This window comes from Marmota flaviventris, chromosome 10 (genome assembly GCF_047511675.1).
Source record: "Marmota flaviventris isolate mMarFla1 chromosome 10, mMarFla1.hap1, whole genome shotgun sequence".
NCBI classification, from domain to species: Eukaryota; Metazoa; Chordata; class Mammalia; order Rodentia; family Sciuridae; genus Marmota; species Marmota flaviventris.
The window spans coordinates 56,939,103-57,011,191 of NC_092507.1; positions in this window are offsets into that span (position 1 = coordinate 56,939,103).

Sequence of the window (72,089 nt, forward strand, 5' to 3'; positions counted from 1 at the left end):
CCTTTATCTTTATTCTTACTCAACTTGTGATCAGTTTTATTAAAACAAACTGTTCCCCAGGAGGAAATTATTTTAATGGGATTTAGAGCCATATGTCATTTAGAAATATAAGCAAACAAATCTTAGGTAAATGTAATCCTTGCTATTTAAAAGAAAAATTATATCTTTTGGTTTTTATTGGCATTTCTGAAATGATTAGCTACTTTGGAGCATTTTGAACTTTATGGAATTCAGTATGTCCCTCAAGAAACTGTGAAGAAAATGCTGATTTTAAGATAAATTTGGCAATTTTTCATTTTGCTTCATTTATATATCATTCAGGCTATTGGCCATTGGCCACAGGTTTGCCTCTCATTGTAGAGGGGTATAAGAAGCAAGTTTTTAATGGAAAAAAATGAAATATTAATTATAATTGAAAATATGCAGTTAATACTACACTGTTGGAAAAACACATTTTTTAATATTTTTTAGTTTTAGGTGGACACAATATCTTTATTTAATTTTTATGTGGTGCTGAGAATTGGACCCCATGCCTTATGCATGCTAGGTGAGCGCACTACCACATGAGCCACATTCTCAGCCCATAAAAACACATTTTTATGAGTTAAATTATGTTGCCTTAAAATTTATGTTGAGATTGAGGACCTATTATGTTTTAGGAACTATTGCTAAGCCCTTTCTGAAGCTGATTGAGGTTAGGTTTTACTGTTATTGCTGCTTTACACAGAGGCACAAGAAGGGAGGGTCCTGGCCTGTCACATAGTTCCACATGCCCAGCTCCAGCATTTGAACCCAAGTCTAACTTCAGAATTCCATGACTAGTACAGTAGCTCTCATTCTTACCTAAATTTCACTTTCTATTATTTCTGTTATCCACTGTCAAGAGCAGTCTGAAAATATTAAATGGAAAATTCCAGAAATGAATAGTTTATAAGTTTTAAATTAAAAAATATTATGTTGAAACTCTATCAAGTATTTCAGAATTTTTTTTTATGTGAACTTACTTTATTTTATGTGATGCTGAGGATTGAACCCAGTGCCCTCCACACACAAGGCAAGTACTACACCACTGAACTACAATCCCAGCCCCAGAATTTGTTTTTGAGGAAGTGATTGAGTAACATGATGCCATCAGGGAACACCCTAATTCAATCTGACTGGTGTTTTTATAGGAAGAGGAAATTTGGACAGGAAGACACTAGACATACAGGTGAACACAGAGGGAAGATCATATGAAAATATAGGGAGAAGTCAGCTGTCTGCAGGAAAGGAGAAAGGTTACAGAAGAAATCAAACCTGACAACACTTTGATCTTAAATTTCTAGCTTCTGGAACGGTGAGAAGATGCATTTCTGTTGTTTAAGCCACTCTGTCAGGTATTTCAGTATGGCAACACTAGCAAATCAATAGAGATGCTCCTCAATTTCCAATGGGGTTACATACCAACGGACACATCATAAGTTGAAAATACCATTATTTGAACATGCATTTAACACACCTAACCTACTGAACATCAGAGCTGAGCAACACAGTACACTGGGGAATACTAGTAGTTTACCTTTAGGATTGCATGACTGACTGACTGGGAGCTATGGCTTACTGCCAGCCCAGGATTGCAACAGTATGGTGCCACATATCATTAGCTTGGGAAGACATCAGACTTCAACATTTGAAGTACAGTTGTTACTGGATGTGTATCACTTTTGCATCATCATAAAGCTGAAAAGTCTTAATTTGAACTGTTATAAGTCAGAGACAGTCTGTATACTTACTTTGCACTGAAGTGGAGGACCATTGATTAGCGTAACACTTCTAGCCTCTCTTTACTAACGTTTAATCTGGTTGGTGCTTTGGGAGATGAGGAGCTAATAACATAGCTTGACACTTCTCTTCTGCCTTCTTTTGCTTTTTTTTTTTTTTTTAATCTCCCTTCCTCCAAAAATAAGTGCTCCTTTCTATTGTTGACCAGTGCACATTCTGGACAGACATCTCAATAGCCATCTCTTTTGTCTTTAGAAAACTTCTTCCTGCTCTGAGCCTGCATTCTGTTCTTATCATATTATAAGTTCATCATGGTAATCTCTGCCCTAATGAGGGAGATTGCTCTTTTCCGGTGCTGCCCATGACAGATTGACAATTGTCAAATTGTGGGGTTTAGTTTCAAAAATCCCACCATTACCCCAAACCACATTCTTATGAGCTAATTTTATTTCTTATCAGTTTATTATTTAAAATGGCTTTCTGTCTCCATCTGATTTACCATTTTGGTTGTATTTTTTTCCATTTATTATTTTTTTCAAAGGGGTTGGAAAGGGACATAATCCATTTATATTTTTAAACTTCAACATAAAACCTACTCATGATAAATAACTTTTCAGGGATTAATTGAATATGGTCCCAAAGCTAGACAAGTCACTGAGGGGACTACTTCTAGATACTTCAATTCTTGTCAACTGGAGATGACTCATTGGTTGTTTTTATTCAATATCCTACCTAAAATCTACCAGTTTGTAACTTGATCTTAATAATTTATTCCTACTTGCTGGATTTTGGATGTTTCATTACTTATAATCCACTTTTTCCAAAGGTGAATGACAAGCTCAGAGAGAAAAAGAATAGGCAAATTCAGCTCCATATATTCCTGATTTGCAGTTCTTCCAGATATGATTTTAGTAGAAAGGGAAATATTGGCTTAACAGTGTTGTCAAATGATCCAGTCTATCAAATTGGTATAATAATAGTTAAAACACAGAGGATATTTCTATGCTAGTTTGTGTACATTAGGGCAGAAGTTTAAGTGTCCCATATGCAGTGTCTAAATTAGTTGTCGTAACAGCCTTATGATGAAAACGTTGGGTTAGGTACCTCACTCATGGTCATTCAACTGGCAATTGGTGGAGTGAAAAACTGAACTCAGGATTCTGACTCGAACAAGTGTGTTCACCCCAACTTGTTTCTTACTAGGAAGTAGACATTGAGAGCAACCAGAGATCTTCTAGTAGTAAGAAGACATACAACCAATTAGGGAGGTCACTGGTCAAGTACAAGAGGGCAACAGACAAACTAGTGTCATTTCAATTAAGAAACAAACAAACAGTGAAGGATTTTGAAGCATAATTCAAATAGAACTTCCCTCGTTTTTTTTCCTATAAGTCCACCTAAATTCACTTCTTTTGTGAAATCAAAGAAAATTGTCATTTTTGCTCTAAGCAAATTGGTGTCTTTTCAATCACACTTGTTATAGCTCTTGGCTAAACAAAAAAAGAGTTCAACTGATTTTGTCAAAAGCATAATCTTTTAGTTTTAAGATACCTAAGTATTCTATGTTCAAAAACAAACACTAAAAATAAGTAGACTGTTTTCATAAACAAACACTAGCTATATACTATTTGGCAAAACTGAGCTTACAGATGAGATCTAATCTAAAAGTTACCTATCTCACTCAAACAAGTGAGGAAAGGAACTGTTTCTATTCAACTTTGTTGACACAATAAAAATTTCTATATGGTTCCTCTTTATTATAAATAAACTGCTTAAATATTAGCAGATTTCCTTAATTGTCATTAGAATCATGTTCTTTTCTATTAAAATCTAAATCTGGATCATGTAAATAACAGTGTAAGTAGAGTGAGTCTTATTTCATGCACTCTATGGGTTAAGTACAGTTTGCAAAATTCATATTCTCTGATGAGTTGGTCACTCACAAAAAAAGATCTCAAACAAGATATTAAGATCCCCAAAACCACATGCAGAGAATTTTAATGAGTATTAATGATATTCTAAAAGAGATGCTAGACTTGTTAGTGGTAAGCAAGGATGCTTAGATCATGCTAATGTTAAAGCCTAACAGATTCCCTAAATGCCTTTCATGTTGAGGCGAGATTCCTGTTTCCATGGCAACCTGCAGTGAGTTAAGAAGGGTACTGTTAAACTGTACTGCAATTTTGCTTAGTCTCTCTGAAAGAAAAATGTCAGAAGAAACCATTTCTCTACCCATGATTATAATCAGAGATCCTCCACCCTCCACCCACAAGCTTCTGTTGCTGTTCCTGAAGAAGATATTAAAGGCAGTAAATTAGAAATCTGTTTAAAGATCTACTTTGTTCTTCATGAGCTACCAACCCTTTGCTGGGTCCAAGGATCACATGTGTAGCACAGTAACACTGGCATATCTGTAGGAAGGGATCAAAACAGATAATGGCACCAAATAATGAGCGAGCAGGAGAAATAATGAGGAAAACATTTATGATGCCCTGATTCCTAGAGGCTGCTTTTAAATTTGTTAAAACAACTTCCTCTAGGGTAGTGCATTGCGGTTCGGATTTTGAAGCTCTGCTATTCTTTGCATTTTGAAAGGAATGAAAATATAATGAATATTTCTGTTGTTCTGCAAGGAATCCAAATCAAAGCACTGACAAGGGATATCCACCCACATGTTTGCTTCAGCTTTTCCTAATTCATTCATTATCCCGCTCCAAGCTCAGGACCAAGCTATCTCACCCAGAATGACAGAGGCAGCACATCCATTGGCAATTATCCCAGACCATTCAAACTGACAACTGAACTGAAAATCAAAGATCCTGATACAGGGCATCTCGTAGTGATAGAAACACACAGTTCGTTTTTAAAAGCACATCCATTTTTGTATGTCATAGAACACTTATTGCTAACATTTATTGCACTCCTACTGTGTTCCAAGCATTATGCTAAATGCTTTATATGTATTCTTTTAGTGACTGTTGTAAAACTACAAAATATATGAGCTATGGATATTAGCTCATTTTACAAAAGAGAGAATTTCCTGAGTAAATTGTCTAAGATCACACTTATCTAAAGGAAAAATTTTCAAGTAATCAGAGGTGATTTTGAAGCCATCTATCTCCCACTTTAAGCATTATTCTGCAGTTTATAAATAAATAAATATAAGTATATGTGCATATGTGTGTATATATATTTTATGTTTAAGACATATATGTATATACACATATTTATCAATATACACAAACATAGTTTCAGAAGTCTTGCCAGTGATTCAGCTGAGCAAACTGGTTGACTTGGAAAAACACTAAGAGACTGGTGACATGATTGAGGTCACATGTCCCAGCTGTTTCTCAGCCACTGTTGAGGTTTGTCCTGTGGAAATGTGGGATCAGTGTGACCAGATTTTTTTTTATTATTTTCAAGAAACCTACCCATCCCAATTTTCACGTGAAGTTCTATGCATTTGAAAGAAGCTTGAGAACCAAGAAAAAGATCTGTTCCAAGCTACCTGATTGTTTTCTCTGTATTAGGAATTACCTATCTTTTTCTCCAAAAACAAAGAGTAATGTCAAAAGAGGACTTCCTGCAGTGCCACAAAAAAATAATACAGAGGACAAAATGTAGCAAGTAAGAACAGTAGAATTTTAGGTATTGGTGAGTTTTCCTGGTTAAAAAAAAAATAGAAGGGGGAAAGAATAATTACATAAACAGTATCTAGGGATAGTGTCCAGCTCCAATTTTGATACCATTTACTGAATTTGTCATAGAAACTTAATGTCTTTGCTTTGATTCAATGTTTTATTTTTTATACCAAGCAATTGAAGTAGAACAGAACTCTATTTACTCCTAATTAAATGAAATAACATTTTTTTAAAAAAGAAACTTGTTCTATAATTTTGTTCTGTGTGATGATGCAAGTGGCAAGTTTAATTTCATTCAGCTGAATGACGACAATAAGCACACAGAATAAAGATGAGTAATTTAGATTTTTGAAGCTTCCCATATTGAAGTTACTCAATTTTGAGGGTAGTTAGGGACATGCTTTGAGACACATATCTCCCACAGCAGTAGCCCTACTATGGCTTGAGAATGTCCGCTCCAAAATTCAGGTGATGAAATGTAATTGCTAGTGGGATGGTATATAAAAGCAGGAATTTGCAAAGGTGATTTAAAGCCGAAGGGCTTCCCACCCATTAATGGAATCAAGGCCCTTATAAAAGTGACTTTATGCATCATTCAGCAAACTTGCTTTTCTGCCTTTTGCTATATGAAGACAAAATATTTGTCCACTCTAGAGGATGCACCAGCAAGCTGCCATCTTAGAGGCTTAGATCAGGCCCTGACTAGATAACCAACCTGCTATAATCTTGATCTTAAATGTCCCAGCTCAAATGAGGTTATGAGAAAATAAATTTGTGTTCTTTGTAAATTGCCCAGTCTATGGTTTTGTTATAGCAGCACAAATAGACTAAAACAGCCTATACTAGCCAGCTTTCTGTCTCTGTGACACAATACCTGAGAAAAACAAGTTATAAGATGAAAGCAATTATTCATTTTCATTTCAGTCTATGGTTGGTGAACCCAGTTGCTTTGGGGTCTGTGGTGAGACAGCATAGCATGGTGGGAACACACAGCAGAGGATGCTGCTCTCTTTGTGGTAGTCAGGAAGCAAAGAGAGAAGAAGGATCCTGGGTCCCAATATTCCTTTCAAGGACATGCCCCTAATGACTAAATGTCTTTCTTCTCGGACCCAGCTCCTAAAGGTTCCACCACCTCTTAAGATCACCAAGGTGAGTAAACCTTAGTATTTGAGTCTTTGGGAGACATTTAATAATCAAACCATTACAAAGTCCCATCAGACAGCAAGCAAAAATGAAGGCAAAGATTACACTGAAAAATATGTACTGTTGATTCTCTTAATACATTTACTTTTGATGACAGAAGGTCAAGTGACTATTTTCATATGCAGGAGAGAAAAAGATTCCGGTCCTCTGTTTAAGCTGAACTATCTCATTAATATGCCAATAAACAGTACAATTCTCTCTTGGGGAGAGGATATAGAAATGTGTATTCAACACATTTCATAGAAATTTTCTAAGGCAATGTTAATGTTACATTAAATATCAATAAATCACTTTGTTGAAATAACAATGTTAGGCAATTTCTCATTTTACCACAGTCATTAGCCGACCAAATAAAGACCCAAAGTTATGTGAAAGTGAGTGTGATCATAAGAATAAATTTGAGTGTTCACAGTCGTCCAGCAACATATGTAATAATTCATGATTATGGCCCCACAATGATATTTCAGGGATTGCTTTTCCCCTAAATTAACAAAGCTGTGAGAGACTGTAAGGCAACTAAGTTCCAGCAGCATTCTGGCATTAATAGCAGCTGATTAGACCTAATGAATTTCTAAAATGCAAGCACATATAAGTGGAAGTAATAATTTGTTCCCTGGGAATCTGAATTTGAGGGCCATGACATGAGATCAGAACAAATACTTGAGTTTCTACTTCCCTTCAATCGTACAATACATTTCCACTGTGCCCTGTTATTTAATAATGATAGTAGACAATAATATATTCAGTTCTTACTATATACAGATGCTCCTGTATGTCCCAATAATTCCAACATAAATTAAAATTTTTCTAAGTCAGAAATGCATTTAATACAGCTAACCTGCCAAACACCATAGCTCAGCAATACCATATGCTGTAGAATATCAACTGCTTGCCCTCATCATGTGGCTGAGAGCTGCAGCATTTTGCACTGTCTAGCATCAGGAGTGGGCATCTTACCACATATCACTAGCCTGGGAAAAGATCAAAATTCAAAACTGAAAGTAGGGTTCTTATTAAATGCATATTGCCTTCTTACCATGGTAAAATAAAAAAAAAATCTGTAAATTGAGCTACTATATGTTAAGGAACATGTGCATTGTCAAATGATATTCATTGGTTCATTTGGTCAATTAAAGTGGAAAGTGTGTTTTGTAGAGGACAATAAATTATATTCCCTCTCTCTAATGACTGGATATAATCTGTAGATAGACTAGGGAGCTAGGTAGATAGGATCAAAATATGAGCTTGAGAATGTGAGGGCACAGAGGACATGGCTTAGAAGTGTGGTAGCAATGGAATTACAAATCTTCTCTGTACCCTAGTTTATAGACCTTTCAATAAGCAGAGGGAAATTTGAGTTTGCAGAGATCTTCCCTGCATTTCTTCAGCACTTACTGGCCTAGCAGAAAGAGAGCAGAAAGAGAAAAATCCCTCCAAGTATAATACCTTTGATTAGATGAGATCCACCTGTTATAAAATCATGCCCCCGCCCCTCAGCTATCCATTACCAGCTCTTAATGGGACTGATAAAGGACAGGACTAGCTTAGGTATAAGCTCTCCTAATGCAAACCAGAGTAATAGGCAAGAGCCATCTTCAGATAGTAACCTGAATGTCAGCTGGTACTTTTATAATAGTGTCATAGACCAAGGCTAAATTTGAATAAAGCAAATGATTATGCTTAGAACAACAAAAAGATCATGCTTATGACAAACTTTCCCAGGCTGTATTGTATTGTTGCCCTTGAAGTCCTCATCAATTAATTATGTGTTTATTGTACACATCTAATTGTATTTATTATTCATCTTCAGTGTACATTCTATTTTTGTGCTTTCACAAAGTCAGAATCTATTTTCTATTTTAATGTTTTTATTGATACATTATAATTGTACATGATAGTGGGATTTTTTTGTGATATAGTTGTACATGCACACAACATAATTTACTCAATTCCCCAATATTTTTCCTTCCCCTCTCCTCTTCCCTTCACTTGATTCCCTTCCTCTCCTCTATTTATTTATTTTAATTGGTGCATTATAATTGTATCTTCCTTTCAGTATTTTTTCCCCTCTACCCTAAATAGAGTTTAAAAGTATGGATATTGCTTTCATACCATGGTAAAGTAAAAGCAACCTTTTTCACAAGCTGCCTCCCACACATGCACTTTAATATTCAACTTGTGCCCCAAGCACATTACACTACCCACCATCAACCAAGAACTCCGAGCTCTTCATACATCCAACTCTTTGTATTTCCAGTTCTCTTTGCCCAACACACCATGAAGTTTGTGCAACAATGAACTATTGCTTATTTTTTAAGATTGAGCCCAAAGGCTATGGCTTCAATAAAGCTTTGTAGAACTTCCAAAGAAAGTGAGCCTTTATACTCCTCAACCACTTTGTTCTTTTCTCTATTATAGCATTTACCATGTTCTGTGTGTAGCAGAATTTCTTTTCTCAAACTAGGACAGGCTATGCACATTATTAGTGAGTCAATGGACACAAATACATATTTTGCATGAGATTGGGTTTTGGCTAAAGGAGAAGAGTGTATGGTTTGGTTTTATCTACTTGTTTCAAGCTCTTGAGAAATAAACAGAAATGGGGAAAAAATAAAGCATAGTTCCCTGACTAACCCCTTGGATGAGTAGTTGTTTTGATAATGAAAAAGTGAGAGTCATGATTGGAGATGGTGTGTCTGTGAAACCCCGTGCACCAGAACACCCTGTTGACTAAATGTAACTTAGATCAAAGCGACTACAATTTTCCTTCACTGTGGTACAGGAAAAGGGATAGCTTGGGTTCATAATCACCATTGACCATACTAACATTCACCTAAGCAATTTTTTATGAGAATAAGTCAAAGTTCTTTCTCTCCTCCTTTTATCAGTGTGTCTACACTAATCTCCCTATAACTGACAAATCAGTTCATGCACCTGAAGAAGTACCAGTTGTGTATTTTTAGGAATCTTTGGGTGTGTTTTGCAGGAGACAGAAAAGTGCTTGAGTGAGGTGGTCAAAGAAAAGAAGAAGCCCAGAAGTCTTTGGGACACTGAGTTACATATTCTGTAGTGTTAAAGGCTTAGCAGACAACTCAGATCTTCCATTACTGATGTGATTACTACCACTGTAACAGTTTCCTTGCCTGAGTTCTTATAGGCTGTGCACTTCTGACCAAGAATACTATCTGATAACCAAGTTTACAGAACCTCATCCAACAGGCATTGGTTGATTGGATGAAAAAGTGATGAACATAGATTAAATCAAAGCAGTCCTGATTGTTGTATTAAGTCTGGTTCACAACTACAAATACTTTATGTATAATGAATTCTTATAGAGTTACCTAGAATTATGGAGCAGCAAAGGGGAATTGAGAAAACTGCTGGACTTGAATATCTTACCAAGGCAAAATAACTTAAATTCATCGACATTCAGAGTTCGCAGGCCACTCAATTGTTCTCTACCAAAAGGTGCTTCGTTTGCAGAATAGGAGTAGGACAGTAGTTAAAAGTACAGCTTTTAAGGTCCAGTTGCCTGGGTTGAATCATTAGTATGCTACTCTCAAGCTATGTGATCTTGGTTCACTGTGTTTTGGTTTTCTCCTTTGTAAAATTGTAAGAATTGTACTTACCTTGCAAGACTACCAAATAGTTAAATAGTTTGGATAACAGTTTGTGGCATATGGTAAGCATTCATCAAATATTAGCCACAGTTGATATTTATATTTCACTTCATATGATCTTGGCTTGGCCCAAAAGGTAGTAACTCTAGCCAATTACACAGGCTCAGACTTCCTGTGCTTCTTATACTCAGTTTCACTTTTGAAATATTGACGCTGGAGGGACATGCTGAACATTGGCAATAATATGTGTTCAGTTTTTTTGTTTGTTTTTATAGTAAGGTGTTTTAAAATACTCACCATATATTGCAGCCACATTCCTAATCTTGTGAAAAAATATCAAATACTTTCTTAAATTTGGTCTTTTCCCTTCCATTTTCATACTGCCCCTCCGCTCATTGTTATTGACCTCCTGTGGAGGGACTGGTTTCCTGGTGATGCATGTACTCACCCAGTAGCAAGCCCATAAATTGATCAATCAGTGAGAACAACTTGCTCCACTGTGACCATTACTCTGTTCCACAGAATTACAATTAGAATTCTAACAACTGCTATATGAGAGAACTCCCAGGGAAAATGTTACAAAGAAGGGGCACAGAGACATTTAGGAAACACATGGAGTCATAATTAAAAATGAGAATTTGTGTTTAGAAAGGGGATATTAAGTCAGGAGAACAGTTTCTGCTCATTGGCAGTATGCCCATTTCTTCTGCAGTCAGCCTGGGACACTGTTGTTCCTCTAAGGGATCATGTTCTCATAATCCCAGTGTCAGTCTATTTGAAACACCTTGCTGTGAATCAGAATAAGGTGGCCACAAACTCAGCAATCACTGCATTCTGAAAAAGTCAGCCACAATAAATACAGGTTTTGTAGAGAATTGGGGAAGTCAGGTTTCAATGGAGACAAAATGAGTGAGCTCAGTTCTACAAGTGAAATTGGTGTGTTTGTCAGTCACTTTTGCGTATGGCCTTTCTCTCTGCAGAATATAAATGCCAAGATAGAGAATCCAAATACCCATTTTTGTTGTAAGTCAGCCTTGTTTGTGATATTGCTGAGACTGTAATTTATCTTCATCAGGCTGTATTTACAATATTATTATGAGTCTTAGGATATACCAGGCTCTCATTATTATTGTTTTGGGATTTTTGTTTTCTCTCTCTCTCTCTCTCTCTCTCTCTCTCTCTCTCTCTCTGTGTGTGTGTGTGTGTGTGTGTGTGTGTGTGTATTTATTTATTTATATATTGACTTTTTATTTTTGGCAGGTCATGTTAAAAGGAAGTCTTTAAGAAACTTGATCACATTTGGAAAGAGATATTTGCTATTTGCTGCATGGCTAGTTTTCCTTCTCTCTAATTTCTGATCATATCACTTCAAGGTTTTCAAATCATCAGTGGTTTGTCATTTTCCTTAGATAGAGTTGCAAGACACAATACAGAGTTGCAAAATAAAGTATAGAGCATCCTATTAAATTTGATTTTCAGAAAAAGATAATTTTTCAGTGTAAGTATACCCCATATTTTGCAAATGTTGTATAAGACATACTTGTACTAAGAAAATATTTACTGATTTTTTTGGTATCTGAAATTAGATTAAACTGGTTGTCCTACATTTTTATTTGCTCAATCAGTCAAACCCGCCTTAGGACAAACATCTAAATTCATAACCAAGCTCCATATTCTATTCTTTTTGTATACTAGTACTGGAGGCAATAAATAAAACTTTGCCTTGATTTCTTGAGTTTGGAGTCACGTGAAAAGGAATACATGGAAAGCAAACAAGAAGAAATCAAAAGTGATGGAAGAATATGATCATAAATTTGTAGCCAGATGGACTTCTATTATTCTCCTTGAATTGAACCTAATACCCCAAATTGCAAGCATTATGAAACTGCAGACATTGAGAAGAAAGACAGAAGGGCTGAGTTTTTTTCTCCCTAACTGATGAGTCAGACAAGTCACTCTTCCTTCCTTAGGGATAGAGAGAAACTAGGAGACTTCCTTCTAAAACTTTTCTAAGAAGTGGATGGAAATTCTTTCCCATTTCTTCACCCTTTTGAAAAATGAAGAATGTGAGATAAGTGTCTATCCCCAGTGTCAATAGCTTGTTAATCTCTTACTCACTGAGTGGATCCATGAAGTCTAAGGTCAGCTATTGGTGTAGCTAGTTCTCCAGTAGGTGAAGGTCAGGATGGTCATGGCATTGCCTGCAAGAGGCCAGATGACCTCATCAACCATTGATGCTCTGAGGTTCTCCTGGGCAATGGGTAGACACTTTAGCTTTTGCCTCTAGAAGGTTATGAAATGGATCAAAACTAAACTAACTCCAAATTCCTTCTGAATCCTGGAGAGATCATCTATTATTTATTAAGTTTTCCATCCTGATATACAATAGGTCATGGCATATGTCTAAAAACAATCCTAATGAAATCCTGAATTTGAATAAAAATGTATGTTATTATGAAAATCATGGGTTAAAAAAATCCAAAAGTTTCATCCCTTTTTCTTTAGAATGAAAGACCAAATGAAATATAAAATTCATTTGTCATGACTAATCAGTTCTTATGCTACTTAGTCTGACATGAAAGAATCACTAATATCATGGTAGCATTGAGATTTAGTATATAGTTACCTGGGCCACCTTCTACCAAAGAGTAGTTTCTTAGACATGTTCAAATTATAACTCATTCAGCCTAACACCTCTTATGTGCCATATTTTTTCTAATATTTGTACATAGAGGAATATCACATATCAACTCCACCCTATAAAATTTAAAAACACAAGTCAGTCTTTAGCTTCTATAGACATATCATTCTCAGTATTCTGTATAATCCAGGCCCATGCTGTCATTTATAGATAGTAGAGAAGATACTTGGCAGGTAAAAGAAAAAGGTGAGCAGGAGAAAGAGAAGTACTGATTTTAGAATTTTGCTATTATTCTTATCAGTTCATTTCAGTTATCTGAAGCCTTTATCCTATGAAAAAATACCCTAAAAAATTCCATGTATTCAACTATAGCACTATGTTTCTCATTTAAATAGAGAAGGTGGTGGAGAAGGATCCACTAATACATAACATCTGAACTCTAAGAGAATGGTCTATGAGACATTCTTGCCCTCTTTCAAAGACACTGTAACTAAACACAAGTCACCAGATCATATTTGAGATTCCTCTTTTTTCCCACCTGATTTATGCAAAATTTTTCATTTCTGTTTTCTCTCTGGCACTGGAGGTGAGTATGGTCTGTGTTGTGTCCAGTGATATACTCTTTTCTTGGGAGCAGGCATTTTCTTCTTGTGCCATATTGGTCATTGTCTCTTGCTACTAAAGTACTTTGACATTTCAAATCTATCTTTTCCACATTTGTTTATCCTAGAGAATTGCCGCATAGTTTCCTGCATTGTAAATGTTATTTATTTTTATGAATCATTAGCTGCATGGGCCCAGTGTGCACAAAGATGATGTGTCTCTTACTTTATCAGGTTCCTTTTAGAGAAATAAACCCAGCTTTCTCTCCGGGACTCCAACTCCCTTTTTCTATTCTTTACATTTCATTATCTTTACTGATCCAGAAATAATACAACTATTATGTTCTTTAATAAATTTTGATCTTTTCCTATTTTAATTTTTTTTCATTATTATTGTCTTGATAATGGAGAAATAAGTAGATTGTTTTCCTTCCTGGATTTTTCTTTCCTACAAACTAGACTTCTAAAGGCTGGGGAACGGTTATTCTAGTACAGGTTTTCTTAAATCTGGGATTATAAAAAAATTCATGAAGTTGCTTCTCCATATGATCATAAGGAAGACAGATTCCCATTCCTTTCAAGATGATAATTAATAGAAATTAACATACTTCCATGATGAATATCATAATATAAGCCTCTATAATCTAAAGCTGTGTTTGAGGCTTGTATATCCAGCAAATTGGAGCATTTAGCTGAGACAACGTGGCAGGAGGGAGGAAGATGGAGTTGCCTGTGGACAACATGATCCCTAGAGTTTAGACATGACATGTTTTCCACTGAAGCATGATCAAAGCTACATATAGAACTGAATTTGGAGCACTTGAGTCTGCATTACTTCCCTATGTGTAACACAAAACACAGAGTGTTTATTAACTGTCATTGGACTTAGCTGACTTTATAAAGACTCAATCTATAATTTTTACAGAGAAATTTTGTAAAAGAAGGGGAAAATTGTTTTGTGCATTAAGACCTAAAAATAACCCTATGTATTGAAGCTATGACTATTTTAAGTTCATGTGTAGGTAGGACAAATATACTCTCTTTCCTCTGTCATATGATCCTTTAGTTAGGCCTTTTTGAATCAGATCAAGGTCAGTCACAAAGACCTGCATGAGCTATTGTTACAGTACCCCACATGTTACAGTTCTCAGTCACCAGGAAGAGCCCTGACATAGTTAAACTCACTAAAGCGTTGTCAAATTTCATTGCTTCCTCAGTTTAAACTCAAACCCTCACTCTATTTGCCATTAGGTTAATTTGGATCTTAATTCCAAATTTCTTGCATCTACATCTCCAATATCTGGCAAAGGCAATAAGATAAAGAGTTAAAAGGAACACTAAATAAATAACCCATTTATTTCCTCTTATGAATTTAGAATCTCTTGATGAATAGGGTAGGGCAGATGAATGAACATGAAAATATAAACTGAGATTTAGTTCCATGACGATGACTGAAGAATATGGTTTAGCTCTAAGCTGATAGCTGACTTAAACAAACCCTTTACCTTTTCTGCCTGTCCCCCTGCTAAACCTCTGGGGTGGGGAAGATCATCATGTACTCTCTCTTGAGGCTCTTATTCAAAGGAGAGAACCAAAGGAGCTGAATGTGCTTACTTCAGCCCCAATGAACTTAACAGTTGGTCCGACATTTCCTTTTTGGGGAAGAAGTGAGTAATCAGGTAGAGAGGACATGAACATGAGAGGAGTAGAGAGTTAATGTCCCTAACTTCAACTCTCTGTTACTCTTCTGTGTTATGAGCATTCTAGTAATTTTCTTTCTCATTTTCTTTTACTGAGATATAACATTCTTGAAGGCAGGGATTCTGTTTGCCTTACTTGTCAATATATCCTTGATAGCTGGCACAGCACTGGAAATCAGTAAATATTTGAGAATGAAAAAATGATTTCATGGAACTCACCAGTATGGAATTCTGACACAGCACTTCTCTCAATAAACCTGGTTGCAACAACTGGCAACTATATCCTGCAGACCCATATATAAGTCATTTTTCTTTCCATACCACATAAGAAAGTAGCATGTCTCTGATATAAGATATTCACCATGCCTGTGTCCCCTGTGTGTCCTATTTCTGGCAGTGCAGAGTATCATGATATAACCCCAGGGACCAATAGGTCATTCTCTTCTCTTCCTCTGCAATGGCAGCAGGATAATATTCTCATCATCTGTCCCCCAAGATAACTGAATAGTTCTCAGAAACATTACCTCCTCAGAGGATGACAGGTTAACTGGGTATCCTCAGTTAAAGAACATTATATACAATGCTTATTTGCTTTCATTTGTCATATGCACCAGTTTTAGACAATACAAAACTTTTATATTGGTGAACAGATAGTCTAGAAACTAGTTTTACAATAAGCATTAATATCTTTATGGAGAAATGATACTAATCACAAAACTGTCTTTGCAATAATCTTGTGTGGAAATTGTTACAAAGAGGACAGGTACAAAGAAAAAATTGGATAATGAGCTTCCATAGAATAGTTCCAAAAATCTTTTCAAGGGACTGGAAATGAAATATTTAGTAGAAAACAATTAAATAGATCATACATAAAATTGGATGAAGGTTATTTGCCCTGTCCTACTAGTAGCTAGTATGATATGATTTGAATTCAGTAAGGAATAGGCCACCTTGGATAAAAATTACTGTTATTTATAAAGTCCCCATTAAATACACTAGATATGGTATTTCGTGCTTACTTAATAATACAATATAAACTATGAATTAGACAATTTTGCTCATTGTATAGATGAGGACACTGAGGCATAAAAAGGTTACCTGGTCTACTCAAGGTTACAAAGACAGTAATATGCACAGGAGTGCATGTTTCTGGAGCCCATGCTCAATATGCTATGACACACCCAAGTTACTCTAAAGAAAAAAGAGTATAACACGCTTGAACTGACTCCAATTGAGTGTAGAAGGGAGAAAGCCAAAAGATGGATTATCCAAAGTCCATACATGATGCTTTTCATTTCACCTGATGGAAGTTAAGTTCCAGAAGAAATAAAGAATACAGAATTACACAAAAATTCCTCTGCCATTGGACCCTCAGGGAACAAGCATAGAACATGGAGGCAGTGGAGGGCAGTACAAATATGGAGATCAGAACAAAATACCAAAAGGAAGTCCTTTGGGTAGGATTGTTGTGTGGAAATTGTGGCAAAGAGGACAGGTGTCAAAGAAAAAAATGGTATTTTGTGCAAAGAAAGAATTGGATAATGAGATACCATAGGAGAGAATTCCAAAAATCTTTTCAAGGGACTGGAAATAAAATATTTAGTAGAAAACAATAAACAAATAACAACAGGATTGGATAACAGAAGAACCCAAATTTCCAACTAGAAATGGTGTAAAGGAAGCAGCACCACTATAAGGTGCTGCTGCCTTGGAGAAGGTCTGGTCCTATGGGCCTTCCTTGGTGATGCAAATACTTTGGCAGTGGGGTGGATTGAGTAGACTCAGCTGCACTGTGAGGCTGTAAATTTAAGATACAGTGTCTCTGAGGTTCCATCATGTACACCCTACCTAATATTAGTATAACTAATCTCCACAAAAATAAATTTATCCTATTTTATTTATGATTTTCTTTTTTATATTCCTTAGTTCTCAAGGACATTTGGATCATACAGTACTGTGCCTGAAGTTTTTAAACATGTCTATTGAGTTTCCCTTAAGCCTGAATTGCAATTTAGCTAGTTATATGACCATAAAATGTACACTGAGTTCAGGTAGGTGCACTTGACAAAAACAGCACATTAAACTATAGGCCAACCAGAGATCTCCCCAAAGGTGGCATACAGGTAGCAAAAGCTTATATATTTTTTTCTTACTATATGTTTCTGAGAGGACTGCATAGTTATTTTGTTTTGCTTTGTGAAAGATGAATTTTCAAAACATCAGAATTAAGATTCAGTGTCTTAGAGAAGTAGTCAAGTAAACCCTTAGACATTGAAAACCCTGTTAAATGAACAATTCTTCAAACAACTGTCTCATTTTGGAGCTGGTGTGATCACTATGGAGTTCTTTGTATCAATTGAAAGTATATCCATTATAATATAGGATGATGAAAGCCACAACAACAAAAAGACTTTAAAACTCACTTTACAAAACCCCAATCTTATAAAAGAAGTTCAATTATTTTATCTGTAAAGAATTACTGTCAATCTACTATGTGCCCCATATTATTCTGGTACTAGGGATGGAGCATCAAGTATGACAGACAAAAGTCCCTAATTCATGGATTTCCCTCCTTTTAAATTGTATTGTTCAAAGTCACACAGTATTCAAAGGAAATGAGACAATTTTTTTTCAATCTGTGCCCCTCTTTGTTCAGATTCCCTTTACCACCTTCATTTGTACCATTATGTCCTAGTAGCCATCAACACGTGAAGATCACCCATATGTTCAAAATAAGTTCCCTAAACATTGCCAAAGTCTTTTATTCAAAATTCTATGACAGAATGTTATATTGTCTAATGCTACCTCTATTTAAATATTCGTCTCCTCCAGTATACTAAAAATTTATCATTATCACAGTTTATTCATGAAATAACTTTTGTATATAAGTATTTTTATTAAATATATTTGTGAATTGGATATCATTTTTGCATGTCTTCATTCATTCATTTAACATGTATCTACTAATACTAGTCATTATTTGCCAATAACTCTACTGGCTCCTGGAGACTTCTGATAAAAAGACACAAGCTTATAAATCAAAATAAGTATGATGTATTTATTTGGTATCTAAGTAGAGATTCATATAAGCAATTGGATATAGGGAGGAAGCTTGAGGAAAATCAGTGTAAGGAAAGGAGGGAATCCTACTGAATGTGTGTATGGAAGGGGGAGGATTTACTATCAGAATATAGGTAGCATTCAGAGCTATGAATCTGGTTAAGTTTTCTAAATAGTGAATTCCATCTTAAAAATAAAAGAGAGAGAATGAAAGAAAAGGAATGGTATTTTGGCTTAATAAATAAATAAAGTTATATTATAATAATTAATGGTATTTAAATGCCTACTATATTACACATACCTATGTGCCTGCCATAAATAGATTTTTTTCACTAAAAACCCCTCAAAATAGGTGTAATTAAGTTTTCATGATAATAAAACATCTATTTGCTTATACGTCTTTTATAACTGATATACTCATTGCATTTGATATAATTTATCACTTTTTGTGAAATGTAGTTTTTAAATTGCTGACATGTCTTAACGTTTGCCATTATCTTACAGTTAAGGAAATGCAGCAATTTGTCACCTTATAAATGATAAAGCTAAAGTTCAGAAAGGTTAATTAATTTGTGCAATTTCCCACACATGGCTGAGCCAAGGATTTAAACCTAAGTCTCTGGGATTTCCATTTTCTGATTGTCTCCTTATATGAATTCTGGTTACTTCTTCCACTATTTCAGAATCCTTCCTGGCTCAGCTTAAAAACTTAATTCCATTTATACATGTTCATGTCATAAAAGCAAAACATTTTCTCCACACAGCTACCATTCATCAGACTAAAACAGTCTTGGTGCCAGTAGTGACACTGAAAGCCTCTGGATGGTAGAGACAAAAGCAAGTAATGTAGCTATCTGATTTATTAAAGAAAGCAGAGAAGTTGCAAAGAATAAGATACATTCTGAAGAATGGAAAGAAATCTTGTTTTCTTAGTGAAGCAGGGAAATGGGAAAAAAAAATCCACAGAAGTAACAATTGAATTTGAAACAAAAAGTAAAACAATCAATTGAAAAATAAATAAATAAACCCCGCACAAACAATTCAACCAAAGTGGTTATTCCATGTGGCAGAACAAGTATTTGCAAAACCATTAGTTTGCTATGAAGTCCCTCATCATATAACCCTAACATTCCTTTCCAGATCCTTTTATGGATCAAATCTACTCCAATTAGCCTGGGATTTTTGTTTTCCCCAAATGCACCATATAGTGGGTTTTATATTCATGAACTAATGACCCAGATCTGAAGCCGTGGTAGCAGAGGCCAGGAAAGGACTAAAACTGGTATTAGATGGACGATGAAGAAAGTAGAGGACTGGCTTAGTTGTGGGAGAGGGGGAAGTAGAGAGCCATGCTTGCTGGATGTCAGCCACAGAAAGAAAGTACCAAGTAACATAACCAGAGATGCTGGGGAAGAGCTACTATTAGATATGTTACCCCAAGGAATAAGCAAAATTGTGAGTGGCAGAAGGTCCTACAAACAAATTCGGAATGAGTGTGAAATACAGGGATTTGTGGCTGGGCAATAGTAGAGGATGCATAGATGATTTTTTTTAACCATTTTCCTTCTATGTATATTTCTGCCATATAATTTCCCTGTTGAAGTGATCAGAGTTGTACCCCCTCACTATTTCTATGTGATTCTCTGTTATTTAAAACAAAACAAAACAAAAAACAACAACTCTGGATCTGTGAAATCCATATACATTTTTCAACATTTTTCCAGAGTGACTCTATGTCCTAAATAGCTCCATCCAACTGACTAGCAAGATCACCTGGACACCCCACCTGGAATAGCATACCATACCCAATTTATACCCCCATTAATAGTATTGTAATAGTTTCCACTTTTCTTTTCTTGCACAACACTTCAACACTTGATGTTAGCCTAATGAGAGGAAAAACATGAGGTAGACCAGCCTTTTATATATTCACATCTTTCAAGTTTTGTTCATTTTTTTTTGTACCAGGGATTGAACCCAGGGACCATTAACCTCTAACCCACATCACTAATCCTTTTTTATTAATTTGTTTATTTTCATACAGGATCTCACTAAGTTTCCTAGGACCTCACTAAGTTGCTGAGGCTAGTCTCAAACTTGGAATTCTCCTGCCTCAGCCTTCTGAGTCACTGGGTTTCAGGCATGTGTCACTATGCCCAGCTTCTGCTTTTGTCTTCTGTTCATATAATTTATCCTCTTATTTAATGGGCTGTTTGTTTCTTACTGGTTTAGAGGTTATCTTCATATGTACTAAATACTATACTGGTTTGGAGGTTGTCTTCTGAATACTAATATTTTACTGGCTACATGTATTGTCAATACCTTCTCCTAATGTAAGTTTTCTCTTTTAACTCTGTTTAAGGATCAGTTTAGCAATACTTTCATTATCGGGTTACATTTTTTCCCAACTTATTTTACAAAATTTTTTCCTACCTGGATGAAAGAGAAAAGACATAGCCTTTCTCTTTTAAAAACTTATCACATTTTTGCCTTTAATCAATCTGGAATTTACTTTAGTATATAGGATAAGATAGGAGACTGATAGGAGTTTTCTTCCATATAGAAGCCAACCCTCCCAGTATAATTTAAATAATACCCTCAATTTCCCACTAATTTCTAATGATACCTATGACATTTACAAAGTTTTTAAGCATGATTCTATTTTGCCTTCTATAATTTGCTATTTTACCTGATTTTTAATACCTCTAAATCAAAGTATATAGATGTCAGATATGTATCATACAGTGTAGCAGCAGCACAAAACCCACCAAATCAGAAAATCTTAGGGCTTAAAGACAATATATGGTTTAAATAATCTGATTACCTAATTTTATAAATGAGAAAATTCAATGCCAGAGAAGCTAAATGGGTGTCTGGGATCATACAACCGGATGGTAGTAAAGCCATATTTAGAAATATGTTTGCTCCCCTACCACCACACATAATGTCCTGTCCATAGTACCAGTGGTCAATATTTACTAGAATAATTTCCTGTTTGAATTAAGTAACAACATTAAATGACATCAAATGAGGAAATAGGATTTGTTGAGTGGCCATCATGTGTAGCAATGAGTTAATATTCCTCTAATCCCTGAGAGTGACTTACCTTTGGACTTTATCTCATAAATTCTAGTTTGCATGTTTTTTCCCCTCTACTTCTTTACTATGACTGATAATTCTGAGACTACTTTTTCTGATAAGCATGTTCTATGCAAAGTTTAGTCCAAAAGTTTAGTATAATTTCCTCCAACATACAGAAAAGAGCATTCTCACAAAAACCCAGAATTATACACACAAGTATTGTGTTTGTATTTGTGTGTGCATAGTATGCATAAACTATGAAAGTAGTATTTCTCCTTAGAAATTCAAACCCAAACCTCCATCTATTTCCCCTGCTTCCATTTACTTATTCTACAAACATATGTTAGGAAATTGCCATGCCATAGGTAACCATCATGAATAACGTTCTTGTGCAATGGGTTCTTCATAGGCTAACCGTGCAATTAGGTTTCTAAACAAACATTTAAGGTTCAATTGAAGTAAGTGTAATTCAACATATAAGAATAACAAAGTTATAGAGAAGCATAAAAAGATTAGAACTTATTATTCTACATGGTTGTGTTCAGAAAGCCCTTGTGAATGTATATAAACTAAACAAACTACAGGAATGCATAGAAATAAATGCTGATTTGGAATATTGTGACACAGAAATTAAAATTGAAATTTTGTTTTAGTTGTTTATATGTCAAATTTTTGTTCTGAGATCTCACATTGTGATCTGTATCACCTAATATTTGTAAGCAGTCAGTCATTTTACAGGCATCTTGAAAATTCACAGGCAGACAATACAATTTGGTTCCTGCTTTCAGAGGTAGCACCCATATACTTATCCAAAGGAGTAAATTTTAAGGTTGTAAAAGTATGCTGTTAATAATTACAGTGTAGCAACAGATGTAAATCAAGACTGTATTGGATTAATTAGAATTTATAGCCCCATGAAAAGGAAAATAGTGTGCAATATGATCATACAATAGATTTTATCACTCTTTTATCCCATAGAAGTCTCTACAAATGTAATTTTCTCATAAATCGGCACCATATCAGCATTAAACCTCAATGGTTGCATAAAGTTCTGCACTTAGAAGGGCTCTATAGTTGCTCTAATACACTACTATTTCTATTTTGAAATTATACTTTTGTTTAAGCATGGAGCTCCACATTTTTATTTTGTACTGGGATCTACAAATTACATGGGTAGCACTGCATCGAGAGTACAACTCCACATGATTTGGTAAAAGACTATTATAATGCCAGAAGATGCACGAATGGTCTGATATGAGACCATTGAAAGACCTAGAAATAGTTACCTGGTTAAAAAAAAAAAAGTCTAAGGAACAAGAAAATAAGTACCTTAAATATAATAAAAGTTCAGGTGATGGTTCAAAGGAGAAGTAGAATTTTCTAGTGATATTCCAGAAGGGGTAAGAACAATACTTAGGAATTTTAGGAAGACTGAGGAAAGACAGAATTTCACAGAAATAAAAGGCAGGGTATCATAACATTTGAATTCCTAATATCACTGTTATTAAGCTGAGGTGTTTTGCCAATCAAGTTATAATTGTTGAGAATAACATTTGTGATTCATTATAAAGAAAAAAATGAGCTGCCTACTATAGTTCAAACAAATCCTAGAATTTTGTGTTTATGAAATATGTTGAAACTTCCTTGTCAAAAATATTGTATTTCATATGTCCAGAGAGTAAAGCAAAGAATATAAAAAATTCTTTCCTTTCAAACATCTTTATATATTTTTGAGCAAAGAAAATAAAGAGAAATTCCAGAACAATAATAGACTGCTCACTTCTATTATGTCATGCAAATCATGCTGAGCTTATGTATTAATCAGCTGTCTATCACTGCAGTAAAATGCCTGAGATAAACAACTTATAAGAAGTAAATTTTAAATTTGGCTCTTGGTCTCAGAGGTTTCAGTCCATTGTCACTTGATCATGTTGCTTTGGACCTATTGTGGTGTAGTACTTCACAGTGGCAAAGAGTGGCAAAGGAAGCTGTTCACCTAATGATAGCCAGTAAGAAAAGAGAGAGGGAAAGGGGGTAGGTTCTCAAAAGCCCTTTTTTGGAGATGCCTCCAGTGACCTAACTTTGTTTCACTAGGCCCCACCTCCTAGATGTTCTATCACTTTCCCAAAGTTCCATAGGCAAGTGATGAAGTTTAAAATATGTGCCTTTGGAGGAGGAAATTCAGGATGCAAACTATAGCATTCTACCTCTGGTCTCCAAAGACTCATGTGCATTTCTCACCTTGCAAAATGCATTCAGTCCATCTGTAAGAGTCCCTAGAGTCTTAACACTTCCAGCATTTCTCAAAGGTCTAAGTCTAAAGTCTCCTATGAGACTCAAGGTAAATCAGTTCTGAACTCCTATAAAAATAAAAATAAATTAATGAAAAAACCTAAGTTATATATGTTCAAGATACAATGGCACAAGGTAGAATTCCCATTACAAGAGGGAGAAATAGGAAAATAATGAATTGGACCAAATCTATTCTGAAATGTAATAGAGAAAATATCAAATAATCAGCATTCATATCCAGCAATTGAAGGTACATTGTGGCATAATATGAGTTCCCAAGGACTTGGGTAGCACCACCCCTCTAGTCTTGATGGTTGTAGATCATTTCTACTTTCTTAGCCTGCCTGTATTCACTGTCTTTAACTTTCTTTAACAGGTATTCTATCTTCCTAGCATCTCTAATGTCCTGAGGTGTCCATTTGTAGCTTCAACTTCACTCTCACAGTTTCATACATCTCACTGTCAGGGTCTGTTTGCAGAAACTCAGAACACACACTGTATAACCTCCCAGGCTTTCCTTTGAAATTTAAGTGGAAGCCATCATAACCCCATAACTCTGACATTCTGCATGGCTGCAAGGCCAGTATCAGCTAGAGAATGCTAAGTTCTATCCCTGGTGTGAGTTATCCCTGGTACCCAGTTGAACCATGGCTGCAGCAGTCAGTGAAAGCTTTGATAGCTAGACTTTCCCAATCCCTGGGAAACAATCCCTTAAGTTGCCTTATATGAGCTGGACAACCTGGGGCTCTCTTGTCAAAGCAAAGGTTTATGCTTTTGTACCCCTGATTCTTCAAAAGTTAGTTTTTCAGCTTCTTAAGATGACATAGGACATCTTTCCTATTGTCTTAGTATAAACTACTAGACTCCTTTTTAATGGTACTAACCTTGTTAACAACTGCACCCCACTTGGCAACTCCTTTAAGTATGCTCATTTTCTTGCCAAACTGTAAGTTTTCAACTTTGTTCCCAATTCTCAGAAAATGAATTTGGCTAAAGATAGCCAATAATAGCCATATCACTGCCTGAATATTCTGCTGCCTTGACATTTCCTCCACCAGATCAACTAGTACATCACCTTTAAGCTCAGTCTCCCACAAAATCTTAGGGGATGGACAAAAGGAGGCCAACTATTTTGCCATAATTTTCAATTCCCAATGGAGTCCTCATCTCCATCTGAAACCTTATGAGAACAACCTCTACTGTCTCCATTTCTATGAGCATACTGGTCTTCTAATCCTTCCCCAGAATCATCTGTTAAGTTCTGCATTCTAAGCTTACTCTAGTCTGCTGCTCCATACTTTTCCAAATTCCCCCTTAATCCAATTTCAAAGACTTATAACTTCATTGTTAGGAATAGTCACAGCAATAGCCTCACTTCTTGGTACCCACTTTCTGTGTTAGTCAGATTTCCATCACCGTAACATAATACCTGAGATAAACAATTCGTAAGAATGAAAGGTTAATTTGTCTAATGGTTTCAGAAGTTCCAGTCCATGGTCACTTAACCCTTTTGCTTTGGGTTTATGGCAGCAGAGTACATGATGGCAGGGCTGCTTGGACTCCCTCATGGTGCCAGGAAACTAAGAGTGAGAAGAAGGGGCTAGGGTCCTGAAATATCCCTCCTGGACACACCTCCAGTGATTTAACTTCCTTCCACTGGTCCCTGCTCCTAAAGATTTCACCACCTTCCAATAACACCACAGATCAGTGCCTATGCCTTAAACACACAGATATTTGGGGAATATTCTAGATGAAAACTACAGTACCTTAACTATGTTATGACCCCCAAAGACATGACTTCAAAATTAGCAATTGATAATGATTAATGTATTCATTTAGTAAAGGATATCAATTTTAGTTGCTTAAATATCACCAAGAACTTGCATTTTAAGCCTGTTTATATCATTTTATCAATGAAGGAACCAAAGTTCCAAGAGTTGAATTTTACTTAGTTACATAACGTGTTAGTCTGTTTTGCATTGTCATGACCAAAAGACTGGGAAAGAACCATCAGAGGCAGAAAAGTCTATTTGGGGTTCAAGTTTCAGATGTTCAGTCCACGGTCAGCCAGCTCCATAACCCTGCCTGAGATAATGCAAAACGTCATGGCTAACGGGCATGGTAGAGGAAAGCAGTTCAAGACCAGGAAACAGAAAAAGTTTGGCTTATCAAAGACAAAATATAAACCCCAAAGTCGCATCTTCAGTGACCTACTTCCCTCAAACACATCCTACCACCCGACAGTTATTGTCCAGTTAACCCGTATCAGTGGATTAATTCACTGATTAGGTTAGACCTCTTACAATCTAATTATTTCACAGATAAAAATTCTTAAATTGTCTGACACAGCAACTTTTGAGAGACACCTCATATCTAAACCAGACACATACCTACTTAACAAAATATTAATTAATGAGCATATTAATTCATTTGAGTATTGAGTATTTCTTATGTTCAGGCACTGTACTGTGTGCCAAAAAATACAAATCTCAGCAAGATAGACTGGAATTCATACAGTGTCTTAGTCCATTTAAGATATCATAAAAAAATCTGATAACGATATTTAATTTTGGTTTTCACCTTGACTGCATTGAGAGATGCCTGGAAAATGGGGACCAAGATGTGAGATCATTGTTGTGACTTTAACTGATGATTAGAAACACCTTTGGAAACGGTTTGTAGAAAGCATTAGGGAAAGTTTGAATTTCTAGAGAAATCCTGTAATTCTGTAAGCACAGCTTGATGGACAATTTTGGTGAGGGCTCAGAAGATCAGAATGCTAATAGGAATGTGAACAATAAAGACACCACTGAGGATGTTTCAGATGTAAATGAGCATCCTATTTGGAGTTGAAGTAGATGGCATCCTTTTTATATGGGGGAAAATAATGTGATGGCATTTTGTCCCTACCCTGATACTTTGAGGGATTCTACGTCTAAAGGTGATAGACTAGTTTATCTGGTGGATGAAAATTCAAAATAGCAAAAAGCATTCCCTCTTGGGCATTAGAATCGTTATTATTGGTTGTTTTTATTCAAATTTACAGTGAGAATCAGGATCAAAAAAGAGAAAAGAAGATTTTTTTAAAAAATTGCAGATTAACCAGAAAAAGGATCTTATGTAAAATTTCAACCCAAGAGGTTGTGGTTACTAGCACTGATTAAAAAGAAGCCAGTGCTTTGTACCAAGGCATTAGGAAAAATGTCTTGAGGGTATCTCAGGAGTCTGCAAGGGCCACCCTATCCATGAACACAAATTTGTTTTATATACTTTCCAGGACAGAATTTTTTTAGAAAAAAAAAAAGCCTAGAGCTTCCCTGCTCACCTAGAACCACCCAGGGAATCATTTCTCAGAGATTTATTTCCCCATGTTCAGTTGGCAAGGCACTCACAGGCTGCTGCAGCTGTGGTTCAGGTAGACCCAGGTAGAGCTTCCACTGCCTGCAGATCTTAGCATCATCCACTTGATGTTGGTTTTGCAGCCATACAGAACACAGGAGTTATGGCCTCATGGAGGCTTCCACTGAGATTTCAAAGGAAACAGGGTAGAGTGCTGCAGGAAGCCCCTGACAAGAGGACACACTGAGGTATGAGAGTAAAGCTGAAACTATGGGGATTTCAGAAAAATAGATGCTAGCACCATGGAACTCCTGCCAAGAGACACTGCAGGCAGCACAGCAAATCTGCTTAAGAAAGTAGCCTTGTGGGCTGCAACTATCAAAGCTGTAGGTAAGGGTAGGGCTGTCCAAAACTTTAGGAGCCCACATCCCTACACAACGTGCCCTGAATGCTGGACATGGGGTTTGGGGAGGTAATGTTTTCTCTGCTGGGTTGTGGTCTTATCTTGGACCAATCACTCCTTTTCTACTACTCTCTTCCTCCTTTCTGGAATGGAAGTGTGTACTCTGTGCCTAATCTACCATTTGACCCATTTTGAAAATACATAACTTTTAAAAAAATTTTATAGGGTGTCACAGCCAAATTTGGCTTGAATCCTGGAGGAGGCTTTAGACTTGCACTTTGGGGCAATGTTGGAAAAAGAAAAAAAAAAAAAAAAAAACTTTGGGATTCTCTGGATAGACAGAATACAGTTTGTGTTACAGGTTGAGGTTCTTACCATCCCCCTGCCCCCAGGAGTTCACCAGAGTTGCTCTTAACAGTCAGTTCACAGCAGATTTTTCCTGAGCATGCACCTCAAATCTCCTCTAGTTTCCACACATTATGTAGATCCAAAGCTGATTCTACAACTCTAGATATATTTTACAGCAGTACTCAGTTACTCTGTCTTAATCTGTTTAGACTCCTAATAACAAAGTGCTATAAACTGTGTGGCCTATAATACACCAGAAAAACTTTGTTTCTCATAGCTTTAGAGGCTGGGAAGTCCAAAATTAAGGTGCTAGCAATTTTTGTTTATGGTAAGGTCCTTCATTTTCACAGATGACCATCTTCATATTATAGTCTCATATTGTAGAAGGGACTAGCTAGCTGTTTGGAGTCCTTTTTATAAGGTATCAATCCTATTCATGAGGGCTGGATCCTCATGACCTGAACACCTCCCAAAGGTTGCACCTCCCAAGAGCATCATCTTGGGGATCAGGACTTAAACATATGAATTTTTATAAAGCCTAAACATTTAGTCCATTGCACAACGTAACAAATTAGGAGGAAAGATAGGGTGCACATTTTGTTTTAATGTATTCTAAAGAAGACACTTTGGCATCTTTTTCTTTTGTTATTTTAGGTAATTCTGATTTGCATGAACCATTTTATCCAGTGTTTATTTAGCCTGGTATTTCTGTATCAGGAAGTGAGGAAGACATGCTTCCTGTTGTTTAATAAGTATAGGAGAGGCATATGTAAACATTGGCCTAGAAATGCAAAGCAGAATGAGATAAGTAGTGAGAAGGCTTGGAAATGTTATAATATGGGAGAGCAGGTGAAGGAGGCAATAAATGCATCGGGTTGTCAGGGAAGGCTTCATGGAGAAGGTGAGCTCAGAGCCATGATGAATGGATGGAAGCTCAAATCTATGGGACAAGTTGTCACATCACAGTGTACAAACCACATATCCATAGTACTTAACTCAGGAATCGGCAAATATATAACTAGCAAATTTGGGAATTAGCAATTTATATGTTTGTTTTTAATATCAAATATGTAATTTTATATTATATTTATATATTTGTATTTAGTACATAATATTTGTATATTTACATATTTGAACTTAATGTTGTTCAAGAAGAGACGGAAATCACAGAACTATAAAAATCTGTGGGGCATTTAGGTAGTAAGTGGTCTGGAGTATTAATGAGGACTTATATGATAGGATTATGGATAAGTGCTTATGGGAAAAGGAGGAAAAGATCTTGGAACGCAGTCAAGTAGGAACCAAACTGTGAAAAACCTTTACTTCAAATTGAAGGTTGAAGTCAACTCACTAGAGAAACAGCAAACCTATGACTTTTAGTACCTTTCACCTCTTATTGGGTCTTAATCAACAGTATACAACATGTGTTTGTTGAATGAATTAAAAAGCTGAAATAATAGATTACAAAAAAAGTGGTATCCATCAGTTTATTCAATAACTGTGGTTGGCCACTGTCCTGTACTGAGAACTATGTTACAGAAGCAAAGAAGAAATGATCTCTCACATTAGGAAGATTTCCTAACCCAGTGTGGGTTTTGGATTTTGGTTTCTATTTTCAAGGAAGAATTGTTAGTAAAGGAAAACTAAGAGGAAAGAATTGCATCTATGTTATGGCCTGAAATATGAGCAGGAGCTGTTAAGAAGGAAGAACGTAGTATGCAAAGATCTGAAATAGAGAAAAGTTCAGTGAAACATTCAAAGATAGCGAAACAAGGAGCTAGGCCTGGAGATGGAGAAAGGAAAGAGGCAAGATGAAATTGCAAAACTGAAAAACTCAATTCCAGACTGTAAGTGAGGTGACTATAGCAGGAGCTCACAGGAGAGGAATGGAGGCAATGACAATGAGAATGGAAAGGAAGAATGTTGTCGTGAAGGCCCCATACTCAATGTCCAATAAATATGGCAATGTAGCAGGATCTGGGAGCTGATTGCTTGTGTGGGGTAGAATAGAAAGAGGAGATTGAAAGTAACTCTGAAGTTTCTAGTGGGAGCGATTAAACTGATGTTGACTATATAATGACATTGCAAATAGAGTCATTTAGTTAGAGTTCTTCAGAAAAACAAAATCAAGAGGAGAGAGATGACAAGTTATAAATGATAGACAGATAGATGATAGAGATGACAGGAGAGATGATCTCATATGAATCTGAAAGTTGAGAAGTCCCAAGACATGCCTTGGGTCAGCTGGAGACCCAAGAAACTTGAGAGTGGGTTCTAGCCCAAGTCTGAAGACCTGAGAACCATGGGAACCAATGGCATATATCCCACTTGAAGTCTGACAGCAAAAAGAACCAGGAGCAGGAGCATCCGTGGTCTGAGGGCAGAAGGACACGGGATGTTTCAGCTCAAGCAGAGAGTGAATTCACCTTTCATCTGCCCTTTGCTCTATCAGGTCCTCAGGAGATGGATGATGCTCACCACATTGGTAAGGGTGATCTTCTTTACTCAGTTTACCAATTAAAATATTAATCTCTTCAGGAAACACTGGCACCAACACAACCAGAAATGATGTTTTACCATTCCCAGTTTACACATAAAATTAACCATCACAGGGCTTTGAAGAGATTTTGAGGTTAAATTAGTAAAAATAGATTAAATTTCAGACATAGCATGTTTTGAAGTTGATAGAGTTCAGGATCATTACTCCCAAATATGGCTCTCTGGCATTTGAGAAACAGGAAGGTCCCATTCATCTTCTTCCACCTTCTGCCTTGAAACAGAACATAAAACCTTCATTTCTTCCCTGTACCTGGAGAAAAGGAGCATACTCCTTGTCAGAGACACAGGAACTTCAAGAAGAATATGAACAAACACGCTTGCCCAGTTTTCTCCACTTTCTGACTATAAGATCTTACACCCTCTGTCCAATGACGTGTCTACACCACTTCCTACTCTTTGACAAACCTCAGCATAGAAATACACAGAGTTTTCTGTTTCTTTGAGTCTTTATTTCTGATGCCTCATATTTCACGTAAAGCCTATCTGTATTAAATAAATTTGTACACTTGTTAATTTATCTTTTCCTTTTATAGGAAACTCAGCTATGAACCTTAGGATAGATGAGGAGAAGATGTTACTTTTTCAGACTACAAAATCTGCCTGCCATTTCTTTGGCCTTTCCTTGGAGTAGAAATATTATAGCAAGGGCTCAAATGTCATAGAGTTAAAGGGCAGTCCTCAGGAAAATCCTCTTTATCACACCGCTGTACAGCGATTTTTCTTTTTCTTGGAAAGTAAATGGAATTAACAAGTGGTGACTATTTTCTATTGTTCTTAAGCAGAAGATTGTCAATATGTGATTGCCCTTTCCAAAAAGGTAGGCTGCTTCTCTACATTTGGAAAATACACAACATTTGCAAACCCTTATTCAAACCCTTTTTACTTAAAAATCATGCTTCTTTAATCTTTCTATGCATGTGCCTAGATTAAATAATTTGTAGAAAATATGTGCCTTTGAATATTGAATAACTCAAAACAAAATTATGCTTAGATGCATCTTAATTTCAGCACAAGGAGGATTACGAAAAGAATCAAAACAACTCCAGCTTCCTGATGAAAGAGTTGCCCACAGGAGCCCGTCTTTAGATGCTAGCAAAGATCATTCTAGGTTCACTCTTTTTACTAGGTTAGCCCTTGCAGAATTTTTTTAGAACACTGTGCTCATTTCTTTGTGTTCTGAGAAATGACACCTTTGACAATGATTTCAATGCAATATTTCTTGGCATCTATTTAATGGGAAACTATGAAAAAGTGAAAACCTTTCACTGGATTCAGTCTATTGCTGTTCTGAAATATCTATCTAATTGCAACTAAAGAAATCAAAGTGCAATTTAACACAGACAGGAAAACATTCATCACTTGGGGATGTATTGAAATATTTATAAAGACAAATATAGCATTTGAGGCCGAGCATCATATAGACAACTAGAGCCTTTGAGTCCTTTAGAAAAAATAAAAGTGGAGTGAGGGAGAGGAGTGGAGAGAAGAGGAGCAAAAGGAAGGAGGTTGGAGGGAAGAAGACGGAAGGAAAAGGAGAGGCATGATTAAGGCCAACGCTTAGAAAAATATACCTCTAGAGCGTGAAGAAGATAGAAATCTTTGAAGAAAGAGGCTGCAATAAGCAATATAAACCAAGTATTCTAATGACACAAAACTGTAGGATTGAAGAAAAGAAGAGTGAAACCAGTTTAGTGGAAGGGCAATGAGGAATGGTGGAAAGGATCAAGACTAAGTCTGACCACAATTTCTCTGGTGATTCTGAGCAAACCACTCATACCAACACTCCAACATGGATGCAAGGGAGGTTAAATGGCTAGTGTTAAAGACGATAGCTAGACAATTGTGAGATGAGACATAAAATGTGTGAGGGGTGAAATAGTCTAGGGTTCTAAGAAAAAAAAATCAGAGTTTTACAATATCATGCCTTGTTCTTCTTGGTCCAGTACTTAGTCTTAATAGCTGTGTCAGGTCTGGTGGGATGATAGAATTAGCCCCTCCTGGAGAATCTATTCATTGCCTCCTGTGGAAAATCTATTTTTCACTAAGTCTATCCCTCAGTATTTTGAGTAGAGAATAGAAATTAAATATACAAGGTCAGCCCATTTCAGTCATTTGGGTTAATCCTTTTAATTCAGATGTATTAGACAGATAGGTGACACTTATGTTCCATCATTTTTCAAGTCCAGTTAGTCCTTAATCCTAATTATCCCTGACCCGATTGAAAGTGAACAAAAATTCATTTTCAACTAAGTAAACAGAAACCAAAGGGCCTTTGTTATTTGTTGGAACAAGCCTTATTAAGCAGCAAGCCTCTGCTCTCTGTTCCAATTATCATTCATAGGTTTTTAGGGTCTAGGTTAAGTAGAGCTGTCAGATTTCACTTTGTTGGATAATGAAATCAGGAACATGAATTAATAACAACAGCTCAAATTTACATCATTTTTTGCAATTAGCTAGTGCATCCATTCGTTAATTTGATTCTGGTAATGCTGGGAGGTGAATCTATCCTTGCATCTGTATAATGGGAATAAGAATTACATCCTTCTCAAAGAGCTGTTGTGAAGACTAAGTGAGTTTATATACTCAAAGGGAGTTTAAAACCATGTCAAGCACACAGCAAACGCTAAGTAGATGTTAACTGGTTTTGCTGATATTTTTTTCTCTGATTATTAAGCTGAGTGTACTTTATAGTATACCAAGTCAAGAGATTCAGATACTGAATCTGAAAAGAAGAGAGAGAGAAAAACGGATGATGAGAGAGGCCAGGAGGGCAGGGATGAAAAGAGGTAGGCAGGATCAATACCAGGCACATAGTTGAGGGAATCTAAACCTTGCCTATTTGAAAAGGCCATTCAGGGTAGTGCCATGTCATTAAGTAAAGTGGATTGAAGCAGATATATTAAACTGGTATTGATTGGCTTTGTGAATATCCATTCTCTCAGTCAGTAATGGGAGATCATTCAGATTAGAAAGAAGTATGAAGAAACAGGGCATTCTAGGAATTAAATAGAAAGATTAAGAACCACAGACCATCTGTATGAGCCTGTGTTTCTGTAATTAATCTGTTGGGGCCTGATCTAGCTTCTCCACTATGTGGAGTTAAATCACAGTTTTTTATGGTTTATCTTGCAATCAGGCTACTAAAGTAAAAAAGGTATTTAGAGTCCTTCATGTAGGTGAATACAATAATGCAGAATTTCAGAGAACTGTACTCTGTAGTTATTTAACTCATTATTTACTTAGTTCTATCTTTACTTATTATTATTTTGTTCAGGCCCCCCATCATGCCTCCCCTGGATGATTGCATAGTTTGTCACTGTAATTCTTGCTTCTCTCAATCCGACTGCTACAATATCAACTAAATACACATCTGGTCACATTAATCCCATTGCCTGGTGAATAATAAAGTCAATTTATGTAGCATGGACTTCACAGCCTGTGACTAGAAACTATATTACACAAATTTATTAGATCCTCCTCTGTTACACAGACTGATTCCCCTTCTCTGATTCACCAATATGTTCTGTGTGACTCGGGGAAAATCACTTCTCCTTCCCAGCCTCGTTTTCCTGATGTTAGCAGTGTTTGGAAGTTAGGGATGATAAGGTATCTCAGGAGATATTTGTCAATATTTGAATTTGTTTCTTCATTTTTATAACTGAGGGACATAGCATTGTTGGTACCTCATAGATAGAGACCAGAGCTACTGCTATACACCCTACAATAGAGATGGTAGCCCCTACTAAAAATACTTTTTCATTCTGAAGTGTTGATAAAACTCTGCAGTACAGGGATCATAAATCCATAGAGTCATGTGACTATGATAATTAAAGTTTGAATGTACAAAAATGCCTAACATTCACATGCACTTAATAAATGTTAGAGTTATTTTTTTTCCATTTTCAATCTTGTATCCTGCTTTAACAAAATATTTACAATTTTCTATGTGCCAAACACTTTAAAAATATTAACCTACTTAATCTCCAAACTAGCCCTATAAGGTAAGATCATTTCAATGTTACACAAAATTACATATAAGAGGTTGTGAGGGGAAAGGGGGGGGGACAAGGGAGAGAATTGAACAACAGCAGATGAGGTAGAGAGGGAAGATGGGAGGAGAGGGGAGGGGGGATAGTAGGGGATAGGAAAGGTAGCAGAATACAACAGTCACTAATATGCCATTATGTAAAAACGTGAGTGTGTAACTGATATGATTCTGCAATTTGTATTTGGGGTAAAAATGGGAGTTCATAACCCAATTGAGTCAAATGTATGAAAGATGATATATCATGAGCTTTGTAATGTTTTGAATAGCCAATAAAAAAAAAAAAAAAGAAACTGACGTACCGGCAAGTTGACTAAAGTCAATCAATGTAGTTAAAATCACACAACTTGTCAGTTGTAGACGTGGATTTGAACATTGTCAGCCTGATTCCAGAATCTGTGTCCTAACTATGGTGATGTGCTGCTTTCTTGTCTACGCTGCCAATCACTTCAGATTTCATTTTCATAATAGTTCAAGCATTTCCATACCACTAAGCATGAAATGGTAAACATTTTAAAGACAAGAATATATTGTTGTTACTTTTAGAATGCCCTGTAAGTAGTGTAATGCTTAGCATGAAGTAGACCATATATGAATAAATTGACCAACCCATCAATCTGTCAGCCAGATTTCTCTAGTGTTTTTTTTTTTTTTTCGATTAGTAGGACAAGATTGGGGATACAGTTCATGATCCTAGAGAAAAATAAAAGTCCACTCATCCTCTCAGACTACATGTACTATTCCAATATAAATAGTTTCCAAGGCCTAGGATTTGAGTTCCTAGGCTTCAGGTTTAAATCTCAGCTGTTACTTCCAAATCGTGTGACCTTGGCCATGCTGATTAGCTTCTATGCAGTTTTATTGCTTCAACCTAAATGGAAGAAAGGACATTCACACATTCACACACACATTCACACACACACACACACAGACACGTGTGTGTGTGTGTGCAAATTATAACTATTTCCAAGATTAAATAAGAAAAAGTATGTGAAAGTATCAAAAACATTTTATATTAATTTTTATATTAACCTGTAATTAATATTAGGAAAGTAGTTTCCTCCTAGAGTTCATCATAAATGAAATACACTGAAAGAATGATTTATAGAATACACTAACTCTAACAAATTGACTCAGAAATCAGGTAGAGTTGATGATATCTGTTAGGATGCTAAAAGTCTCAAACTTAAGAACAAATGTGTTTCACTAAATGCTTTCACTTTTATCCACATGTTTAACTTCAGAGAATCCTCATTTTCAGAATAATATATCAACATATTTGGTCCTATCTTCTTCATGCAAGCTGCACTTATCTCCACCTTCAGGACAGAGTGGACATCAATATCCTTTATTCAGAAACTCCACCTGTCACTCAGCATGCACATGGGTCTTGTCTTCTGCTGCTCTTGGTTTCTGATCCTATAATGTTTCTGGATGCATATGTAGGTGTTATACAATGTTTTTCTTTCATGTTTACATAGGCATACTCTTGTCCTTGGAATTTGACTCACTATATTAGCTGTTTTTAATAATTCTGGTTCATACATCACTGTTAGGCTGCTTCATGACACCCTTGGAGAGAAACCCTGAGATCATGCAGGTTTATGCCAACACCCATACTGGAAAACCACAAATTTGTAAAATTTTTATTCTGAGCCTATGTGCTTCATTATTATTGATAAGAGAAAGTTAGGCTTTGAAATACATGTGGTATTCTCCATGCATTTAAGAAAAATCATTTACAGATAGAACTTTAAGGTCATGTGATAAAATTCACATAATTATAAATCCTGTCGTGACTTAATTTCTAATCAAGAAGAGTTTTAAAATAAAATAAGATTCCATGAAATCAATCTAGCACACGTGGCAGATGCTTTATAAATTGGTGTTTTCAAACTGGGTTTTATAAAGCCTATTATCTTCATCCACTATCAATTGCTAATGTATTTCACCAGTAATATCTGTAGAACAGCTGCACAAGTTCTTGATACAACCCTGCCACAGCCACCTGCATGTGGGTTACTGGAGAAATACAGCAGCCAAGCTAATCAGATAGAACCATGAGCACCCCCAAGGAGCATGATCATATGAAATCATTTTATCTCTGCTGCCTTCTTGGCTAATTGACTTATACTTTTAAAAGTCATCTTAATTCAAATTCAGTTCCTGAGCTCTCATTCCTCAAGCTGCTCTCATTTGTAGCAAAATGAGCCAAAAGAGGTTTCATCAAAGGTCAAGTTTCAGACTCAAGAAGGGTAAAGTCATATCAGAGAGGTAAGCAAGGCCTTACTTCTTGCAACTAATCAAAGAAAGGAGAGTAAAAGTGAATTTTAGACAATCTTGAAATTAAAATAATTTAAAATTATAACTTAGAAATCAAAATAAATATATTTTGGAGAGTACAGCTATTTGAGATTCTGATAATGGATTTTTGTCCATAAAATTTTGCTCTCATGAATATTTGAAAAGCATTTGTAAGCAAGGGGGCCAATCTGCATACTATCCTTACAGATTGCTCTTTTAGCATATTACAGTTTCCCCTTTTAGTCTTGCTAATTCAATGTGATTTTTAAAAAACTATGTAAGTATAAATGAAATACAAGAAATCTCTGTATTTTAAATTCAAATTTTAAAAGTGGACAAATTCAATTTTCTTGTATAATATTACATAATATTGTACAAAGAGAATTGGACCAGAAGTAAAAAGATCTGGGTTCTTTTCTGGTTTCCACCTCAATCATTCCGTTAAATTTATTCATTCAAGAACAATTATCCATTTAGTGCAAGTCTATGCTGTGGCCTGTTTCAGACCCCAGAGATACAGTGGTAATAGAAATAGCACATATAAATAGCATAATGTATCTTAGTTTGTAGTTGGAAGAGACAATTCATATAAATACACATAATTTCACACAGTAGTTAGTTATGTTTTTAAAAAAGTATAGTTGTGCAAAGGAATAGAACTGGTGAACTGAATAAGAGAAAACAGTCATTCTGCTTAACATACAGTGATGAAGAAAATCCTGAAGTAGGTAACATTTGAGTTGATGCTTGACTATGAGTAGTACTGGCTCATTCTATAAGTCTCAGACTCCTTATCTGAAATCTGAGGATAATGATGGTACACATCACATTAGTCTATTTAAGGAACTATAGTCTTGCATTAGAGATACTTTTCAATTGAATAATGTCTATTAATGTTATTAGGTTAGATATTACACTGATGACAATTTTGGATATATTTAAGTAATAATACAAATAGCAAATTTTCTCTAGAGTGGATGAAATCAGGTAGCATCACTATTTAAAATGTATAATTAATCAAGAGATTAATTAAGTAGAATAATTATGACATAGCAAGAAAAAAATCTATAAAAAATCTAAAACTATATGATGATCTATCACAGTTCATTAGCACTTATAATCACATTAGATTGAAAATAATGCTGCTTATTAATATAATACCTTTCATCTAACCACCTTAACATACTTGAAAAATATCTGATGTGGGTAGAAGCTATTAATTGCTGTTGATGTTTGATAAAACAAGTTTTGTCAGTCATAATACTACAAAGTTGAATCAGAATTGCCAGTGAACTATTCTTTTATCTCTTATAGAGTGTAATTTCTATCTCTGTAGAACTCCAAAGGCAGCAAGACGCTGGAGAACATGCATTTGCCCAAGAGTCACAGATGTCCGGGTGATTGTTTGCCACTCACTAGCTTTGTGACTTTAAGAAGAATCTCCACATCCTGAGCATGAATGTTTCTATATGTGAAAGACATTAGTTCTTAATCTCAGGTTGCTTTTGATTAAATGATATATACAAGATCAACCCATACAATACTGTTGATAGAATTGTAAGTAGAATGAATCTGTTCCCTCTGTCATGAAATTTAATCTAGGGGAAAAACACAAATAAATATGATTTTGATGGGGCAAAATACCATGAAAAATAAAATAAAATAAAAATGGTGAAATAGTAATGAATTTTACCATGAAGCATGCCAAAGGCTATATTATTTATAGCAGTGACTGTTAGGGAAATAAACTTGAAGAGGGCAGGAGTCATGCTTCCTTAAGTTGTTCAGTAGAGGACTGAATGTAACAAAAATGTCGTACTTAAAAAGTTGGTTTGATAAAGATGATTGATTATTGCAATTTCATAGTATAAATAAGCAAAGCACTCCAGTTAATGTTATAGGGAAATAAAAAGATAAGTATGACAAAGTGTTTGTTCCACATATGAATGAGCCTAAAATTTATCAGGGAATAAAAAGAAGGAGAAGCATTGGTCAAAGTGCAGTCCTCTTCTATTTGGAGAGATCACCACCTTAAACTTCTAGAGAAAGAACAAAGACAAAGAGATGCAAGGGAGAAAGAGAAATCAGTCCAATCACTTCTGCCAATCAGAGGTGAGTAATTTTGCAGAATTACATTCCTTCTCAATAGCCACAAGAACAAGGCAGAAACTATGAATGACAGAAAGAGATACAAATAAGTTAGTTTTTCCCCAATGGAGATGGAAGGAATGAAAGATAACCATGCCAATCCTCTTAATTTGGGTATTCTAGATTTCAGAAGTTCACATCCATTGAAAACAATTTGCAAAGTACTCTAGCTTAATTGGTGAGTTTTACACAACAGAACTAAGTTGTATAAATAATAATAATGATGATGGTGGTAATGGGGAAACCATTAGACTGAGCACTGAACCTTGGGTTACTATTTAAGCAAACTGAAATAAAACTCAGTGAATGATCATAGCAGAGGAAAACAGAAGTCAAACCTATTAGAAACTACCAAGTAATCTATAACTAAGCTTTACCAATAGAACCACAAATTAATCATTAACTAGGGACTTGGGGCTTTCCACTTCAACCAATAAGTTGACTTGTTTCCCAAAACACCTCATAAATGTTTCCTGCTCATGCTCCTCCAGTGGAGATTGAAAGCTTTGGGTCTGGTGCTACCCAATCCATGAATGGTGATTTGCTCACAATAAACTCTTAAAATTTTAATGAGCCTAACTTTCTAACTTTATCTCTTTCTCTCTTTTTCTTTTTTGTACCAGGGATTGAACCCAAGGGTCTTGACCACTGAGCCACATCCCCAGCCCTATTTTGTATTTTTTATTTAGAGACAGGGTCTCCCTGGGTTGCTTAGTGCCTCTCCTTTGCTGAGGCTGCCTTTGAACTCTAGATCCTCCTGTTTCATCCCCCCGCCCCAAGCTTCTGGGATTAGAGGTGTGCACCATTACTCCCAGGCTCTAATTTTATCTCTTTACAAAGTGAACTTATGTAATTGTCAAGTAAGTCTTGGAACACAAGTCTTCTACTCTTCTAATCATTTTTCTCTATTATTTTTCCCTGTGGGTTCTACCCATTCGTAGAATAAAAGTTGTGACTTACTTACATCCCTTTTGTACAAAATAGATATAAAGATTTTTGCTTATATTAATCAGAAAATGTACGCTAATGAGTATAAGAGACCACAGGGCTTCAGAGCATTTTCCTTAGATATAGTGGAAGTCTGAAGATCATATTTGAAAAATTTTTCCCATGTCATGAGATTATACATCTAAAGGTAATCGTACATATTCTTGTGGCAGTCCCATTATTGTCCTACCACTGCAATTGTGGGAAACAAAAAGAAACCACAGTGAAGAATAGGGATTTTCCCCCATTTTTTAAAAAAAGTATAGCTTTCATACATGTGAATTGCATTTCCTTCAAGCAGATTTACTACCTCCTGTCACTCAAATGACCTACTGCCCTTGTTTCTTCAGAAAAAGTTTCACATCTCATTGGTAGCAGTAGGCTTCTTGCAACATATATCATAACAAATGGCCATGAGCAACCCTAGACAGGAAAACAATTAATGAATATGATAAATGCTTCATTAGCACTCTATTCTTATCCGTATAATAGAAAGCTATGTGAAAAGACTCATCCATTATCTTCATTATTTCAATAAAACATGGAATTAGGCAGATAGGTGAAACAAGAGTCCTGAGATTCTTTTGAATAATGATTCCATTAAAATATTATGTATCTTAATTTTTTTAGAATAAATGGGATTGGGAGAACTAGAGTGACTTAGTTAAGTTCACACATTGCCAAGGTAGAGAAATCAGTTATTCTGACTACCAGCAATATGCCCTCTTCCTGTGAAGATAATGAGGACAGCTATTGAATCTTTACTTGACATATGAATGTGTGGGAAAAGTCACTGAAGCTGATGTAATAATAATAATAATAATAATAATAATAATAACAATTTTTAAAAGCTTAGGAAAAATTTCCAGACTCAGAAAATTAATTTGTGAATCTTGAAGGTACAGAAGAACCTAAGGTACACAGGCCTGTCTTACAGAGCAGAAGGCAGGTTGTAGAGCCTCAGCAGTACCTGCCACCACACTTCCAATTTGTAGGACAGAGGAGAGGGGTTTCCTGTTGTTGTCACCTTTGTGTTTCCTAGACTGCCAATTGTCAGAAGAATGGTGTCAGCACAGCATGTCCCTGGATAAAGTACTGAAGTCAGATACATTTTGACAATTGTAGGTGATTATTCCAGTACCTTAAGGAAACCTTCAGAATTCTGAAGAAATCCCTGAAATAAATGTTTAGGCAATTAAGTCATAGATTGCAAATGCTATAAAATCAAAACAACAATATCAAAAGAACCAGCCTCCCTCCAGATCTTAGCATGATGGGATTTGAACACAGACTATTTCTATGGAGCCATGTTCTCTGGTTTGAGCTAACAGGTGATGTAATTATATACATAAAAATTGTAGACACTTATGAATTATTCTAATAGGCTAAAGAGTTGAAGAAGAGAAAGGATTTTGTCTACGATTTTTTTTTTATTTCTAGTCCTCTCTTGTTAGAAGGATTTTTACTATTAAAAATAATGTAGATTAAATTTTCTAAAAAAAAAAAAAGCTGTTTTGGCATGGTAGAACATCTCTGATATAGAGGCAGTTCAGTCAGGCTCTCTAGATAAATCAAACTGAGTTCTATTCTCAGTTGCACTGAATGCTAGCTGTATATTATGTCACACTTTCTTACCCAGTGTGTTGCACACAGTATTTATCTGGCACTTAACAGCTATTCCTACCTCCTTCTAGGATGGCTTCCTTTACCGTAGAGTCTAGAAGTCTGAAAATTGCATTTCTCAGATTTCCTTACAGCCAGGATTCTGGATGCAAATTAGTTCACCAATTAGATGCACTTCCTCGAATCTGGAAAGGCAAAGAAGAGATCATGTAAGACCATATTCCTATTGCACTTAACTTTTTTTTCTTTTTTTTACTGGCCTAAAAATACTATGGAAGTAAAGCTTTTTCTTCAGCAGTGCACTAGTGTCTGGATTCATAAATATCAAGAGAGAACTGTGATGACTTCGAAAACATCCTGGTCTCTTCCATTTCCTTACTGTGCAATGACAGCTGTGCCTGTGAGTCCTGTTTGGTAACTCAGCAGGGACCTCCTGATGCCATGCCTTTCCCTTGGAAGATCAATCTTGCCTGTTATGTTTGTTCGGTGTTGTCCTTAGGTGATGAGCCTGGAGCTTGCTCCTTCTGCTCGCTCTTCAGTGATTTTAAGTACCAAAGTTCATGTGTTAAGTCCATTTATGCTTAGACAGCCTGGTTTTCTGTTTCCTGAACTAAAACCTAGCTGATAGAACCCTCTTGAGCCTTCACTTTCCAACTTGGAATTGGGACCATTTGTGTATTAATTTAATAAGATGAAGAATGGAGGAAGATGACTTTTGCAAAATGTTTGGCTCAATGTCCAATAAAGCACCCAATGTCTGTGAAGATAATGAGGACAGCTATTGAATTTGCAAAATGTTTGGCTCAATGTCCAGTAAAGCACCCAATAAATATCCTCTCTAGACCTGGGTCACTTGTTTAGTAATAGTTTGAAGCTAAATTAAACTTAATTTGGCACGAAGATGCCTCCATTCTGGAATCATTATATAATAAACTTTAACCTAACCTACTGAATAGGTAAAATAACTGAAAACCCAACATAGGAACATATTTTTGTAACAAATGGCTCAGTTTCAGCCAATCACAGCAGCCAAGTTTAAGCCAATCACAGGTGACCACTGATCAGACTATGTCCAAGGGAGTAAATGTCAACCTGTAACCATCAAGCTATTTTTTTGTGTGTATCTGACTTCTGTTTTCTATCCATCAATGCTGCTTGTCCATAGTTGTGAAACAGAATCCTCTGAAAATCTTCTGGTTCCGAGAATGGCCTATTCGAGAATGGTACTTTGCTGAATTAAATTCCATTAAATTAAATTTGCCTAAAGTTATTATTTTAACACTGGGAATGACTGAGATAGAATATGCCTAAGATCTGAGTGTATCAATAACAGGTTGTAAAATCAGGCATGTGTGGTAAAGAAAGAAATGAGTCTGAGAACTATCTGGAAAGAGAGGCTCCAAGGAAATAGAAGAAAAGTGTCTCCAACCTGCAAAGAAATTGCTGGAAGGATGATATAAAAACAAGGGAGCTCTGGGCTTGGTGGCCTGTGATTGTATTCTCAGTGGCTTAGGAGGCTGAGACAGGAGAATCACAAGTTCAAAGCCAGCCTCATCAAAGGCAAGGCACTAAGCAACTCAGTGAGACCCTGTCTCTAAATAAAAAAATACAAAACAGGGCTGGGGATGTGGCTCAGTGGTGTAGTGCCCCCGAGTTCAATCCCTGGTAACCCCCACCCCCCTAGGAAAAAAGGAACAACTGAAAGGGAATCTTTTAGGCCACCTCTATCACATTAAAATAACTAACTGTGGAAATGTTGTAAGAAAGAGCTTGTGCTGGTGTTACAATCCATAATGCCAAACTTTTGACACTAGATAGTGAACTGTCTTAGAGTAAGGCATTTCTTTTTCTGCCTCTGGTACCTGAAATGCCTGCTGCCTGGTTCACTGCCCCTTGACCTAAAATACTTTTATTGGTATTTAATCACTGACATAAAGGAAATATGCTCAGAGGTTTAATTTTAAAAGTCATCAGAAATAAGGAATATGCAAGTATTTATATCACACTTCTTGATCATTTTCACCATCCTTTGGATGTTCTTTAAATTAAGCAATTGCTCCCCCACCTTTGTCAGGTTCAGTCAATCAATTCTACCAGTAAGTTTAAGTAGTATCCCTGTTATGCAAATTGGAGGTCACATCAGAGGAGATAAAATTAGTAGAGGCTTTTCAAGAGACATTAATGGAAACTATTGATCTGCTCATTACTCGGCCTTCAGTTTTTAGACATCATTAGCAGGAAAGAACTTAACTGAAAGTCTCATTAATACAAAGAAGGTGTGCTGGCATGAGAAATATATGAAGGTAAAATCAGAGATCAGAGCTTTAGACAGGTATGAAGTAGTCCCTGTACTCCTGAAAGAGCAGAAGAAATGTCTTTCTAAAAGCAGCTCTCCTTTTGCCTGCTGGTTTCCCCAACAGAGATGTAATTATAAATTCAGATCCAGATACAGTTTTGCAAAAGGTTTCCTTCTCTTCCTGTAATCCGTGCACCTTTGAAACCTTAGAGATTACAAAATTAATATGTAGAATTTATGACCCAATCAGAAGTAGAGCCTAGATTCCTGATACCTATTTATATAAGTTTTCTACTATATCATACTTCTTCCTCCATACTCTGTTATTTCTAATTTATGTAATTTATGCCCTAAAATGATTTAATTTTTCTCAGTTATCTGGTAAGGCTGAGCACACACTCTAAATTAATTGTTTCATTCTCAACATTACATTATTATATACTGGATAAGTCTAGTGCCAGAGAGATTCACAAATCTTCATGTGAATGTCACTCTCAACATTTCACCTTTATTCTACAAGGCATAGATCTAGTTTTAGAGAAATGCATTAATCTTCATATAAATGTGACAGTACTCATGGAAACTTTAAGAAAATATAATTTACAAAGTTCTGTTGATGTAAAATAATAACTCTGCTTTAAAGGAAATACAAAAATAGTTTATTCTGAGCCAAATATAAGTGACCATGACCTGGGAATATAGAATCCAAGTTACCCTGAGTGATGTGTTCCAGTGTGAAGGAGGTTACATGAACTTTTATAGGCAACAAACAAAGAAAATCAGAAATCAATACATTTAACAAACACATTGGTGGGCGCATCAGGTAGGCAGCCTTTAGCAAAGTGGGGAAATCTTTTTTTATAGGTTTCAGATGTTACAGCATCATGAGAATATTGGGTCAGATTCAGAGGCTGAAAGTAACTGGCTATTAAAGGGCTGAAGATTGCCCAATGTAACCTTGGCTCAGGACATAACATGTTTCATCTTTCCACAATCATGGTATTCTAAACTCAACCACAGTCAAACAGGCTGCAGGATCTTTAAGATAGATGCAGCTTCTTCAGAGAATTGTAGCTTCACTTTGGAAAAAGAGGCCTCAACTTTACTCTCCTCTGAGGACCTGTTTAAGGCTCTGAGAAGAAAAAAATCTCATAAAACAGAAAGAGAAAAAACCCTGAGGAAAGTGGGGAAATGGAAAGCATGATTCTTTTTTTTTTTCTTTTTTTTTATATAGCCAGAAATGTCTTTGTTTTTAGGGAGAATAAATTAGAATCTCAATGTGATGGAAAAATGCATAATTTGCATCTAAGCAAGTCATATCAAATTCATTAGAAAAGATCCTCAAGAAATTTTGGCTCTTCTCCTGATCTTGTCCAAAATTCTACAATAGACATCTGGCCAAATCACTTCACCTCTTGGAGTTTTATGGTTCCTTGTCATTAAAATGAAAAGATGGCTCTGTGGTTTTCAAACTGGGTTCCAATGAGCCCCAGGCTTCCTCTTAAAGGTCTGCAAGTAGAGGGGGAAGCTATGTGGATGGGACTTCAAGAAAAATAGAGCAGATGTTACTTTTGTCTCTTTCATGAATTTCACTTATGGTTTTGCTTAAAAAAGTTTTTTTTTTTTAATTAAACTGATCATTTGAGGATATTTCCAGCTCTGCAACTCCAAGATTCTAAATGGCCAACTTCCTTTGGATCTCCCTTTTAATAGTTGTATTAAGAAATGTCAGGGATAATTTGCCTTTGAAGTGGAAATCATAGAATGTGGCTAGAATGAACTATAAAACATACATATTTTTACCTATGAAAAAATATCTCAGTGAGGTCTATGTTATGCCCATGGCACATTGAACTTATCCCCAGGGAGCATAAATTCTCTTATAATCAGCAAACAGAAGGCATTGGTCGAGTCCTACTTATGCAGTTACACTTACTCCGACAGCAAATGCTTCCTGAGATCTTACCCAGATTCTTTCAATTCTAGGCCCCAGGAATAAAGAGGTGCATGGTCATGCTCATTGGCCTGTCATTGCTTAAAGCTTTGGAGAGACAGAAACAAACTACAGCTAATAAATATTTCACTTTCTTTTTAGGCTTTTTATTCTGAAATAATTTTAGATTTACAAATAAAATGCAAAGATAGGATAAAGAGTTCACTCCTATCTTCATAGAGCTTCCCCAAACATTTACCTCTTATTTAACTGTGGTGCATTTGTCAAAGCCAAGATATTAACATTGGTAGCTGATGTGGACAAGGTGGCACACACCTGTAATCCCAGATGCTCAGGAGAATCACAAATTCAAAGTCAGCCTCAACACTTTAGTGAGGCTCTAAGGAATTGAGCAAGACTATGTTAAAATAAAAACTGAAAGGGGCTGAGGATGTAGCTTAGTAATAATGTGCCTCTGGGTTCAGTCTCCAATACCAAAAAAAAAAAAAAAAGATGTTAACATTGGTAAATACTGTTTATTACACTAGAGGCTATATTTGGACTTTTCTAGTATTTCCCTACTAATATCATCTCTCTGTTCCAAAACTAATCTATCAATTGCATTTACTCATTTTGCCTCTTTAGTCTCCTTTCATCTTGATGGTTTCTCAGTTTTCCCTTCCTTTTTATTACCTTGATTTATTTGGAAGGAACTGATAAAGTATTGGGTAGAACCTCAATCTGAGTTTGTCTGAGGTTTTTCTCACAATTAACTTGGTTCTAGGCTTCAGGGGAGAATCCCAGAGAAGTGCTGCACTTTCTCAACAGGAATTATAATTTGTGGTATCACATGTTATATCTCAGACTAGTGTTTTGGGGGTACATAAATGAAGAAGGAAATTGAGGCAAGCATATGAAAGCATAGGATGGAGTTGATATTAAAGTGGCAGCTGAAAGAAAGGAGTCAGAGTGAGTTCACATCTGGGCTAACACCTGTGACCTCTCTTTGGACTAATGAGAAAAGGAGACATCTCACTTGAGAATATTTCCTCAGCGGGATGTGAAGGCACAAACCCCTTATGAATTTGCAGGTACTATTCAGAGATGAATTATAAAATATAGGAAAATCAATATTTTTAAAAAATTAAGAAATAAGACTACAGCATTATGAGATCAAAGGGAAAGGAGATTGATTAGGTAACTGGCAGTCTATTTGCAGTGGAAAAGTAGATGAAATAAGTAGATAAAAGTGCTAGTTTCTAAGCTTTCCTGCCCTTATTTTGTGTGTTTTAACTTTCTCTCCACAGTTCTCAATCCTGTGCCCTATTTCAGAGCCTTTTTTCCCCACTCATCTTGTGAACCTCAGGACACTGAGGAAATTTAATGTTCAGACATTTTATTTTTAGGATATCACACATTATATAATACCTTAGGTTGGTGTCATTCATTCCAAATACTGCTGTTTTGAACAAGAACTAAGAAAAATGTACCCAGTAGATATCAACCTTTTACATCTAAACTATCTTAACAACACCTTATAAAAACTCAGCAATCCTTCCTGAAAGCATTTTTCTTCTTTTATCTATTAACAAATACATATGTGACTCTAAGTTTCATTTTCAAAGTCTAATGCCTGTACCTCTATTGATGGCAGCATTTCTCAATTAATTAATATTCTTGAGAGCACAGCTAGGCACAATATTGAGAAAGAGAATTTTTATTTATTTGGCTTCCCTACTGTGTAAAGAATGTTATGACTCCAATATACTTCATCCTTTGAAAAATATCTTCTTGTTCTCCCATTAAGGATACCCATGAAAGCAAGATATAGAGAAGGAAAAGGAGAAATGTTACAAAGATAAAGAATAATGAAGGCTGTTATATATGCCCAAATATCCACATAACTCTGCCCACATACCTGCAGCCACATCTGCTCATGATTCAAAATGCTCTTTTCATCTTAAAGAAAGAAATGTTGTGTGGTGTTGGTGACAATGAGATCAATTTCAGTTTTAAAATGTGACATGGAAAACAATAGTGAGCTTCTGATCAGCAATTATCATAAAGTCAAAATATATAGTTTTATGCTGAATAGTAGAATTGTTCTGATATGGGACTTATTTGAAAGGCTTTTCAGTAACTCCATCAATCATTTTCTCCATGTATCCTGCTGTACAGCTAGTCTGATGTTTAAACAGAAATCTGCAGAAGTAAAGTGGGACAGCAATCCTAGAATGCTGCTGAAATGCCCATGGATAAGCCAGCCTGCTCATTAGCTTTATTGCTAACAAAGAGGAAAATCGTGCATATAATTATACAGACTGCAGAGCCAGCAACAAGAGTTGGCACCAGGGAATTATTTTCCTGCCACCATTACTTCATCAAGATCAGAAGTTGCCTGTATGCCTTCAAAGTAGTGTGGGGCTGCGAACAAAATAAACCAGTGTTTTCTTTTCGTTGTAGATGATTTTTTTTTCAACTCTATGTATGCTTCTCTGTAGCTCTTGCCAGCTCAACTGTTTCTAAAATGTAGTTAATCCAATGAGTTTGTGACTTGGGCTTTGTATGACAACCCTAATATCAATACAACATTATTGATGATATTGCTAGTAATTTTTTTTAAAAAAATAACAATATTAATAAGAAGTGATGTTTGGAGAAGCTTGAGTTGTTCAAAGTTACCAGACTAATAATGTGTGAGAGTGTGCATGTGTCTGTGTATGCCTGTACACTTGTATGCACATGTAGGGGAACTCTTGCTAGGTCTTCTTGTCAGTCCAGTGACATTTATGTGTGTCTGTTCTTTGTTGTCATGATTATGGTCGGGAATGAAGAAAAATGGTGAGATTCAGTCACAATGTGCCTTTAATGTCATGATCAGATATAAAGAAAGGAACGGACAGATCTGTATACTTGGACCTGCTTTGGGAATTCTTAATTTGTATTTTATAAGAGTCCCTTGAGTATCAGCTTCTTAGTCATCTTACTTCTCTCTTATTTCTTCAGTGCACTTAACTGGGATAATGTGCATAATTTGCCAGCATATTTCCTGACTGTTTTAGTCAGCTTTTTTTTTTTTTCTGCTGTGACTACAAGATCTGACCAGAACAAGTTTAGGAGGAAAAGTGTATTTGAGGGCCCACAGTTTCAGAGGTCTTTCCTCTGGGCTCAAGATGAGGCTGAACATCATGATGGAAGAGTGTGGAGACAGAAGCAGCTCACATGGTGATCAGAAAGCAGAAAGAGAGAGTGCACTCTCCAGATGCATAATATATACCCCATAACCACGCCCTCAATGAGCCATTTCCTTCAGTCAGATCCCACCTGCTTCCAGTTACCACTCAATTAATCCCATCTGGTGTAATCCATGCATTAGGTTAAGGCTATGATCCAATCATTCCTCCTCCAAACCTATTTGCATTGTCTCACATGTGAGCTTTTGGGGGACACCTCGCATCTAAAGCATACACTGACCCAAAGCAGGCATTCTCCCTTCTCCAGATGCATGTCCATTCCTCTCCCCTCATTTAGTAGATGGATTTGCACTTAGAATCCAAAGGACCCGTACTGACAATAATCTGGAGTCATCCAGGTTCCTCCCTATAATATAATAATACCTTTTGCTTTTCTGAAAAGCATTAATTATTAAAATCAAAGGAGTTATTGCATACAAAAAATATTTAATTCGTGGTTGACTGGCTGATTTAACTTCAAAGTTTATAGTATTTTCATGAAGATTCTTCACTTGAAGCCACATGGCATTTTTTTGTAGGAAATCAGACTTTGTCATCATCCTTTCTTTTGGTTGGCAAATCAAAATATCAATTGATCATAAAAATCCTTTCCAATATGTCTGGTGCCCAGAGATTTAAAAGTAAAGAAAAAAAGTCTTTGTAAGCTTTATCAATCTGGGATATTGGTGAGATGAAATATTACCATGCAGAATGAAGATAAATCACAGTTCCAAATGGCCTTACAGCTGGAGGCCTCCCAGTGACCCAGCTCAGCTCACAGATGCAGCTGCGACAAATAATAGCCAGGGAGGGCCGATCATTGTGATTTTAGCCCATTATTACCAGAAGCCTGATATACATAAAATGTAGGTCAAAGCATTCTATTTAATACCATATTTATCTTCAGAACATGAAGCATGAGAATGTTGTTCCAGCACTAAAAAACAGAGGTGATAAATGAGTGGTCTCCTAAGTGCTATTTAAATGACTGCATTCAATTTCTATCTCTTCATTGAAGTATAAATCCCAGAAGGGAGACAACCATGTGCATTTGTTTTTCTATCATCTCTTAGCACTTAACACAGGGCCTGCATCACATAGGCGTTCAATCAGATACATTTAGATGATTTGATTAATTGGTTGAATGATGTATATTGTTGCCCTTATTTGTTTATGTCTGTTTTTGATTGAGGAACTAGTCTGCAAAATGGGAAAGGACCACCCTGTATTCATATATACTTATACTCTACCTAGGTAGGTGCTCATTCTGTGAACAGGTGTGTTTGAGAAGGGAAGCAGTATGGGTGGAGGGGCGTGGTTAGCAGTTACTGTATTGTCCTCTGGGTCATAATCATATGTAAGAAGAGAATAAAAGATCTATAACTGGGGAGTGTTTCTACCAAGGATTAAACCAACACAAAGAGGAACCAATCAATTCAACAAGACAGAAACTATTATAGATAGAAAAAGTTAGAGGAAAGACAAGAAAATTAATGGAAAGTTCTGTGCAGAGACTAATTGGCACAGTGGACAGAAGGTAACTCTGGAACAAGTAGAGAACAAAAAGGAACGGAGGAAGCTCATGAAGCCAAAGAAGCTAATGGAGAGTGGTGAATACAGCATGTTGCTTTTTAAATGTCAGAGCAAAAAGAAAATTTAGAGTTAAGTTATGGGTTTTAACAGTAAGAATTTAAGAGAAACAGCATGGAGACAATTGTTGAAGGGTTAGTGATGTTTTTAGATGTAATTACATGAGGAATATGGCAGTTTTCATTGTGAAAAGCTGCAGTTGGGAATATAGGGAAGTGTTTTTAAGCTAAGTAAGTAAAATCAGATTGTTGGAGATGATCCAGCAGCTGATGTGCATGGAATTTACTGTTTGCATATGGGAGACTAACATATTCTATTTGATTTTTAGCTAAAAATGATGTCTCCGATGCTTTCTCAAAGAGATGATACAAAATTTATCACAAATTCTATTTGGTCATTCAATTCTGGGGGAAATTCAGAAGTGCTGTCTTTTATATGTATTTTCCTTAATTTCTCTCACTCTTTCATCTAAGGATAAATCTTGTTTATCTGTTACCAAAAATATATTTTCTACAACTTATGAAAATAAGTTTTTTTAAAAGTAAAGAATGTGGCTAAACAGTATGTTGTGTCCTTCAAATGACTGGTTTGTTGATTTAAAATTATGTTCACTCTAAATTTTAAAAGGAAGTTTTTGGAGTATGATATATACTGTCACCTGACAGATAGCAACAATAATATTCAAACAGTGGTTTGGAGGGTGATATTCAAAGTTCATCACTTTTATAAAAAGTAATTAAATATGTTCAGTAGATTATAATGATTTTTATGCTACAGTTAACATGTGCAGCAACAATGGCCCCATTTTAGTTAAGTGAAAGATATACTGTGGGTTTATAAAAATGTTAAGCAAATGTCAGCTGGTAAACTATCAAACATTTTAATATGCATTGATTATAGATATGAATTCTACTTCCTACTAATGTCCTCATTACCTGGGTATTTTTGATAGAGGTTTGAAATATCTACACTATTATTATTGTTTCTGTCAACCCTATTAATAGTTCAGGTGAGGGTTAATGTTTCTGTCTGACTAGTTACCAACAAAATTGTATATTTAGGGGCATTTATTACCTGGTTAATGTTAAAGTTGGTAGTTACCATTGAATTTGATTTGAATCTAATAAGTGAATCATACATGATGAAGTACAGACTGCATTACTTGACTGTCTCAGTATACGATTGTGCCCAAATTCAGATTTGAAGTAGATCATTTTACAAATAAAATAAATATTTTAGTAGATCATTTCAAAATTTCAGCAGACTTGCAAAATAGCAATGCCATAAATCAAACGATCTCTTTTAAAAAGATAAGCAAAGAGAAAGAAAGAAAAGGAGACTCTGGATTGTCGTTTTTGTTATGGTAGTATGGGTTTACATCATTCCTTAATTTTCATTTTAAACACTGAACTACTGTGGCAGACCCATAACGAATATAATTCGATTTCAATTATCTATTTACTTATGTGCAATAATGAAATCAAAATACTTTTCTCAGAAGAGAGTTGATACTACTGAGGTAAGTTTAAAAAAAAAAAAAAACCACTTTCAAAATTAATATTATCACTGTCTTCCATGATCTGTTTAGGCACATGGGTCTTTATACAATTGGAAGCATAAAACACCAGTGTACCAGGACCTTGTCAGTGACCAAGCAAATTTGAGATCATTATAACCCAATATTTTTCCAATGTTGATTCGAGATATATACTATTGAAGAAGAATGATACGCAGAACAAACTGTCCATTCAGCTTCCCAGCTCTTCTCAAGTATCAAGCCAGATTGGTAAAGGACTAAGCACACAGATTGTATTTTAAAAGTGATACCACCTCCCTTGTCCTGAATACTCCATATGTGATAATACCTTCAACCTACACTAGCATTCATGATGAGAGATAGTCTTTGTGACATTCTGCTTAGTGAAGCAAAGAAGTGAGTGCTTGTCATGAGCTAACCATTGGACAATGAACCAAAGAAAGGTAGACTCAACCTCACAGAAGCCTGGAGAATTGTACAGGTAATTAGAACTCAGAGGGGTCGATGCTGTGATAGGGGCCAGGCAAGGTGCCCTGGAGTCAAAAAACAAGTGGGAACCTTAGTCTGGAGGCTGCAGAAAGGATCCCAGAGAAAATGACATCCGTGTTGAAGAGGTAGTAGATGAATAAGCATTCACTAAGGAAAAGAACTAGGCCAAACACTGCTACATGGTCTCTCATCTTAAGAATGCAATTCTAAGATAGTGCTAGTCTAGGTTATAGCTCTTTATGTTAGAATGCTATTTTTTTAAAAAGCAACAATGAGAGTAATTCATGTTTGGCTTTATATCATGACATATTTCTTCTTAAACATCTTCTTTTTTATTTTTCTCTTTTGGGTGTGTAGACCAGCTATTGTGGCTAGACTAGCTATTTAAGAGTTCAGATCAAGTAGTTATTTATAAGATACATATTCTTCCTAATTTGCAAACTTACTTATGTCTTTACTCTTGCTTTTTTCTGTCATTTTTCAACCAGTTCATTATAAATAAATAACCAGTTTTTTTCACACAAATAATAATTTTGTGTGGTTAAAATGCAGTGCATGTTCACTGTAAAAAAGTTGAAAGCTAAAATATTTTTTAAAAGTCAAAGATGCCTACTATGCAAAAATAACCTCAAAACAATTCCCAAATAAGAATATATTTATTGAAAACTTAGAAACAGATAATGGTAAAGATTTGTAATTGAACTATTTAAGCCAAATATTTACTTATCAATAGATCATAAATATTTCCCTATAACTTTGAAAAAGGTTTTGCAGCATATTAATGGGTATATAATACTCTGTTCTCTGGAAGTGTCATAATTATTTAATAGTTATTTTTTCAGACATCTGTGTTTCTTCCAAATAGAGCCTCCATATATAATTTAAATTATATTTAAATATTAAATATTAAATATATTAAATATTAAATATTTCCCTTAAGAAATATTTTAACAATGCATACGTTCACTTTGGTTGTCCTTCCTTCTCTTCTTTCTTTTTCTTCCTTCCTTCCTTCCTTCATTCATTCCTTTCTTTCTTTCTTTCCTTCTTTTTGGTCTTTGTACAACAAATTTCTTTTATTAGCTACACATGACATTACAATGATCTTGGCGATTCATACATTTGAATCAATTGGGGTATAAATTCTCATTTTTCTGATTGTACAGATTGCAAAATCACACTGGTCATACAGTCACCTATATACATACAGCAATCATAATGTCTATTCTGCTGCCCTTCCTATCCCCCTTCCCCTCTCCTCCCATCATTTCTCTCTATCCAATCTAATGTGATACACTTTTTTATTCTTTTTCTCCTCACAACATCATACATGTATTCTGTATAATGATGAGAGTCTCCCTCCATCTTCTGTGCAACCCCCCTTCTACCTCCTTTTCCCTCCCACCTGTCTTCCCTATTTAGTGGTAATCTTCTTCTCATGCTCTTCCTCCCTATCCCATTTTGAGTCACCCCCTTTATATCAGAGAAGACATTCAGCATTTGTTTTTTAGGGATTGGCTAACTTCACTTAGCATAATCTGCTCTAATGCCATCCATTTCCCTGCAAATGCCATGATCTTGTTAATTTTTAGTTCCTAGTAATATTCCATTGTGTATAAATGCCACATTTTTTAATCCATTCATCTATTGAAGGGCATCTAGGTTGGTTCCACAGTCTAGCTATTGTGAATTGTGCTGCTATAAACATTGATGTGGCTGTGTCCCTGTAGTATGCTTTTTTTAGGTCTTTTGGGTATAGTCCGAGAAGGGGAATAGCTGGGTCAAATGGTGGTTCAATTCCCAGCTTTCCAAGAAATCTCATACTGCTTTCCAAACTGGTTGCACCAATTTGCAGTCCCATCAGCAATGTATGAGTGTACCTTCCCCCCCCCCCACCTCCGCATCCTCGCCAGCACTTATTGTTGTTTGACTTCATAATGGCTGCCATTCTTATTGGAGTGAGATGGTATCTTAGAGTAGTTTTAATTTGCATTTCTCTGATTGCTAGAGATGGTGTATTTGTTGATTGATTGTATATCCTCTTCTGAGAAGTGTCTGTTCAAGTCCTTGTCCCATTTGTTGATTGGGTTATTTGTTTTTTTGTCGTTTAACTTTCTGAGTTCTTTGTATACTCTAGAGATTAGAGCTCTATCTGATGTTTGAGGGGTAAAAATTTGTTTCCAGGATGTAGGCTCCCTACTCACCTCACATATTATTTCTCTTGCTGAGCAAAAAAATTTTTAATTTGAATTCATCCCATTTGTTGATTCTTGGTTTTAACTCTTGTGCTATAGGTGTCTTATTAAGGAATTTGGGGCCCCTCACGTGATGAAGATTAGGGCCTACTTTATCTTCTATTAGACGCAGAGTCTCTGGTTTGATTCTTAGCTCCTTGATCCATTTTGAGTTGACTTTTGTGCATGGTGAGAGAAAGGGATTCAATTTCATTTTGTTGCATATGGATTTCCAGTTCTCCCAGCACCATTTGTTGAAGATGCTATCCTTTCTCCATTGCATGTTTTTAGCACCTTTGTCTAATATAAGGTAGTTGTAATTTTGTGGATTTGTCTCTGTGTTCTCTATTCTGTACCATTGGTCTACCAGCCTGTTTTGGTGTCATATACAACAAAATTTTAAAAAATGAGTTCATATCAATCTCTGATGTAAAAAATTATATTGTGAATTGAGATAGGATAGAATACTAAGAACTGGCAACTGGGCTAGATTAGGAGTTTCTAAAACTGCCTGATTTATGTATGCATCCTTTTCTTATAGGTGCTTGACAGCTTGATGTACTATATATTGCAAATTTTCCAGCTTACTTGTTTTGATTTTATTTATTTTGATTTTATTTCACATATAGTTAAAAATATTTCTGCAATGTATTTAAACTAGGAAGAATTTTTCTTTGTGTCTATCTTTGGCTTTGTTCTTGGGAAAGTATTGCACCACGTCAAGATTTCTAAAACAAAAAGCACAATCACACAAACACATATATACTTTTTCCTTTTATTCTCCTATATTGTTTATTTTTCTTATTTATTTAATTTTATTTTGTATATACTTTTATATGTATTTTTAAGTCATTACTGGAACAAGACAGTATATAAATAGATAATGCATTTCTTAGGATACAAACAAACACTGAAATAAGTAAGTTATGCAATATATTAGATGATGGTAAGTTCTATGGGAGAAAAAGAGCAGAATGATAGATATCAGGAATGCCAGAGGCAGGGTTAAGAGTGGTTAGGATGAGATTTGTGGAGTAGGTGACATCTGAGAAAAATCCTGAAAGCACTGAGAAAGTTAGCCATAAAAAACATTTCAAGGATTTCACAAAAATGTAGTAAGAAAGTGCTAGTATAAATATCTTAAGGCAAAAATGTGCTTAGAATATTTGAAAAAATACAAAATCAGTGGAGTTGGAGCAGAATGAATGAGAGGGAAGGTTGTTAGCCATTAAGTCCAGATACAAATGGGGTCAGAACATGCAGGGAACCATACATGAGAGTAAGGCAAGCAACTAGAGGGATTGCCCAGTGGTGTGTTCTGAATCACTAATGACAAGTGGATCTGTCAGTTATATTGAGAGTAGTTTGCAGGAGAGCAAAACTGGAAGCAAAGAGGGCTTTACATTTGGCCAGGTAAGGTATATCAGTAGCTCTGTTGAGTGTGGTAGTAGCAGATTTGGTGTGCATACTATTTCTGTATTTGAAGGGGCAGCTGTTTTATTTCAGGGGGAAAAAAAGCAAGTAAGTTCAAATACTTTATAAAGCTCATCTTTATTCATATTAAGAGAAATTCAAATTAAACCTATACTAAGATGCATCTATCAGAACAGCAAAAAAAATGAAAAATAAAAAGAACAGATGATGTATTAATCAGTTTTGCATCATTGTGACAAAAATACCCAACAAGAACAATTTAGAGGAGGAAAAGTTTATTTGAGCTCATGGTTTCAGAGGTTCAGTCCATTGTCACTCTGTTCCATTGCTCTGGGACTGAGGTGAGGCAGAACATTCTAGAACAAAGTCTTGGCAGAGGAAACCTGCCATGGTAGCTGGTAGCTGGGAAGCAGATAGAGAGCACAAGGATCAATATATATAATCCCCAAGAGAATAACCCCAGTGACTTACTGCCTCCAATCATGCCCTACCTGCCTACATTTACCATTCAGTAATACTTTGAAATTATTAATCCATCAAATAGATTGAGCCACCAATTAAATTACAGCTTTCATAATCTAATCATTTCATCTCTAAACATTCCTACGTTAATACAGGAGCTCTGGGGAGACACTCAGATCCAACCATAACAGAACATCTCAAGTGTTGATGAAAATGTGGAACTGTTCCCATTCATATACACTGCTGGTAAGAGTGCCAATTCACATGACCACTTTGAAAAACTAAAGCTGAACACAGGTGTACTCTGTGACCAATAATTTTACTTCTTGGTGCATACCTAAGAGATCCATTGTAAAGCACAAATAAGTATTCATAAAATCACTGTTTGTAATAGCCAAATCCAATGCCCATCAGCAGTAGAATACAAATTTTGGAACATTCACACAATGGATGAAGATAGGGAAATGAGAGTGAATAAATTTCTTCAATATGAAAATACATGGAAAAATCTCATAAAAATAAAACATGTTGAATGAAAGAATTCAGATATGTAAATCACATGGATTCAATTCACAGGAAAGTCAAAACAGGCAAACTAATCTGTGGTGTTACAAGTCAGATAGGAGGCATCCTTTGGTGGGTTTTGTGACTGTTCCTGGGGACTCAAGGAGAGTTTTTGAGATGCTGGTAATACTCTGCTTCTTGATATGGATGCCAATCACAGGGCATCATCATTCAGCTTGTGAAAATTCATTGATTCATTTGTTGTTTTGTATCTTCTTCTGTACATACTTTAAAAATAAAGATAGTGGGGTTTTGCTTGTTTACCTATAAAAATGGTTGAAACATAACATAAATATTTTGGAGTAGGTAATAGAAAGAAAGATATTCTCTTGCAATTATGGCATCAGTATGAATTAGTTCCAATTCTACGAAGGGCAATTTTTATTTTATCAAATACTAAACCTACAAATGCACATATTCTTTTCTCCCACAAATCTATTCATAAGAATATATTCTTTAATTACTTTCAAACATGATCCATGATATACATTCGAAGTAATTCATGGCAGCACTGTTTGTATTGGCAAGAAATCAAAACAACCCCAAAGGTCAGCAATGAGGACATGTTTAAATAAATTATGACAACAGCTAGTTAATGGAAAATTATGAAGTTTAAAAAAAAAAAAAACACAAAGGAGAGCTTTATGCACATGTATGGAAAATTTGTCAAGATACATATTCTTAAATTTTAAAAATAGTGAGATGCAGGGGGTTTGACTCATATGCTTCCTCTTACTTTAAAAGAATATGTGCTTGTATATTCATGGGGAAAGATGGATAAGAAATTAACATTTTTGCCTCTAGGCAGAGATAGTAGTAGGAAGAATTTCTACAATATACCTTTATGCTCGGGGATTGATAAATGAATTACTTATTCAAAATACACATACAATGTCTACTGAAATGAAAAAGCATTTTCATTAGGGTTGAAAACATGTACATTCTATCATACAATAACCATAACAAGGGAAGAGAGGGAATTTTCGTACCTGGATGCTGTACCAATGTAGTGACTTAAAGTCACACCTTATATCATTAAGTGTGAGATTTAATAAATTGTTGAAGACATTCAGAGCAGGCAGTTTTATAGTTCCTACTTAATAGGATATTGGATAAACTTGTGTGTATATTTATTGGACTGTGTCATTGTCAATTTAAGATCACGTCTACTTCTTTATTCACTGAATTTAAAAGAAAATAGATTATCTAACAAACAGTCAATTTACACTTGCCTTTCTGTTTTCCAGTTTTTATAATTTAAATGAAATACTACAGAGACATACTCTTCAAGAATACTTATTATGTCTACTAGTAGTCTCTTATTTGGATGAACAGTCAAAAATACTTTAGTTCTATTGCATTTCTTTGTTTATATTCTCAGGTTAACAACCTTTTTTTATTTTGACAATGTACAGAGAAACATGGTTGTCACGTGATTTTATGAAAATCATTTTGGGTTTTTTTCACCCTAAATATAAAGTACAGTTGGAGATGTTCAAGGAATATGCTTTGTTCATATGGAAATATGATCACAAGACAGATAACCAAATTTAATTATTTATTAATATTCTTTTTCTTTTATGGTTTGGAAATGTAAATATGATATATATTTAAATTAAAACAGAAAAATTACAATTTATTATTGCATGGCAACAATTAATTTAGTTAGAATTTATATTTTTCAACTTAAAAAGAAATAAACCTTTTATTCAATATTTTTAAAGTGATGTTTAGTTTTTAGTTAAATTTTGTAACTGCATCAAGAAACTGAATGAAGAATTATATAAAATTTTAAAATAATTTTACTAAATGGAACCAAAATTTTTTGAAGTAAATACTTTAAAATTTTTTAATTTTTAAAAATTTTATTTGAAATTAATAACACCTAACATGAGACACATTTTTTTAACAAAATTTTAAGTGCACACTACAGTATTGTTGACTTCTGACACAATGTTGTATAACAGATCTCTAGAACTTACTTTTCTTATTTAATTGAAATTTTGTACCAGTTGATTAGTAATTCCCCATTTTCCTCTCTCCTCCAGTTTTTAGTAACTGCATTTTATTCTTTGATTCTAGGAATTTGACTATTTTAGCTACTTCATATATAAGTGGTTTTCATGTTCCTGGTATTTAGTGATGTTGAACATCTTTTCTTACACTTGCTGACCTTTTGTTTATCTTCTTTGAATAAATGTATTTTCAGGTCTTTTACTGGTTTTTAAATTGGGTTATTAGTTTTCTTACTATTACATTTTTCAAGTTCTCTATATTTTGTATGCCAATCTTTTATGAGATAGATGCATGGTTTGCAAAAATTTTCACCCATTCCAGGTTGTCTTTTTTAACTATTGTTTCCTTTGTTGTGCAGAGGGTTTTTAGGTTGATGCAATCCAATTTGCTGACTTTTATTTTTGTTTCCTGTGCTTTGGGGTCTCATCCATAAAATCATTGCCAATATCAGAATCAGGAAGCTGTTCTCTTACATTTTCTCCCAGAGTTTATAGGTGCAAGCTTTACCATTAGGGAGTGTATTTTGAGTTGATTTTTGTGTGTGATACAACATGAGTCAATTTTTTTTTCTTTTTCATATGGATATCAAGTTTTCCTACTAGAATTTGATGAATGGACTCTTCCTTCCCCATGTGGATCCTTAGAATCTTTGTCAAATATCAGTTGATCCTATAATTATGCATTTCTGGGTTTTCTATTCTGTTTCATTGACGCATATGTCCATTTTTATGCCAGTAACAGACCATTTTGATTAGCATATGTTTGTAATATATTTTGAAATCAGGCAATATGATGCCTCCAGCTTTGTTCTTCTGTTTCATATGGATTTGGTTATTTATTATGGTCTATGTAGTTTCATATGACTGGTAGAGTTGTGTTTTTCACTTCTGTAAAAAGTACTACTGGGATTTTGATAGGGGTAACAATGAATCTGCAGATCATTCTGTGTAGTATGCACCTTATAACTACATAAAATCTTTTAGTTCCTGAATATAGAATGTCTTTTTATTTTTTCTTATTTTTTATCATTGTTTTACAATTCTCACCTCCTCAGTTAAGTTTTATTCTTTTTGGAGGGGCTATTATAAACGAGATGGTTTCCCTAATTTCCTTTACAGATAGTTTGTTATTATAAGAGAAATACAATTAATATCTGTATGTTAGCTTTTTATCCTGTACCTCTACTGAATTCATTTACAAGTTCTAACAGTATTTTCATGGAGTTTTTTATGGAGACTTTCTAATTTATAATCATTTATAATCAACAAGGACAATTTTACTACTTCCTTCCTAACTTGGGTGTCATTTATTTCTTTTTCTTGCCTAATTCCTATAGTTAGGATTTCTAGTATTATGTTTCATAGAACTGGAGCAAGAGAAAACATTCTTGACTTGCCCCTGATATTAAATGAAAAGCTTTTAGTTTTTCACCATTGAGAATGAGGTTCCCTATGGTTGACTTACATATGGTCAATTTAACCTATAGAAACCACAGCTGAGTCACCAAAAAACTATCAATGGGGCTTAACGATACAGAAAAATAAGATTCGGTCTCTACCTAGAAGAAACTTATTTTGTTTTGGAAATAAGTTATTTATGTGTAAATGTATGTGTAAACATTAATTGTCAAGTGAGTTATGGAAATAACAGATTTATGTGAGAACTTTTGAGATGCAAAGGACTATCTATCAGAGAGAAAATTTGGAAGTTGACTGAACTACAGAAAATCCTGAAAGAATTTATATTATTAAACTTTTTATCAATTCTATTATATGGAATATATGTTATGTGGTAGACTATAAAGAATTCACATAGTTGACAAATATAATTTCAAAAAATAATTGAATTAATTTTTTGTCCATTTAGGGAATTCATAATCTGCATGGATATAAGTATATTTATAATTAATAAGGTAGGGAAAATAAATACTATAATATATTAACACAAAGTCAATAAATCCAGGACTTGTATATTGCTTTGTAAATAGTAAGGAAGGAATTGTGTTGTTTCTTTTATTATATTGTTGTATTTATAATATATTATTTATTTATTATTGGGGCATAGTCATTATGACTAATATGTACTTATATGGAACCTGATCTCTAAATCTATTTTTTAGTCATATGATATTAAAATCTATGAAGAAAATCAAGAAAGGCCCCAAATCAGTGTTTTACCCTACCTCCAGAACCGTTTGTTAAATTTATTTAATATAGTACAGTAAATACAGATTAATAAAGCACACTACTGCTCAGAATACAGGTGAACTCGCATTTCCATGGGTAAAATTTGCAGTCTCATTTGCAGTCATTGGGTGTAATATTATCATCCTAAAATTGATTATTCTCTCAGCCATTTTACCTGGTTCTCTGTCATTAAGTACATGGTGGATAAAGAAATTTACATTATCTAATGCTAATATAGTTCTTCATAATTTCTCTTTGGGGTCAACATTTCTCAGATTGCAATTTTCTATTCTTGGAGAATGTAGTATCCAAATAACTAGAAAAGAATATGTGACCATGGCATAGGTGAGATTGGAAAACTCTAACAAACATCATTTAACAACTTATTCATTAAAATAATTGTATTTATTGAACACAAACTGAAATCAAAACTCTTCTACTTACTGTCAAGGTAATAATGAGCTAAAATCAGCAGACTTAATCCTCATGGAACTTACAGTTTTTCCATTGTGGAAAGAATGCAAGTTCCATGTTATAGTTTGTACCTATGTTCTCTTGTCAAAGGGAATAGTGTGAATAGCATCAGAGAGATACATTGTCTCCCAATCATGCTTAGGCATAGAAAGGGACTTCCATTCATGAAGCAAACTATTTGAAATCTTAAATTGGTTCCAGAAAATAGAGTCATTTTTATGTATAGCACTACCTTCAGATTCTTTCAATAAACACTGTGCACTATGGTTTGGATAAGTGTTCCTGAAAGGACTGTCTGTTAGAGGCTTGACTGCTAGCCTATGGCACTATTGGAAGGTAAGAGAAATTTTAGGAGGTGTGGCCTGTTGGAAGAGAGTTAAGTTGTTGAGAAGCATAACCTTAAAAGGATATTGGGACCCTGGCCTCTTAATGACTGCATTGAAGTGAATGGGCCTCCTCTGCCCCATGTTCCCTCTATGATGTGCTGTGGTGCCGAAAGCAACAGGAGCAACTGACCACAGAGTAAACTATCTGAAATTTATCTCTGAGATTTTATGCCAAAGTAATAATTTTTCTTTATTAAGTCAGTTGTCTCAGGTATTTTGTCACAATAATGGAAAGTTAACCAAATCAAAGAATTTTAAAAAATTGTTTTCAGTTGCTGTTCTTAATGGGTATTTAAAAGTGTAAGAAGCTTCACTGGATCTTACTGAACAGACAATGAAGAATATTCCTCTCTCTATAAAAAAATGCATGAATAACTAATGGATGAATAACTTGATTCTAAATCTTAAACTTTATTTTTGCCAGGGAATACTTAACCAGGTTCTAAGGAAGATGTATCTCACTTTACTATTCCTTTGTCTATTTATTTTAATCTATTTGACTACATTTTCCTTATTTTACTCACACATCATAATTTTCCCTGAATAATTTTGATTCTGCTTCAGCAGGAACCTCTTCCAGCCTCCTGTCTGGGGCAGAAGCATTCTGAACTATAAACAGAAGTAGAGCTATTTGAGGAAAACTATCCTTTCCAAGACTGGTATCTTGATAACTTTGGCTTGCACCCTATGCCAAAATTTCCTTTCTGGAAATGCTGTTAATAAGAAAACCTCCTATCATAATTTATGATCGAACATGTCCCACTCAGGAACCTAGAGGTGCCTAGAAGTACAGTGACAACCAAGCAATGAAATAAAACAGAGAGTTTCCTTGCATTGGCTGGTAGAAGCAGATCTTATATTGTCTTACAGCTTCTCCCACACAAATCATCTGGGGATGAAGGTATGCATGGATGTTATCCTCCTGGCTCCATCAGCAAAGTAGAAATGCTTTCAATTTTCAATGTCGCTTTTACTTTTGCAATAAGACATTTTGGTATTTTCTGTAACATTAAAGTAAATACTTATCAAATTTGCAAATAGCAATAATTAAATAGGAATACCAGAGACCAACAATTAAATATCATTTAGAAAAATTAATACATTCTTGGTACATTTACTATAACTGCATAATTAATTTTTATATGATAGCTATCGAACATCAATGTGGTTTTCTTTAGATGCCCTTTTTAATTAGGCACTTCTTACAGCTCAATTGGCAGGTCCATTTTAAATGCCAGATATTATCTGATTAAGCAATTTAATCCTTACATGTGACATTTTCTTTCCAAATAAAGAGTATGGATATGAATGTCATCACATATAATGATTTTCAATAATGTTATAATCAAAGGTCTTTCATTTATCCTCTGGGACTAAAATTCATTTTGAAATATTCTTGTTTCTATAGCACCCAGTTACCTGCCTTAACTTCTGCATAGACATATCAATCATTTGGTTAAGTCATATACTAAAATATATTTATTATGGGCTGACTTCATGAAAGGCACTGTGGTGAAGGCTAGAGATGTTTGAAGTTTACTCTTCTCCAAGATTTTCTAGATCAGTGGGAAACATCTCTATAAAAATTATTATTAATGTGAATATATTCAGGAAGAAAAATAAAGGGCTTCAGGAGAAAAGAGTCCACTGACTTCAGTCTTTGATATGAAGAAAGACTTCACAAAGTAAAGAATATTTAAATTGAGCCTTGAATGGTAAGAAAGAGTCCCATACAAGAAGAAAGGGCTTTCAATCCAAAGGGGAGAGAGTTTTTTTTCACACAGAAGGAAAGACATGCACACAGCCCTATTGGTGGAAGAGCAAACTTTATTCCAGAAAATGCAAGTCTTGTGCTCGGTATGATGCAGCACAAAGTACAGGAATACAGGAGAAATGAGCCAAGCCAGGTTGGCAAGAAGGGCATACAAGGGGGCCATCCTGAGGAGCTTGGGTCTGTTTCTATAATGTGGGTGATGGAAGACAGTGAAGAGTGCATAACCCATAAACAAAGCCCAATTTTTCAGTTAGGCAATAAACAAGAGAATGACCTGAGAACCAGTATCACATGAGATTTAAGGAGCCCAGCTCCATGGCTGTTACACAAATGTTAATGAAAAACTTTGGGGATCTGAACTAAAGTAGTTGTGGGTGAAAACAAGACTGGAACAGAGTTTTGAGATGCATTTAGGAGGCAAAATTAAGATGATTTCTAATTGGCAGTGGGTAATGCAGATGCATACATATTCATGGATATACTCATTCATTCGTTCATTCATTTCGCAAAAGTCTATTGAGCACTCTTCAGAAAATTTACCATGAGAGATCAGTCATAGCTCCTGCTCTTAGCCAAATACAGCTGAGAACTGGAGGAAAAGCATATTTAAACACCGGAAAGACAAGGTAAAAGTGACTAATGTCCCGCCTGTGAGAAACTTGAAATATAATGTGTAAAAAAAGATAAAATTTAGAAGCAGGATATTACATATATGACTAACTGATCATTATGTGGAATGGGCTACTGATTTCAAATATGAGGATATGATTTACACAGGCTATTCATTCTATGAATTCTTTACTAAACTCAAAGTATAGTTAAGAAGTACTATTTACCATCTAGAAAATAGTATTATTAATTTTTTTTAAAAAATAAGTGATTGAGGGTTTTCTATCTTGAGAAGGTTTAGAGAAGTAGGGAGGTAATGGAAGGCATCTCAGTTTGGAGAAGCAATGGGAGCAAACAAAAATGAAGAAATGAGATGGTCTGCGTGACCAGAATAAAGATTGAATTTTAGGGAGAATAGATCTTGCAAAACATGATCTTTGAAGAACAGCCTTATTATAAAAAAAGAAGGAAGAGGAGGAAGAGGAGAAGGAGGAGAAGGAGAAGTAGTGGTGTTAAGAGGACACAAATACTTATAAATATTTAGAAATTACTTATTAAAAGGCAATAATGTCTTTTTAAGCACTATATTCCATGATTAATGAGACCTTGGGTGAATTACTCAAGCTTTATATGCCTCCATATTATCTGTGAAGTAGAAATAATATCATCTACTGAACAGGGTTGTCAATATGTACACAATACTCAAAAGGTAACCTAGAACACAATAAATATTCTGCAGATGTTGACTATCATCATATACAATGCTATAGTAGTTCTGTATGGTGGAAGTCTCATAGCCCATGGAACATAAGTTCCTAAAAAATACTTTTTCTAAAGAAATAAAGTAAGGTTCAAGGGGATACATTTGGGTTTGAAACTTTCTGCTTACAAACCCTAGGTAAATGAGTTCACTTCTTCGTTCTTCAGTTATTCATTTGTTAAATAAATACTGGCTGTGTTACGTAGGTGAGATAGTCATGAACAGGTGGGTAGAGGGAAAGGACAATGCACCAAGGAGAATCCAAGAGCCATAAAACTGAAACCATGTGGAACTTTATATAAACTGAGGAGCACTGGAAATTAGATCCAGAATGCCTAACCTTCTCCAGGCTGCAGAGAACTAGAATCCCTTGAAGGAATTATTACCTAAAATCCTAAAACAGATAAGTATCAGAAAAGTGAGGTCTGATACATCAAAATCCCTATCTACAGCTAATTGTAACCCCTCGAGGGGCAATATGGTTTTCGAATAAATAGCATTATTATCTCTTTCAATCAATTATTAGCTCCCTTATTAGTGGAACTGTCACAAGCACCCTGCCAACTAGAAGGTCCAGGCCCTCACAAAGAAAGTTGCTGAGGGCTATTAAAAAAATAATAAACCAATTTAGGGGAGACAGGGAAATCAAGGCAAGAGCAAAGAGCTAGTTTCCTTAAAAACTCCAGCCTTGTAAGCACCATCCCATTCTCACTTTGAGGCGGTCCATGCAGTCTCTATTTCGTATGTAACCCTCTCCTTTCACTTTCTCTATTAAATTTTTGGTTACTACTCTGTGTTTTGCTCAAATTCTTTCTGGCATAATCACAAGAACGGGCATCTGAGGACTGTGGTGGCCAGCCTGGCTCAACTCTGGAGGCCCCCAGCTCCATAACAACTCTATGTAAGTTTTGTCCTAGACACAATAGCAAATGAGACAGATCAGTTTAGTTTTTTTTTTCTAATAGATAATTCATCTTTAGTAGAAGAGACAACTACAAGCATATAATACATAAAAATAAAATATTCAATTTGCAATACATTCCTTCATCTGTAATATAATGGAAGTTATATTTTAATTTTATGGCAATAATTAGAGATAATATGCATAAACATACTTGCATATTGCCTGACATCAAATGTAGGAAAGTACTCAGTGAATCATTAGTATAATAAACATAGAATAGTTCCATGGTTTCAGGAGCCAATGGTCTTAGTATAGTGGTCAATCTATGGTCTGTGATTTGGTGAACTGTTTTTGTTTTAGAAAAATATTATTGTAAAAGGTTTTATTGAAAAAGAGTCACATCTGTTTATTTTACTTATCTGTAGCTGCTTTTTTGTTACAAAGGCAGCATTGAGTGGTTGTAACAAATAGCATACAGCTCCAGAGCCCTAAAATACTTACTATCTGGACATTAAGAAAGTCTCTGTCCCTGGGCCTACTATGCCAGTTGGATCATGTTTATCAAATATTAGATCAATTATAGGGCATGCATGTTTCATTCAGTGATGGATATAATTATTTTGTATAGTGAAAAGAGAGATATTTCTCCTAATTGGAGTAATCAGAAATTTTCCTGGGAAGAAAACATTTAAACCTGACCTTGAAGGGTAAATAAGAATTCAGGGGGTGAAAATGGTTGGGAGAGAAGACTGGCAGGCAAAGTTCCATATGAACAAAGGTTTCAACAGTAGCATAGTAAGCAATGAGCACCACATTTTGGAAAACAACAGGATATGAGTCTGGAGAGTATAGTAGATAACGAATTGAAAAATGTTTTTTGAAAACCAGAGCAATGTGACTGAACTTAATTTGTAGGCAATAGAAACTTATTGAAAATTTCAGAACACAAGAATTGCATGATTAATATTTTAATGATATTTATTTGTCAAAGGTGTGCAAAATGAATTGAAGCACAGATAATGAAAAGAAATCCACCATCAGTAAGTGAATTAAAAAAAAAAAAAAAAACTAGCCCAGGCATAAGATAATTAGGGTTAGCACTAGGATAATAAATGGGAAAGAGAAAAAGGACCACAAATATTTCCATAATTACCCTGAGCATCCCGGGTAGATTTGAGGGGAAGAATGAAAAATTAGAAAGATCCATAGATTTTGGTAAATTGATCACTGCTTGTGGAGTGATGGTGGCAGACCTAAGATTATTGTTCAAATTGATGGTGCACTTGAAGGAAAGGGAGATTGAGTAATAAGGTGGTGACAGAAAGACCTGTCTCACCACCAATGAGGACTTACCATGTTCCAGGTGGTGCTTTTAGACCTGGAGGGTATTATTGCATTTAGTCTGCATAATGATTTTGGGAATGGCCACTATTATTAAATGTCCCTTTTACAGATGAAGAAATTAAAGCATAGCATGACTAATATCCCCCAGGCTTTTACAGTTTGTTAATACTAGAGTTTGAACCCCGGTAGCCTGACATCAAAGCCTTCTGCTTAATCACACAACCACATGGCATCTGGCATGAAAAAAGTAAAGTATGATGAATCAAACAATGATGTTTTTAATTTTTCCCATTTGTTATTGAAAAGTTTTGTTTCTATTTGGTAAAGGTTACCTGACTACTACTTAGAAGAAATTCATGGCTGGGGTGGGGGGTGGCTTATTTCAGAAGGCAGCAACTGCTTATCAAAAGCCTAGCATGATGGCATTTTAATTAATCATTTTGTGCGCAGAGGAGACTAAGGCTGGTACCCTTTGTAAGCTCCAGCTCTTCCAATGATGTCATATACACTGATTTAATTCTTTATCACTTTCTTTTTCATCTGACTGGAATGATTCCTATTTTGTGAACAATAATCTAGCCTATACAGTCTTGAAGCAATAAAATTAGCCAGCCTGAAGTGAATAATACTGAAATTCCAGAAATTTCTTAAAAACTTTTCAGTGTTCTCTGCCATACAACAGGGGTGCCAGTCCCCACAAGGGGATGTTTCTGTAATGGTGACTGTTTTCCAAATTGACAAATCAATAGAGAAGAAGTCCAGAGGTCAATAGATAAGATTTCTCAGGTTTAAGATCTTTGTCTTTAAGTGCAGTTTATTCTTTCATGTAACTGACTGGAACAAAATAGTCCAGATGTCTTCTAGGATTGCCAAAAATCTGCCCAGTAATAGCACACCTAAAGAAATCCCTGGGCTTCTCAACCTGTGCCAACAATAGTGAGGTGTTCATGTTTTGCACTCCTTAGCAGGGCAGCTTCTTCAGAGGCTAAGGGGCTAAACCCTGTTTTCACCATATTTGGCTCTGAATTCTGGCCCAAGGTCAAAAGACTGCTTCTGGTAATGTCTTCTGGCGACACACAGCATTAACCACGAGAAAGGGAGCCTACAAGAGCTATCCAAACAGAATTTTATAGCATACCCAACTTCCAGATAACCCATTGACCCATTAATCACAGGAATGAGGAATCTGTTCATGAAGGCAGAACTCTAGTCAACTCTTGAATGTCCTTTTTTTTTCTACCCCTAAAATTATACAATGAGGATCAAATTACTATATGCATTTCAGAGGAGACCCACTATGTTTATATCATTGCACTAACTGACCAAGTTGGGTACTTTCTTTGGCTTCCATTTTTGTTCTTAATTTCCTGTTGAATTATTTTATCATCTGATAATGCAGTCAGTACTATTTCAAATTTGGAATTAAGTGACTTTTTCTTTGCAACTTAATGTGTCGTCCACATTTATTACACAGTTCCATGGGTAAGATCCTTTTTTTACTACATTTATCTATAGATTTATATTTATTCAACTTCATTAAAAACTTTGTTAAAATCCCTTCTGTTCTTACTTATATTTTTATCCATACACTCTAGCATGGTTAAAAGAGACACATTTCTGCATTAATTACTATCTATATCTCATGTACTTCCTGAAGCCTTGGCTTTCAATATTTTGATGATATGATATTTAAGTATCTAAGACAACTATGTTCTTATTGTGGAACTGTACATTATAATTATAAAGTGTTACTTTTTATAGCATTCAAATTTTCCTTGAATTTAATTTTATCTCGTAATTTTTTTAAGATTTAAAATAGATACTAACTTGGTCTGATTGAAGAATAATAAATTTAAAAAGATAGTTAAAGGGTAAAACAAACCTCTTATTTCCCAGTTAGTGTCATTGTTTCCTCTCCTTTTCAGATAGTTATATAATTGAAAGTTTCTAGGTAAGAACATGTTCATGCAGAGGTTAGAAAATATTTGTATATATTTATATATTTTAATCTTTTATATGTGCATGATTTGAGGGATTAGAATTCATTAACTGAAACTTAATTATTAATCTTTAATCTTCTCAAAACTCTAGCTGAAATTCCAGTAAGTAATTATTCCTTCATTTAGTCAACATAATAAATTCAAGTATTTTATTAGGATTTTTATTGCAGTAACAGCATGTTGCTTTTTACCATGCTTAAGAATCAAATAATGAATTTATCATAGTTTGCTGTTTTCCTCCATCTCACTGTGAATTTTTAAAAAATTAATCCCATTATTCATCAAGGTTGCCTTAACAGTTCTTAAATAATCAGTGTAAAATGATTATCTCAAAGGGCAACTATGCCACAATCCATCCTGACATCTATAATTGGGCTTGTTCCAGTAATCAATGTTTATAGGTGTCATTCAGATCAAATCTGAGTTTCCCCCTTTTAAAATATATGTTTCACTGGTCTTGACCTTTAAGTTAATCATGACACACTTAGCAATCAGATTAGAATTTTCATTGTTGTTTTTGCATTTGAAAATCATCCTTATTTCTGTGGAGCATCCTTCAAGTACCAAATACTTAGTTTCTGAGTTAGTACCAGTTGGCACTTACTAGGAGTAAAGAAATATCCAATAGAACTGAGAAAGAATTTTACACTTTTCTGTTTTCCTTAACATATATCTTTGTCATTTTGCTGCTTTTCATACCTCCTAATTTCTTTTCAATAAGGTCTTTTTTAGGGTGGGGGATATGGGGGATTAAGCTCAGAGGCACTTGACCACTGATTCACATCCCAGCCCTATTTTGTATTTTATTTAGAGACAGGGTCTCACTGAGTTGCTTAGCACCTTGCCTTTACTGAAGCTGGTTTTGACATCATGATCCTCCTGTCTCAGCCTCCCACGCCACTGGGATTACAGGCTTGAGCTACAGGGCCCAGTTGGGTTTTTTTTTTTTTTTTTTGGTTTTGGTTTTTCAATTTTATTTGCAGTTGTAGATGCACAGTATGCCTTTATTTGCTTATTATTATGTGGTGCTGAGGATCAAAGCCAGTGCCTCACACGTGCAAGGCAAGCGCTCCGTCACTGAGCTACAGCCCTAGCACACTGAGCTACAGTCCCAGCCTCAGACCCAGCTTGTGTGTGTGTGTGTGTGTGTGTGTGTGTGTGTGTGTGGTGCTGGGGATTAGAACCCAGGACCTTATGTATGTAAGGCAAACGTTTTCCAACTAAGCTATATCCCCAGCCTCAGACCCAGCTTTTAATAAGGTCTTAAATTAGCTTTAATATGGTGTTAGTGTTGTTTTGTAACAGGTCCTCTTCTCAACTTAGTGAAGACCTAATAATTTTCAAACCCTGAGGATTCACCTTTACCAGGATGAATCTTGGAGCAGCTTATGCCTTATCCCTAGAAGTTTTCTAATGTCTGAATTTCCACTCTTTCCAAATATTATTATTTGGTCTTCTGCATGGCTTATTTATAAGTCTATCAGATCCTGTCTGTCTGTTTCACCTCCTCTTTCAATTCCTTATCTGGCTCTTTCAACACTAGATTAACCACTTACCTTTTTTGACTATTAACCCATCCTTGTCACCTGCTTGGGTCCACAACAATGGCCAAGAACAGGTATTTAGAATACATTTCCCCCTTGAGTCCTGATTATCTTCACAATGATTGGGAAAGTTGGCTGTGAAGAGTGTGGGAAGATTCTCGCTATAGCACTTACTCAGATCAGTTCAGTCCCCTGTCTAAAGTTCACAACAACGGCTTCACCAAGGCTGTTCTACTCTATTACTTTTTAGCCTTTGTTCCATTTCTGAATATTTACACCTGATGCTCTGCACATCCTGCAGAGTAGCAATCCAGTTACATTAAAGCATTCTTCCACTGTTATATTTTCACACCTGTTTCTCAGAATTTACATTTCTGTTGGAGAACTGTTTCTCTCACCCTGCTCTGAGGCACTGTCCCCTCTACCATACAGAAGTCACAAATCAGGGACCTCAGGTCCACATATTCTTTCAAGTCTCCTCAGCTTTCCTGACTGTATTACCTGTTTGGTTCCACCCAGTGACTTTTACTTTTTCAGAAGTGAAAAACAAAAATGTTTTGTTTCTCTTTCACACATACCTTTAACGTATACAACTGCACATAGAAACTAATTCTCAGAAGAGATTAGAAATCAGGAAGCTACTTTGAGGTCATGAAATATTATTTCATGAGGGTGAATGCTTAATGAATTTTAAATAATTTTAAACCTAAGTTTTATACAACAATATATGAAATTCTGACTGGTCAGTTATTTATATAGACATGTACTTGTTAAATGCTCCAAACACTTTGTCTGTGCCATTGGCTACCAAGAGTGAACTTTACAACAGTATAAATGTCTGTTTATATTGCTTTCAATAGCATGAGAATAGGGCTATTGTTCTTTAACAATGATTTTTAAATAAAGATGAAATTAAGTCAGGCCCATTGTCATGTTTATCCTTAGTGAGAGTCAAGGGTAAGA